This window comes from Phaseolus vulgaris, chromosome 11, assembly GCF_051622355.1.
Source record: "Phaseolus vulgaris cultivar YP4 chromosome 11, ASM5162235v1, whole genome shotgun sequence".
NCBI classification, from domain to species: Eukaryota; Viridiplantae; Streptophyta; class Magnoliopsida; order Fabales; family Fabaceae; genus Phaseolus; species Phaseolus vulgaris.
In genome coordinates this window covers 46,680,458-46,752,546 of record NC_143508.1, presented here as the reverse complement: position 1 = coordinate 46,752,546, position 72,089 = coordinate 46,680,458, and the positions used below count along the sequence as shown (strand labels likewise).

Here is a 72,089-nt window from a genome sequence, read left to right as displayed (position 1 = left end):
TAAATTTTTAATTAATTATAAAAAAAACATTTTTCTGTTTATATTTATATAGATAAATTTATTTATATAATTTATAATTATATAATATATATAAATTTATGTTTTGTGTATTAATTTTAGAGATTATATATATATATTGTATTTGTATGGTATGTTTGTCTTATAGGTAGTTAGTAAAATATTTTAGATTTAAATATTAATATCACTATAACTAAAATAAATAAAAAAAGTTGTAGACATCCTTTTAATCACTTCAATTTATCTTATTTTATTAACATAATTTTGAAATTAATAGTAAGAATTAGAATTAGTTATTAGTATACTAATAAAGAAAAATAAGAAGTGTTAAGTAACATTTTCTTATAATTTATTATTATTATTATTGATAACAATTATTAAAATTAAAAAATCAGGAAATATTTAATATAATAGTTTGGAATTTGTAATGAATTTGAGATCAATATCATTAAAGGTGTGGGTGAATGTTATCAAAATTCTGAAGAAAAATTGTTTTCAGCAAATTTGTTTATATTAATATATAATTATTCTTACAATTTTTTTAAAGAATCCTTCCTATTAGAATATTCTTAAGATATTTATAAGTATAAATGTCTAATGAAAATTTGTGTCTCGAAACCCTAACCCTATTCTTTAGTCGACAGAAACATATGTAGATGTTCTAGATTTGTGAGCTATTATGACACTCTCAAACAGCACAATTTCCAATTAAGTAAAAATTATTAATATGTGTGAAACGTGTTGTAGGAAGAGTTACAAAATGTTTCCAATAATTCATTATTTCGGTTAAAAGTAAAAAAAGAAAATTACTAAAATATGGATCATAAAGTATATGACTCAGTTTATAAATATGATGTTGCATAGCACAATTTGAAAATTATCCATTTTTTAGTTTAGGAAAAAAAAATTATTTTTTTCCAGTTATAATCTTATATAAAATTTTCAACGTATTAAAACTTATTAAGAAAATAACCTTTATTTATTTTAAAATATGTTTCATAAAAGTTAAAAATTTGAGAATATTGCAGTTGTAAGACGAATATATTGAAAGCTAATTAGGTGGGTCCCACGTGATGCAACTTTATTCAATGAGGCCGGTGATAAAGGGGCAAGTAAAGACAATATTTGTAAACCTCAATTATACTTTTAGTTTATTTATTTTCTTACTTTAGTTTACATGTAATATTAATTTTTATTAATTTCATCCACATTTTTTTTTCACTATTTTTTATTATTTATGTTAACACCATTTATTTTAATCAATTACAAATTTAAAAAGTTAGATATTAATAATAAAAATTAAAACACTAGAATCACACATGAATATATAAAACTAACAACATAACCAAATCTATTTAAGAATGCTTTCATGTTTCATAAAGAAAGTTGTGAATCATGCTAGATTTGCATCCAACACTAAAAATACAATTATACCTATTTTAAAAAAAGAATCTTTCATGTCTCATAAAGAAGGGTGTGATTTATGCCACATTTAAATCTAACCCTAAAAACATAGTAAACCTATTTAGAAAAAAAAAAGGGTTCATGTTTGAGAAAGAATGTTGTTTGTGAGTGTCGGAAATCTCACATTTACTAGAGATGAAAATATTTCTATTGTATATAAGTGAGTGCAAACCTCACCCCATAAACCGATTTTATGGGGTTGAGTTAAGTTTAAAGTTCACTTCTTAATATGGTATCATAATTTAAAACTTATCATATCGAGTGTTTGTTGGACCTATCGTGTCACCCGCTATTAGGTCGTTATCGGATCACCCATAATATGTTGTCCAACGTACGAGAGCTGTCACTTTCGATGTGAGATTTATAGAGTTAAGTTAGGTTTAAAGTTTACTTCATAATAGTGAGTGATGAAAGATTTGGATTTGATAATGAAAGTAATGAAGAAGGTTGGTGTGTTGGTGATGTGGTATATGTGGAAATATAGAGTGATATGAGTGGTGTTTTCAAATTGTTTTTAGAAAAAGATGGGATCTTTTTGAGAAAAGTATTGTGGGTCAATTTTAATTTTCGAAATTGATAAGGTTTAGGGCATGTGGGAAAGTTTAGATTGAAGTAATTTAGAGAAGAATATTGAGGGTAGGTGATTTCCTTTAAAAGCAAAGGGTACGAACAAGCAGCATCATTGTGATGCAGTGGGGACTCTGACTAAAGGATTCCATTTTTATTTAGGTGACAGAATTAACACTCAGACAATGAATGTGGGTTCAAGATATAAGACTACATACAGAATATAATGCTCTTTCATTATAATACTAAACATAAATAACATAATTTAATAAATGCTTTAATATTTATTAATTAATTAATATATGATTTTATATCAAAAAGAAATAATTAATTAATATATATAATTATTTTATATTATAAAAAATAGATAATTAAAAATAATAAATTAATTGATCTAAATCTTTTATATTTTTTACAAAATAAATTATTATAACATATTATTATTTTTAAATGTAAACTATTTATTTATTATGATTTGATAAAAAAAAAATTAAAAGTTATTTTAAATATATATAAAATAATAATTATATTACATCACCCACCTTTCATTTTCTTTCTCTCAGTAACTTCATTTTTCACTTTCAAAATGTAAAAAAATGTAAAAAAATAAGTTAATGAATATATGGATTCGCAGGTTATCTTGGTAAGGTAAGTGGAGATATTTGAATTTAGTGAGTAAATCCTTATAAGTGATTTGACAGTACCTACAACTTAATACCTTAAGACAAAATACAATTCATTGAAGAGGCAAGAAGAAAAGAAAATAAAGATGAATTTGATAAAGATGAATTTGTTTGAGCGAAAATATTTTGGTTTAAGCAAGAATTGAATCGAGATGGTTGATTTTTCAATGTTGTTTACCCTTGAGCGAGAACTTCTTCACTTGAACGAAAACAAATTTAAATGTAGGGCTATTTTCGCTCGAGCGAGACTTGACTCGCTTGAGCAAAAATATCATAAAAATCAATTTCAAAACAAGAATCAACTGTATTTTTCAAAGATATTTTCAAAATATTTCAATAATACAACTTCTAAACAAATCAAAATGATCAATCCAAATTCACATATCATCTTTCAATCTTTTCAATCCAATCTAAATCATTCAAACTCATATTCAGCAGACAAAGATCGTAACTCAGTTTAACAAACTTTATACTCCAACATACATAATTCAGTTACTAGATTAACTTCTTAACTAAATTAGAAATAATAAGATTCTATCAAAAACATAAATAACTCTCCTTACAAATAATTTCTTATTCTAAGACAATTTCATTTTAAGTTGGAGAGCCACTCCAAAATCTAGAGACCTAAACCAAGTTATTCAAATATCACCAAACTTATTATGAACTTAATCAAGTTGAGAGAAATACTTTTCTCCACTGATCCATCAATATTAATGACAGAATTATAAAAAAAAACAATAAAGTAAAAGGAATCTTAGAATAAAGAAAATTTTACCCTGTTTAAAAATCTAATCGAGTAGAAATGTAGGGTGTGATCAAGATAATAAGAGTTTAAGTGAGTAAGAGAGAGAAGAAAGTAAAAGACATTTTTTAGTTTTAAATTATTTTCTAACATTTTTTAGTCTTTATTATTAGTTATAGTTACTTTATCCTATAAATAAAAAATATAAATAAGTATAATTAAAGCAACAAATGATATTTTAACTCGAGATAACATTTTTTAATACATAATTAATTAATTAATATATTTATTATTTAATATAAATAGGGAAATATATTATTTAGTCTTTCATTCAATAATTTACTTTTATGTTGTAATTTTATTTGAAATAATGAAAAAAAAATCACTTATGTCATGCACTCCTTGTAGTTTACGATAACACTTACCTTCCTTTAAGTTTTTTTATAAAATAACAATAAAATATCTCTAACTTTTTATTTAGTCAACCATCTCCCTTCTATTTTTTAATAAAGTTTCACTCTCTTTCCTTATTTTATTAAATATATCATATCAACTAGAATTTAATTAATACTTATTAAAATTATAAATACTACTTCATACTCTTTATTTTATTAATAAATAATCATTCACGTTCTTTATTAATTTGTATTAGTATCTTTTTATAACATATTTATACATTTCTTTATGTAAGGACATATAAAATAGTTTTAGGATATAAGTAGTATAACTGAAATGATATCTAATTATTCGTTGGTAATTGAGAGTTAAGCGTAATCCGTTAATAATTCCATCCATAACTGTGTCAAACTTGTTAAAAAAAAGTACATTTTTCTAAAGGATAAAGTTAAATCCAGGTTCACAAAATATTAAAGTTAGTAACCACTGAACCAATGTTATTTACTAATTTTATTATCATTCTTATTATTTTATTATATACACTACAATAAAATCATAAAAATCATGAAATAGAAATTAATTTTTAGAAACCAAAATAATTAGTTGCAATAGTAACTAAATTAAAAACCATTTTAGAAACTAATTAAAAAAAATGGTTTTTATATTAGTTTTTATTATTGTTAAATAGTTTCTAAATTAGTATCTAATTAACAACTAAGGTTTTAACTACCAATTGTTTAATTTTTAAATTTGGTAGCAAAAATTTTGGTTGAAAATTAAATACCAATTTAGAAACTATTTAAAAATAATAGAAACTAATTTAGAAACCAATTTTTTTTTTATTTTCTAAAATAGTCTCTAATTTAGTTACTATTGCAACTAATTATTTTGGTTTTTAAAAATTGGGTTCTATTTCATGATTTTCTTGTAGTGATAGTTAATAATAATATTATTATTATTATTTTTATTATTAATATTATTTTTATTATTAATAATAACAACAATATCAATATTATTATAATTATTATAATTATTGTTAATTTTATTATTAATATAATTATTATTCATATTACTAATATTATATTTTTTATAATTCATATTACTAATATTATAATTATTAATATTCTTATTATTACTAATATTACTATATTATTAATTTTATTAATATTAAAATTATTGTTATTATCTATATTTATTATTATATTAATATTATTATTAATCCTATTAATATTAGAATTAGCATTATTATTATTATTAATTTTATTAATATTAATGTTATAATTATAATTATTACAATTATAATTATTATTAATTTTATTAATATTAACATTATTATTATTATTAGTAATAATAATATTGTTATATTTAATTTCTTTTAATATTGTAATAATAATAAATTTACTAATAAGTATATTCTTGATATATTTTTACTATTGTTTTTCCATCAATAATATGTGTTTATCGATGAATTTTTTTATCTTATCTACAAATTTTGATTGTAAGTAATATGTTTTTTTTAGCGTTAAATACTTTATTATTAAAGTGTGAAAAGTTCAACTAAAAAGAAAAATCAATAACTCATGTTTCATTTTTAATAATCATCATATTTCTATAAAAGCTTATCTTTTCTTATCATCTCTCTCTTGATTTATGACCACATCTTTTATTAGATTGATGATCAAAGATCACCTTTTGATCTTGGCAACTAATAGAGAAAAACATGTGGTGTTTGTGATTTTAGAATTAGTCTTTGTTAGTTCATGGTCCTAGTGATATGTTCATATAATTGATCAGGACTCTATGGTTTAGGTTAAGTTATCCCTGCTTTCTTTAGGAGTTGAAACACTTTGGGAGTACTCATACTTCTAATTAGGTAAGTGAAGCTAGTTTTATCTTTTGATAGAACTCTAGGTTAGAGAATTTGGATGTGAAGGTGACATGGTGACAAATTCCAAATTTTATCTTGCGCAATTTATTTTGTTAGGTGAAATAGATGAAAACAGTTTGTTGAAGCTTAAATAATTTGATAAGTGGTTGACTATTTAGTTTGAGATAGATTTATTTATCAAATTGTGATTTAAATGAGATATACTTCTATATATAAATAGAGACATTATAGATTTAGGCTAACTTTCACCTTTGGGGTACTCTCTGCCTTAATTCCATTCTACGCTAGCTCCCTACGCTAAAAAAAATAAGATGTAGTTTTGGGGTGTTCTTTGCCTCAATTTTGCTCAACGCCAACTCCATGCGCTCAAGCAAAATGAAGTGCATTTTTTGGGTGTTCTCTGCCTCCATTTGGCTCAATATCAGCTCCCTACACTTAAGTGGAATAAGGTGCAATTTTAAGATGCTTTTATCCTCAATTTCGCTCAACACCAACTCCTTGCGCTTAAGCATAATGAGGGAAAATTTTGGGGTGCTCTTTGCCTCATTTCCACTCAGCACCAACTCCCTGCACTTAAGCGGAGTTATCATCTGAACTTGTTTAAGCTTATACTAATTTTTCGTTATGTTTGGATATTTTTCTCTAGATATTTATATTTTGAGTCATTCTCTTTCTTCACTTGAACTTTCTTTAGAATTATAGATAAGAAGAAGCTATTTATGTTTTTTTATAGAACCTTAGGATAGATGATCTGGATGTGAAGGTGACTTGGTCACACTATCTTGATTGATTTTTTTTATGCAGGAATTATGTTTTGTTTGAAAATAATTTGAATGTTTGAAATTAAGTGAAATGTTATTTGAGTTTTCGCTTCATAAAGGATATTTTTATAATGCTTTGAATATGCTATTCTTGTTGAGAAGTTGATATACTAGTTAGATTATGCATGTGTATATAGTTTCTTAAACTGAGTTTTGAGTATAATTTATAGTAAAGTTAGTTTATTAGTTTGATCTAAATGGAAATATATATATATATATATATATATATATACTTACTAAATTTGAATGATCAATATAACACCCTCACAACTATTTACTTTACTATAAACTGAATAGAAGGCATGTACAAAGCATATAGTATTTTAAAATACAACTTAAACATACACAATATATATATATATATAAATATTTATGGAAAAAAAGTCAAAATAAAATCTCTAATCTCTTCCTGATGTTGCTCCTACACTTGTACCTGTATTTGCTTGTGTACATAATAGTCATAACAGATCACTACACAAACACATACCAGGATAAATTATTGAAATAGTTTTTCAACATGAGAAAATGTATATAAAAAGAAACATTTTAATTAGCAATATAAAAACAATTCAAATTTCTATAAAACATAGACATACAAAAACCATAAAGACCACACCATGATATATACATCAAAGGGTATTCAAAAAATGTAATATGAATTCTCACCTTTCGGGTAATGGATCAAGATAAGTTCATTAGAACCCAAGTCGCATATTTCACGTCACGGTGTGCAAGAACCCTCTCCCCCCATAGTTTTTCACCAACTGATATCTTAGTCTATGTGACTTAAACTATTAGTGAAGCAAGGTAATTTCTGTTATAACATAGGTTTCTTTACTTAATACACAAATCAAACAATGGTTCACATATCATCCAAGATTTGTGTCCTCAAATTTATACAATTCTAATAATTTTCAACAACCATCCTCATACAACATAACTAATGACCATATATTTATTCACACTCAATAACTTTAATCATACATTAATGGACTATAATAATAAATAAACTCATTTTTTTTAATTAATATTCACATAATTGAGTTTATTTTGGCCTTAATTATTATTTTTGTTAATTTTGTGTTTTTAGAGTAAATGGTCTGAAGGAAGTGTCTAGTTTTGTGAATGGGCCAAATATGCAAAAAGTCCAAGTTGTTTCTTTGAATCAAAACAAAAAACAAAATATGAGGAGAAGAAGGAGAAAATAAAATTTACAATATCTCAGAAACAGAACTGGAAGCAAATCTTCTACAAAATACAAGAATTCTAAAAAGTTGGAAACTGAGAAACTATTAACAAAATCTAAACCAGAATACTTTCCCAAGATCCTCGGAGCAGAAAAACCTATAAAAAAGACACAAGTTTCAAGGAGAAAGGAGGAAGCTAGGAGAAAGGAGAAAGCTTCATAGGGTTTTCTTAGTTTCTTTTCTTCTTTGTAATTATTTTGTTTTGCTTCCACATGGAAGGCTAAACCTTTTTAGTTAATTTCTTTGTAATTCCCCATTGAGTTGTGAGGTTTTGATGAATAAAAATTTTGTTTTTCAATTCTCTATAGCGGTTGTTATTATCTTATAATCTCCTAGAAAATTGGTTTTTATGAGAGGTTGTACTTGAACATATGATTGATAGTTTTCCTTATCTTAAACTTTGGTTTCTTAGTTAGTTCGCATTGTTCTAATTAATTTCTTGGGCGCATGATTCGAGAGAAAGGAGATAAACATTCCTATGGAGTATACGCATGGAACAAAGTGGGTACTGATTAAACCATTAGACACATGTTTTACTGGTGAGTTTAAAGTTGAATCAAATTGACACATGTTGAATATGGTTTAGCTCTGTTTGAGGATTGAGAAAGGAGTAATCTTTAGAGAACCTATTAGTGGAGGAACTTGAGGATCAATCGCTTTTTATTTGCTATTTTTAATTTCTTTTATATTTTTTGTTAAACAAACTTAACCCCTATTTTCAAAGTTTAGGGTTTTGAGGGTTGTGTGTGTGTGTTTTGTGTGTATGGGTGTGTGTGTGTATTTAATGTGTGTCTGTGTGTGTTTTGTGTGTGTGGGTGTTGTGTGTGTGTCTGAAGTAGATTAGTAAGCTTAACCAAAATTCAGAATAAGCTTAACCAAGTTGATATGATACTTTTCTCAATTAACCCCGTCGAGATTAATGACAAATTCAAAAGAAAGTGAAGGAAATGAAGAATCTTCAAAGTAAATAAGTGTTTACTTTGTTTGATAGGGTGGCAAAATGGGTCAGTTCGACCTATTTTGGCTCGACCCACTACTAACCCGTCAATGTTATACTGACTGAAATTAATAACATGTCCCGTGAAAGGATGGGTTGGTGGGCTAGCAGGTTGACCCAATGTAAAAACTCATTTTAATGTAAAAACTCTATAAGTAGAATTGATTACATAGAGAAAGAAAGAAAAAGTATATTAGAGATAGGGGCTTAGGCACGGAAGTAGGTTAGTTTAGTTTTTTGCTATTCGTTTTCTGTTTTTGACGTTTCAATTTAATAAAAAGTTCTTCATTTTCTTTTATGCTTTTCTCCATCATTTCTTCTTCTTTTTATGTTCAATGTTTTGTAATGGTTATTCGAAGTTGAATTTGGTTTTGAAATGGATAACAATGAAACAAAAATCATGTTAGATGATGTTATCTGTTAGTATTTGTCTTCTTTACAAATCTTTCAGGAACTATATTTTTATTGAAAGTAGTTTTTCTAAGAACATACAAACTGATTGGTTGTGTTTTCTTCCGTAACAAGGATTCCAGATTTAAGTCTCTTGCGAATTGAAGATGAAGATTACTAACCATGGTTTTTGTTCCAATTCTGAATTTTGTTTTTCTTGTTTTTAATTTGTTTTAATTTTTGTCTGCTTACATATCTACACTATATAATTCTTTATAATTCTAGTTTACAAGTTCTTTTCATTTAAATTACATTTTAACTCAATGTCTTTTACATTTTTTGTGATGCCCTATTTTACGTTTCTACAATTTACCTTTTTAGTAATTTACTTCCTTTACACTATAATTTTCTACACTTTATTTTTTTTTCTCCACTTTACATTTCAATCAACTTATATTTCCAACAATTTACCTTTCAAGCAAGTTAAGTTATTATTCATCTTCACTTTCTCATTAGACTTGTTCTTAGATTGTTTCATAGTTAAGTGAATGTCATATTGCATAGGTAATTTTAGATTATCTAATTCACAATTACATGTTAGATTGTTTAGTGTTATTTGTTTACCGTTTTTCTACATAATTCATTATGCATAAACTATATTAGACAATCTACTTTCTCAGTCGCATGTTAAATGGACTATTGTAGTTACATTTAGCATATTTATATTTTTCTGTCTAAACTTCACAGCATAGCATTTTTACATTTATTGTTGCACTTGTTGCTTTATCCTCCAATCTTACTGTTTTCTACAAGAGCTTTCAAACATGTTCATTTCTATTGTTGCAAGCTCTTCATAAGGACGAAATATTCCGGAAACCATGAATTTTCATTAATATAGTAAAATTAATGAAAATGTAATATCAAACTAATCGTGTGATTTCAACTGGTTTATTTAATAACAAACAAAATTCTACTCTATGCAAAATTGAGACATTTTTGGCACCTATTTGGATAACTCTTCCACTAGTTTTTTTCTAGGAAAAAAATAGGATAAAATTTTGAAATTAATTTTTGTGTAAACGAAAATTGACTCATAAGTTAATTTGTAGAAGAGCTCTTATTTAGTTTTTCTAAATTTTTACTTTCAATTTATACATAAATTAATCTTAGTTTATGAAAAAACTAATTTTAATTTTTTTTTCTTTAATTTTTCTCTCCTAAAGGGAATTTAGGAAGAACTTCGCCCAAACATACTATTAATGAATCTATGTTGTTCACATTTTCTTCGTCGAGTTAAGAATTTAGTTCATCGGTACTTCAAAACAATACACCGAATACAGTGCAATATCTGGTGGGCTAATAGTTTTAACTACCGCATATTTTCTTGGCAATTTCTCCCAGCAACATATCATTTTTCAGGTGCATCCAACACAACTTTCTAAACTCAACTTTGTCTTGTCTTCTTCCTTTTGGAAAAAACTCCATAAGAGCTGGTGTTGGTGTAATGGTGGAGAGGAAGTTTCACTCTTAGTTGTTGTGCACATTGTTGAGATAAGAAAGCACATTACATCTTCGTTTTCACCATTTATTAGGTGAGTTGTTCTCGGATGATGATATCCAGAAGCCTAGATATAAGCTTATGGATGCATGAATATGAAAAACAATGTAAATACCTACGGATATAAAAATAAAGGTAATTTGATTTCCAATTTTAAGGTTCTGAATGCACATGTCCAGAAGTGTAATATGAGTTCTAGAGACCTATATCCAGAAATGAGTATTTGGGTTATGGATATAAATATTCGAAATGGTTTTTTTGGTTCCAAATTTCTACATGCAGAAAGTTTTTTTTTAAACTTCAGATATTAATATCGAGAAGGTAAGTGATATTGAGTGTTGGGTGTTGGTTGGGTGATGTTGGTAACCTAGTTTCTACTTCATTAAGGATAGGAAAATGTTTTATTAACTCCCTTTGCACATTACACACTTTTGACGCTGCCCACGTGGTCAGAATTGTCAATGTGGCAAATGACATTATTGTAAATGTTGTACATGGTTTAGGGTTTAGAATGAATCTGCACTCGAAAACGACGATGTTTAGTGTAAACCGATGTAAAGGCTAATTTATGCGAGGGTAGAATGGTGATTACAGAGTTTGAATGTGCACAAGAAAACGATGATTTTTTAGTGAAAACCGATGTAAATGTTAGTTTATGCGAGGGTAGAATGGTGATTTCAGAGTTTGAATATGCACAAGAAAACGTCGATTTTTAGTGATAACCGATGTAAGTGTTAAGTGTTAGTTTAGGCGAGGGTAGAATGGTGATTTCATAGTTTTTCTTTGTTGTGAAAGCGAGAGAATTTGGGGCGAAATCCTCCAAAGAAGGGCATAGTCGTCGGTGGTGAAAGAAGGGTACGTCCGTCGGAGGGAGGGAAGAAATCGTAGAAGGTGTCATCCAATCAAAAACATTGGTGATGTCGTCGTCGACATTGCGGAGGGAGGGAGAACAGTAGAACCTCTAATCGAACGTAAGAGCATACATTTGTTGTCGTATGGCCTTCGACATTGAGGTAAATGCAAACTGAAATCGAACGTTGATGAATTGTTGATTTGTTGTTGTGTGCATTAATGGTTGTTTGTTGATCCATGGTAGAATCGTGGATGGGAGTGAGTTTGGGTTTGTGGCACATGTTCATGCTGGGTAACCACTTTTTTGAACCTAAGTAACCACTTTTCCCGTTCAGTGCATGGCCTTGCCATGGGTAGGGTCGTGGCCCTTTGGTGTGTTGCGGTGTGCCTTGTGTGGTTGTTTGTTGGTGCATGCTACCATGGTGGGTGCGATTGGGTTTAGTTTTGTGTCACATGTTCATCCTGTGAATAGGTAACCAATTTTTTGAACCTGGGTAACCACTTTTCCCGTTCAGTGCATGACCTTGCCATGGATAGGGTCGTGGCCTTTTGATGTCTTGTGGTGTGCCTTGTGTGGTTGTTTGTTGGTGCATGCTACCATGGTGGGTGGAATTGGGTTTGGTTTTGTGACACATGTTCATCATGTGAATAGGTAACCAGTTTTTTGAACCTGGGTAACGACTTTTCCCGTTCAGTGCATGACCTTGCCATGGGTAGGGTCGTGGCCCTTTGGTGTGTTGTGTGGTTGTTTGTTGGTGCATGCTACCATTGTGGGTGGGATTGAGTTTGGTTTTGTGGCACATGTTCATCCTGTGAATAGGTAACCAATCTTTTGAACCTGGGTAACCAGTTTTTTTGAACCTAAGTAACCACTTTTCCCATTCAGTGCATGCCTTGCCATGGGTAACATATATTACCAGATAATCATCGTTATAAACTTCTGCAGTTAGGGTCAGCCTGTAATGAGCAAACTGACCATGGAACAGAGCTTCTGTTGATGCAATGTCACACAAAAAACCGTTCACAACGACTTGCCCAACGTCTGACCTGAAGATGGTGAGTTGGAAACTTGTGGGAGCAACATATCCAAGTAATATGTGGTGGTGACCAAGCAACCTATAGAAGTTCCTTAATTGCATCCACCCGTTAATCAACCTTGGATCTAGTAAGTCTTGATTATAATCAAGATGATGAATGATTCCTGCCACATCCGCTACCACCCAATGTCTTTCGAGGTTGGCGTGATTGTTTATGGCAAACATACGATCTACATGGCCATATTCCTTCAATAATTCACCAGGAAAGTGCATTAGACAACCTTCATAATTATGTTTACATTGGCAATTGGGAATGAATACAACATCAACACTAAATTAACGTACCTCGTCTGGGAAACTCATCGTGGTGAAAACGGCTATGGGGTTTCTGTTCCAAATTAATCGTGACAACCCCGGATTGGCATGCCACATTTTTACAGATAATGGAAAGAGGTATGTTGAACAGAGGGAAATTGAGACTATGAGAGGCAACGTATGTGTGAATTGAGGACGTTGAAGTACCTTTTAAATACATCAAAGGGGTTGGTGTGGGTGTTGGTCTCAGTGAATGAATTGCACGGTCTCCCACACCGTTCAACAGGAAAAATTCTCAAAAGAATCCAAGAGTGTTCACGAAGTGATGCATGCATGGGATTTGTTCAGTTTAGTACGGTTTGGATACGAAAAGCATTTATTAAATCAAACGTGTGAACTGTGCCCCTTTCACTAGTGCTTGGGACTTAATGTCATTGGCGAAATTAACACAGAAGTAGTTGAACACTATGTGAACAGCTAAAACAGAGTGACTTTCGCGCTTCAGTGCTTTAACGAACCGTTTCACTCCTTCAACGGAGTTAATGTCATTGGCGAAAGTATAGTTAAACGATATTGGGTTATTGGGTTATATTATTCATATGTTACCTTCAAATAATTTACATTGGGTAATTGTCGTAACCAATGTGATGTTTGGTTAACAAGCAATACATGACATCGGTTACTAAGAAACAACCGATGTAATGTAATGTTAATACATTACATCGGTTAGTAATAGAAAACCGTTGTAATGTTAATTCATTACATCGATTACTAATAAAAAATCGTTGTAATGTACTATATTAAACCCCACTTAAAACCCCTTTTCGAACTTCTCATGTCATTCGCGCTATTACCTTTTTGTTTCGTCGTTGTCCTACGTTTTGCAGCGGTCGTTGTGGTTAATCTTTTTTGCTATTTCATTCTCCCGCCCTCATTCCGGCACCGTTGGTTCGTCCTAGGTTCTCCTGCACTCCCACGCTGTTGACATTGTCATTCTTGAGCGACCAGAGGTCCACTCTTGACGTGTGAACCGGTGGCATTTTTATTATTACATTTTCGAACTTTCTATTTCAAATATAATGTACTGCAAGAAGGTTTTCATGTTGGGTCGGGGGGTGATCGACATATGCATTTTGTATTTTCTATACAAGAAATGAATCTCACTTCATACTAGTAGACTACTTTTTTTGTATTTTGGTAACTTTTGATATTACATAGTACTACTGAGTTATCGGACTTGAATAGGTGATCGTTGTATGATTAATTTTAAACATGTTTTTCTTCTTTGTAGGTGCATCACATGGCTGATGGTGAGTCAAGCAAGAATAGCAATGGTCCTACAGGATTAGAAGATATTGTGCTTAGGCCTGATGATGATAAGGTTCCAATTGAGATTGACCCAAAAACGGGCAGGGCAAAAGACCCTAATAAGGCTAAATTTGTAACTTTTTTAGGATCCTTAGCTCAAAAGGAGGTCTCCATATTGACCCCCAGGTGGAAGGAGGTATCAAAAGTACAGAGGAATCTGATATGGGAAAAGATCTGTGTAAGTAATTTATTTTAATGTTAGTCAATAACGAGTACTGAATTTCATGTAAATAATGTGGAATCAATTTAATGTGAATGATTTTGTTAACATAATTTGTAGTCAGAATATGCATTTGAAACTTACCCTTACATTAGAAAGAAGATAATGTCTTTAGTCGGTACGAAATGGAGGCAATTTAAAACGTATCTGACATCCCATTACGTCTTTGATCGTTACAAGGAGAGGTCTCCTTGTGTGAGTTATCCAATAGATCAAGAGACCTGGTCTGAATTTGTTAAGACTCGAACTCATCTAGAATGGCAGGTTGGTCAATATTTTATTATATGTGTAATTTGATCTAATGATGGAATTCATCGGTCATATGTGCCTGGTCTTGTTGCAGAAAATCAGGAACAAAGTCAAAATGATTGCAGAGAAAAATGCTACCCCACACTGCCTTTCTCGAGGAGGTTATGACTTGCTTAAGAGAAGAATAATAGAGGAAAAGTTGAAGAGAAGACAGGCTGAATCACCTTCCACTGACCATGTGTCTCCTCCATCCCCTCCTGAACGATGTGACCTATGGGTTTTAGCGAGAACTACACCCAAGCGTAACATAACATCTGAGCGTACATCAGAGGTTTCTGAGCGCATTGTAAGTCCATAATTACATGTAATATTTTCAATCCTTTAAACGATGTGACCTATGGGTTTTAGCGAGAACTACACCCAAGCGTAACATAACATCTGAGCGTACATCAGAGGTTTCTGAGCGCATTGTAAGTCCATAATTACATGTAATATTTTCAATCCTTTAAACTTGTCATTACATAGTATTGAATTAACACATTCCATGAATTTTGACAGGCTGAGCTAAAGCACCAAAGAGACCAGGGAAATTTTAATCCCACAGGTCGAGATGACATTTTGACCTTGGCAAGAGGAATTCTGACAAACCTAACAAAATGTATGTATAACCTACAAAATTCATCAACACTACATTGGTTAGAATCATTGGCACGTTTGACTAGTTCATCGTAGATCATGTCAACACTAACATTTGTACTATGAAATATGGTCCTAGTTTGACAATCAGTATTGTTATTACCCAAATGAATGTTCTCTCCGACAACCCTCAAACCCAAACTTACACACACATCTAACAGTGTAAATGGAACAAATACAGATCATATCCAAAAGCCTCCCCTCCCTCAACGCATATGAAACATAGCTCCCGCAACAAAGTCTTGCTCATTTTCAGTGTCTTTCCCAACGACAACATCCATGGAAATGGAGTTGCTTGAATACAACATTTTTGTTCCTCCGTTATCATGGTATTCATAACCCCTAAATACTTTGTTCTAGAACAGTGTCGCACTGCAACCTAAATACAAATACCAAACCAAAAAGACAATGAAAATAAGTCCATAAAGAAATGCACAGATTAAATTTACATAATTATTCATCAAACCTGATCCTGACATTCCAATTCCAGGGCATCGCATCGCTTGAAGTCCTTCTCATGTCCCACCTGTAACCAAACAACCATTCCATAATCCATACTCTATCCAATTCAATCAGTAAAATTGGTTACCTATTCACAGGACCACACACACAACCACATAAGGCACACCACAACAAACCAAAGGGTCACGGCCCTACCCATGGCAAGGTCATGCGCTGAACAGGAAAAGTGGTTACCTAGGTTCAAAAAACTGGTTACCTATTCACAGGATGAACATGTGCCACAAAACCAAACTCAATCTCACCCACAATGGTAGCATGCACCAAGAAACAACCAAACAAGGCACAACACAACACACCATTGTGCCACAGCCCTACCCATGGCAAGGTCATGCACTGAACGGGAAAAGTGGTTACCCAGGTTCAAAAAACTGGTTACCTATTCACAGAATGAACATGTGCCACAAAATCAAACCCAATCTCACCCACCATGGTAGCATGCACCAACAAACAACCACACAAGGCACACCATAACAGACCAAAGTGATGTGATTCCAATAGCAAAGAAGAGAATGATTCGTGACATTCTTAGGAATCAACTTGAGTTGGACAATTGTTAGGCACTTTTTCTTAGAATTGGATCAATGTTCTAAGTCAAGAACTCACCAAAACTAGCACCAAATCCAAACTCATATGGAAGTTCCTCATATTGTCAAATTGAACCAACAAAAAGAGGTAAAAATCAAAAACACCGAATAGAATTGAATAAGAACCAATATGAACCGAACAAAATGAATTTAAAGGCAAGAGAACTGAAAAGGATTGCTGGAAAATAAGAACAGCCGAACCACAAACTCAAGAACACAAGACAGAATTTCAAGGAAACAAGCTTAAACATGAACAATTAAAAGAGTAGAAAGGAAGGAGAAGAGAAGAGCTTATGGAGATGGAAGAGTAGGTGAGTGATCACGCCACTTGGAGGATGGTTGCTCCAAGATTAGTATGCTGCCGCCACTTGAGGACACCATAGATCCATCAAGATAAGACTAGAGAAGAAGGCTCAAAAGCTCTCCAATGCTCACTCAAAAATTGAGTATAGTTTCTTTAGTCTAAATTCAAATCTGAAATGTACAAGGGAAGCACCTATATTTATAGCCTAGAGGTGCTGAAAATCAAACTAAAAGAATTCAAAATTCCCTCCTAAAGCTCACTAGAACCGACGCCTAAAATCAAGCATGAGTAAGGTGTGACCTCTTCCTTCACTTTAGCACCTCCTTATTTACTCCTACACCTATCTACTAACGCACCCCCCCTTCTAAAGCTCCTAACTAAAGACTAAAAGATGCTATAACAATAGAGGTTTCTAATGTTTCCCTCTAAGCACCTTCAACCAAAGAAATTACAAAAAGAGAAAATAATTGTCCCCTAGCTCCTAAAGCTTTGAACATGCTTCTTGTAAGCCTTTGAGGTGGGCTTTGACCTCCATGGACGTCCTCTATTTGTGCCTCTACCTCTTCTTGATCTTGTTGATTGGCCTTCATGTCCACTTGAGCTTGATCTCCATCACAAAGGGTCATGGCCCTACCCATGGCAAGGTCATGCACTGAACGGGAAAAGTGGTTACCCAGGTTCAAAAAAGTGGTTACCCAGATTCAAAAAACTAGTTACTTATTCACAGCATGAACATGTGCCACAAACCCAAACTCACTCCCAGCCACGATCCTACCATGGACCAACAAACAACCATTAATGCACTAACAATTCATCAACGTTCGATTTCAGTTTGCGTTTACCTCAATGTCGAAGGCCATACGACAACATATGTATGCTCTTACGTTCGATTAGAGGTTCTACCGTTCTCCCTCCCTCCGCAATGTCGACAACGACGGTACCAATGTTTGTTATTTGATTGGATGACACCTTCTACGGTTTCTTCCCTCCCTCTGACAGACGTACTCTTCTTTCACCACCGACGACTATGCCCTTCTTTGGAGGATTTCGCCCCAAATTCTCCCGTTTTCACAACAAAGAAAAACTCTGAAATCACCATTCTACCTTCGCCTAAACTAACACTTAACACTTACATCGATTATCACTAAAAACCGACGTTTTCTTGTGTATATTCAAACTCTGAAATCACCATTCTACCCTCGCATAAACTAACATTTACATCGGTTTTCACTAAAAACCGTCATTTGCTTGTGCACATTCAAACTCTGTAATCACCATTCTACCCTCGCATAAATTAGCCTTTACATCGATTTACACTAAACACTGGCGTTTTTTAGTGCAGGTTCATTCTAACCCTACTCGAGAACCTTTCCGTGCATAAATTCTCAAATATTGTATTTCATTTACAAAATTGACCTTGCCACATCACCATGTACAACATTTACAATAATGCCCTTTGCCACATTGACAATTCTGACCACGTGGGCAACGTCAAAAGTGTGTAATGTGCAGAGGGAGTTAATAAAACATTTTCCTTTCTTTTTCTGCTAGCTCTGCTCCGAGTCGAGAAATTGCAATGAAAAAGCTTCAAATTTCGAAATAAAGATGCATCAAATTCAGCAATGGAGCCTGGTTTTTTTGGCATATAAACTGAAATTCAAGGAATAAAATTGATCAATTCAACTTTTAATGATTATAATAATGTTTTTAACAATTTTTAATTGGAGGGAAACCAAGAGCAAATATGTTCTTTTATTAATTTTCCCCCAAAATTGCCTATGATATAGATAAGATGTCAAAGGGTAAAATGCTTATATAGTGGTGTTGCCAAGTTGAAGCTTGGTAATACCTCTTATAACCCAAGGATTGCATTCACAAGATAAATTAGAGTATGCAAATCCTAGTGTTGTTTTTAAATACTCAATACCAATGTCTTATGAAGAAAATAAAGTTTAGAAATCTTCAAAAGTCATGCTACGAGAGTGATATGAGAGCACGTCAATTGTTGATGACACACGAGATGTCACCAAGTTATGTTGAGGTCTTAAGAATAATGTCACAATGAGATGCATAAAAAATAAAGTGAGACCTTAACTCATAACCCTTCTAATAAAGATGACTATAGTGCATTTTCTAGAAGAGTTTACTATTTCAAATCTAATATAGTAAAAGATCATACTAGTACAAAGTACAAAAAAGAGTATCTTTACCCGTGGGCAAGGGACATGCATGTAGATGATAAAAATAAAGATGTACTCAATCTCACCAACTATGCCAATACTTACACTTTTCAAATAACGATCCAGTTCCCATGTATAAAACATATGTCAGCAATAGCTCATTAATCTCGAGTACTTTTTCTAAGAAACCTTCACAAGTTAGTCATTGAAAAATTTCGCATTCCCCAACCGAAGTCTAGCTATAAAATGGGGGGTCGTGATAAGAAATTGATACTTGATAGCTAACTTAATTCTTGCTCAACATCACAATGGTATGAATCAATCACCAACCAAAATTTCAAGCAGATCATATAATATATATAATTATTTCTTGATCACAATCGGTCATATGCAAATAAATGGCTGCAATTTAAAGAATCTTTGCGCTAAAAAATGCAAATTTTCGGATTAAATACCTGATCAAACAAAGTTACCTAATTCAATTTTGGGATTAAGAATCTTTACAAAGGTATTAATGCGAGTTTGTACCGAAGCAACCGTCTTCCAGGAAACTTAATATGCCAACTGACATATTTGATCGTGAACTTAGAATGATGCCGCTGTGGCACCAAGCCCACAAGAAGACAGTTCTTATCCTAAGCCAGATTTTGACAAGACAGTTCTTTAAAGAATTATCATGTTGAAAATAGAAATCCTTCCTTTGAAGCAGAAGCAAATACACCATCTTCGATTCAATTATGTGTCTAGATAAGATAACCTTACAGATAATCTCATAAATTTTAATTTTTAACTAGTATACTTGAAATTTCTAATATTACAACATATCCATATTTATCACAACAAAAAAGATGCACCAACAAATGACAAGTCAGTAAAAATAGTGAATATCTCTATCACCTCGATCAACAAGATACAATGAAAATAATAAGCCGTTGTTCATTTTCTAAGCAGTTTATCAACATTTTAAGAACAATGCTTATTTGATGTTACAGCGTTCATCAACTTAATTACCCAGCCATGTAGCATATCAGTCACCTCAAATTGAGCTACAGAAATTTCATTAAAATATCAAGAAATAGTAAAATCACTTATTTTTCTTTCTCAGTGGGCTGTTTAGCTTGTTATAATGGAAATGGAAGTACCAAGCGAGCAAGTCCACATATCTGCTTATTGTACAAGTTTTTCCATAAGGATTTCTGAGACAAAAAGAATGAAAAGGAAAAATGAAATAAGTTTTTTCATAAGTTAAAACTAATTGAAACACAAGTTAAACAAAATTAGAGAAACTACAATAGATAGTTTCTACACATTAGCTTGAGCATAAACTAATTTTAAAATTATGGAAGAGTTAATTTCAATTATTCTTCCTAGTTTTCTCTCTTAAAATCCTTATAGAGAAATTCGTCAAAACAAGACCTATGTATCATTACCATATCATCTTAATCACAATTAGATGCATCTCATTCACTTTCTCCTATAGAAATCAAAACGATAGATACTATTGGATTAAAAGTATAATGCAAAAGTCACAATAGTTTGGATTGAAGCTACCTACCTGCTGGTTTGGTGCATCTACAAGCAGTAGAATTGGTGAATTGATGACCCTTTTTTGGAAGGGGGAACTTAGAAGGCCTCAATTAGCATATCTCCTTCAACAAAAGGTGTCCAAAACAATACTCCAAGCCTTTCGAACTTGCTTGCAGTCACTCTTAATGGATATTCATCTTCGCTTTGTGGACTACAGATTCACCTCTCTGGTATATATCGTTGATGAAACGCTTAGTTCAATGCTTGGATGGATTAGGAGAGTCCAGGCCATCCCAGAAAATATGTATGTGGGAACTAACAGAATCTCATGTGCATTCACTGAAACCAAATCTAGAATTCATGCCAACACCAATTCATCAAAAAGCTCAAAAGCTCCCAACAAGTTTTCCGACTTACAAACCAATAAAACCAAAGTTCTCCACACATCCTCACAGCAAAATCCCCCATCTACCAAACAACTCAAAACCTTCCCTAGCAACTCTAAATCCCCTTCCTTGCACAACATACCAACAAACTCATTCAAACTCAAGGAACGTGGAACATAGCCTTCAAAAATCATCTCCTCCAAAACCAACCCAGCTTCCTCAAACTGCATACACCGACAAAGCCCATCAAACAGTGTGCGGTACGTCACAACATCAGGAACACACTGCCGCCTTGGCATGTCCCTAAACAAATCATCAGCCTCCCTCCATTTCCCCTCTTTACACAGCCAACCAATAACCACATTGTAGCCAAAAACATCAGGCTTCACACCCTCCAACCCATCATCCAAAACCCTACAAGCCTCTTCAAAATTCCCCTCCCTACAAAACTCCCCAATCAACACATTACACGTCACAGAATCCGGCTTCACACCACCACTCTTCATCTCCTCCAAAACCCTAAACCCTAGATCCTTCTTCCCCGCTTTTAAAAATTCCGAAACCAAAGTGTTGTACACCACAACATCAAGCTTCAAATTGTTCCTCACCATCTCATCTTTCAACCTAAACGCGGAATCAAAATCACCTACCTCGCAAACAGCTTTAATCAAATTACTGTACACAAAAGCATTAGGCTTAATTTTAAAAACCCGCTCCATCTCTTTCTTCACCTTAAACGCCTGGGGGAGGTGCAATTGAGGGTTTTTGCACAGCACGGTAATCAGAGTTCCGAACGTGATTTGATTCGGACGTACGCCGCGCCTGCGCATTTCGTTAAACAGCTTCCACGCCCGATGGTGGTCGTCGGTCAGCGAACACGCGCGTATGAGGATGTTGTAGGAGCAGGCGTCGGGGCCGCGGAAGCGGGGGAGGTGCGGGAGGAGGCGCGTGAGGGAGGGGAAGTCGCGGCAGACGAGCAGCGCGTGGAGGAGGGAGTTGAAGGAGCGGAGGGAGGGGGAGGGGATGGAGAGGAAGGTGCGGAGGGCGCGCGATGGGAGGCGGGCGCGCGCGTAGGAGGCGATGACGTGGCGGAGGAGGGGCTCGGGGGTAGTGAAGCGCGTTTGGGTGTGGAGTTGGTTGAGGAGTTGTTCCATTTGGGGGAACATTTTTGCTTGGGCAAGTTTGGTGATGATGAGGTTGTAGGAGCGGAGGGAGTGGCGGAAGGGGCGAGGGGAGGGATGGTCAGGGTTTGGGTTGAGGAAGAGTTGGAGGGCGACGGAGGGGTCTTTCTGGGAGCGGAGGAGGGAGGTTAGTCGGAAGGAGGATATGGGTTTCGGAGTGGACATTCTTCTTTGGTTCGTTAACTTCTGTCACTTTCTCTATGTTATCACTGTTATTGAGTGATTATTATTTCAATGGTTTAAGGTGAAATTAAAATTTTGAATGTCAAAAAATATAAATTGTTTGTGTGTTTTATATTTTTGTTTGGATCATAATATGAGTTTATAGAGGAGGGAAAGGATAAATTTTAAAGAAATATAAAAAAGTAAATAAAGTTTATGAAAGTTTATAAGCTCATATTTTATTATATTTAAAAAAATTAATAAAAATGATTTATTATTTTTATATTTAATAAAAATAATTTTTTTATTTTTATAGTTTATCTATTTTATGTTTTAAAATGAAATTATCATATAATTTGGTGTATATCATAAAGAAAATGAGATATTTGAACATATTTTTTATTTATTTATTTATCTTTGTATTTTTATATTTATTAATTTATTTTTAAACTTTATAATCTATAATAAGCTATTCATTATTAAGCATATAAAATAAATTAAGAGTAAATTTATTATATAGTTATAATAATTAATAAAAAGTGCATAATTTTATAATTATTAGTAAATATCGAGTTAAATCTTTTAAGTATTCTTTTCTCAAGTTATTTTTGAATGACATCAATTATTTCTTGTTCTAACCACCTGCCTAACCTGGATTATTCTTTACATTTGTCAGTGTCTAATCAAGTATTTTTTAAATCATAGTCATACTTATTTGACACAGTCAAGGAGTATTATTTACTCAAGTCACTCTTGGCTAAATTGAGTATTATTTGTCTAATAGTCACTTCTGGCTATGATTTGAAGGTTTGATATTTCAATGAACTACTAATCATTGAGCCTGATGACTAGAGAGGATTGTGTTTAACGACAAATATTTAAGTTTTCTCTCCTAATTCATATCATATTTTTAGAGAAGGTAGCGTCTTTACGACATATATAAAGGTTGAGCTCACTCTTCTAGGTAGTTGGATAAGCACTCTAAGTGTTTTCCATAAGGTTCCTTCGGATCCTAGTACTTTAATATTTTCTAAGCTTGAGGATTCTTCTATGAGGCGAGCTCTATCATCTTATCAACATTTTTGGTATGGTGGAGCACCTCTACTTTATTGTTTTTTAGGAGTGCTTTTTGTTTGAGCAATCTTTGGGCATCACATATCTTATCCTCTATATATTCTTCTTCTAAATGAAATCCTTTTTATACATTCTTGAAAAAAATCGTTTATAGACATTAAGCATATTTAGCTTTTAAGCATGTTTATTCTACTTTTGACAAGCTTTAACATGATTGTTGCATTTATTGCAACCTCAATCTTTACTATTTTTCTTCAAAACATCCTTGATAACTGACAACCATTATCTCCCTAGGTAGTATAGTCTTTTGCATAAATTTGTGATTGACATGTATTTCGTACAAGTATATAGTTGGGTCATAGTTGAAAATTTCTTTATTTTAGGAGGTTGATGAAGGAAACAACTTTAGCTCGCATCTCGAGAAATCTTTGATATTTGATTTTGAACATATCTCTTTAGTAGACAATCATTCCCTGCAAACATAGAGTAAGCACATGGATATTTATTTTAGCTACGAGGTTTGCTTAGTCTATGTGTAATGTTTGATGTTGTGTCTATTTCATTTGTTCTTATGTGTGCCTCATCAAACTTTGAGAAAAGACTACATAGTGTTGTATCATTTGTCGAATGAAACACTTGTGTCTTACATTATCTGTTGTTTTATAGCACTATCTTCTTACAAATGAAGTGCAATCATGTTTTATACTTAGTTGTTTTTAAGCAGTAATCAAAATCTTGGAATGTTGAACTTTTGCCTTAATATTATTAATCTACAGTTAATCTAAGGAGTGTTTGTGAAAACATGCTTTGAAAAGCTCTTTTGTCAATGCATCTGCCACCTTGAAGTTGCCTATGAAAAGTCTTCATCAGACACAATTAGTAAGAAAACTTGTTTGAGATTGTGTTTATCAAGTATAAACTTTGCTTATTCATGTATGTTAGATGAAGCCTTGTCAAAATTTTCAAAAATCTTAAATACAAAATTCAACTCTCCTTTCTTGTATCTTTGATTAGTTTTCCATGGAAAGATATACTCAAATCGAAATATAGGACACAAAGGAGCTTAAACACTAGGAGTGATGCAAGGTATGACTCATGGTGGTGGATGAATATGAGAAAGTCAAGTGGGGATGAAGAATGGGATAACTAGTTTTATGACAATATATATTAAAAAATAGAAATTAGTAATAAGATTATATGGAATGATAGGTGGTTTGGAGATATGTCTCTTATAGATATATTCTCAAGAATTTACACTAATTCAAAATTTAACGCGTAACAATAATATTTTTCATTTTTATTAGAGTACAGACATAAGGTTGATATATCTCAAGTGAGTCACACAGATAAACATAATATGAGAATTATGGGAAACATACATGCAATGATAGAAAAAATAATAAAATTATTTATATGAAATTATTGTATGGTCCTGATTAACACATTCTCGTAGTTTCTATCATTCTTCATTGTACAATACAACACATTCTTGTTTGGAAAATTTGATTATGTATAGTCTAATAGTTAGTTAGATTCTCACTATATGAATATGATTGTAGAACATAAAAATAACTTTTTTTTAGGTGATTTAAGGGAAGATTCAAAGTGCAAGAAACATTTGACTTTCAAATGGATGCATACAATAATATAATGAAAACTAATATGATACTACAATTAACATTGAATTACCATAAAATATTTTTATCAATAATGTCAATGCCACAAGTTTATAAATTCCTAAGAATGACATTTTTGAGTTTGAAAGTCATGTAAGTTTTTTCCTAAATGATTTCAGACAAATTCTTTGTGTTCTTCAAAGTGGTTATAGATGTCTCATATATTTCTAGCATTGTTAGAAGAATTATTTTCATTTATTCTTGAATAAAAAAGTTAATTCCAACTAATATTACCTTGTTAACAATGTTGAACAATTTATTTGAGTACTTTTTTCATTCTTTGAGCTCAATTTTTTTCATTAAGTTTAGTACTTGTACACCTGAGGTCCTTTCATCTCCTACGTCATTTTCCTTTAGAAAACCCCAAATTCCTTTAGATGATCCTAGTGAAGATGGTTGTTGAAACATCAACTAAAAAAGACATGATTTTTCCTTTGCTTTGTGGATTATTTTGCATTGATTTTTTTGAAGATTCTCTACCACCCTATGTTCTTGTAAATTTGGCGAATTTAATCCACTTACGGGTAGCTTTGGAATTTATGGTTATACCCTCAATATTATTAACAAAATCTTAAAACATGTTTTTAGGAACTTATCTTCTAGTGTTTTAATTATAAATATACTTATTGGCATTATGTAGTTGATACCCTACCTCTATGTTTTCACTTCCTTCCCATGAGCTAGTCATTTATCTCATCTTTATAACAATATGGGAATGACATATATTACAAAATATTTATAATAGTAACATTTTTATAATATAGTTTTTATTAAAAATTGTTCTTACAAGGACGCATCCTATGAAGTAACTTATTCTGTCTAAGTCTTCAGTCTTCTCGCTGGTCTTTCACTCGCTTGTTCTCCAAGTCGAATGTGAAGGGTACCTGCGAAGGCACTCCGATGATCAAGTCAGTCTGAGTACTATATGCAGGTGAGTAGGGAGTGAAAAATTACCTTTAGTGTTGGGGTTCCCTCCTTTATTTATACTTTTTGGATGAGGCTCAATTGTTATGGGCTTGCATGTGGGTCCAAATGGGACCCAACTATCCTTTAATCATGGTTTATCATTTAAACGTGGTTTATTTAAAGTTAATTATACGCTTATGGATTGTGTTCGAGTCAGTATAGTTTATTCGATCTTCTCGGCTATTCAGCCATATCAGACCTCTCAACCATCCGGTAGTACATTTGCCCCTAAGCTCGAATAAAGCGATTTGAGTGTTAACGTATAGTCTCTAAAAGAAAAGAAAAATGTCTTATCTTTAACCTAGATATTGATCCCGAATCACAGGTAAAAAATAATTAAAAACTTTAGTAATAATTTTAAAATATTATTTCTTTATTCAGAAAAGTTTAATAACATTTTATAGTATTACTTTTTTTATTACACAAATTAAAAATATTTAATAATATTTTGAAATATTATATTTCTTTTGAATAAATGTCAGTAAAAATATTTAGTAATCTTTTTATAAATGATTTTATTGATATGTGAAAATGTTGGAGAATCTCTTCTACCTTATGTTATTGTATATATTTAGTAATATTTTTATAAATGATTTTATTAATGGTCATATATATCTAATAGTGTTGATGATATATATTGAAAGAAGAAACGTATCTTATCCTTAAAAAATTAGATATTATCTATGTAAATATAAATGAAAAAAAGTTTGGCTTGCATTATTTTATGGGTGATGTAAGCTATATATAACTTACCAAGTTACACAAACAAATTCATGACAATTTGTGGGATTTATATGAATTGAGAGAAATAGCTTACACATCAATATTGCATTATGAAACAAAGTTGTGGGATACAAGATTTGTGGTAACATGGCAAAGAACTTGCAAGCACTTTTATATATGTATAATATCTCACTTTTTATGGGTTTCTTTAGGTTATGATTCCACTTGACGACACATAGTTGGCACAGCAGTACCCACATGCACAATGAAAGGAACATATATAAATATTCTGAGACAAACCCACGACTTTATCCCAAAAGAGCTTATGGTTGGCAAATGAACTTTATGCACTGCCAAGATCAACTTAAGAGCACAAAAAGGCCTGAAAACAAAAGTCAGAAGCATGTGTCAAGGTTATTCCTCTCTCAACTTAAAACTGTATAAACCATTTAAGCATAAATAGGAATGTTATCTGGTTTACTGAAGTAAAACTGAATCTTTTCTTTTAAGTAGGATTGAAACATATTTTACAGAGAATTTACAACACTTTATGAGTAGATCCTTCATAGTAAAAATTAACTTAAATGTTACTTATATGAAAGTATAGAAGAGACCTAAGTCAACAAATCTATTTCATTATGAAACTTGACATCAATAGGGAGTTTCCAAACTTCAATAACGATGTATTATGACATGAAAACATGAAACATACATCTGAGTAAGATTAAAATTTCAGACTTCAAGGGTAAAGTTAGACTAGAGAAATACCAAAACATAAAACTAACAAAAGGAACAAGAAATGAAGTGCATACGTTGAAGAAGCAAAACATGGGTGTCTTGGAAGTCTTCTTTGCCTTCTTGAGCTTCCTCAGCATTTCATCTTGAGAGCATATGTTACCTGCAGGTGAGGCCAAGAACACAGTTCTTGTTATTGGGGGAGACCACAGGCCACTTTGCTCATACACAAAATCAAACTGAGTGGCATCAAAGAATTTCCCCATAAGCCTTTCAGAGAAGGCCTTTGAGACAATTTGGATGGTTGGACTGGATGTGGAGGAGGAGGGAGATTCATGAGAAGAGGCTAATTCAGACTCAGACATAGCAACACACATGGGGTATTGCACACACACAAACACTGGTTATTGTTGATGGTTCTATCTATATTCATTCATAAAGAGGATCAAGGGAATATAGCAAATCATGGTGGGGTTGGGGGGGTCAAGAGTGGGTACCATCATTGGATTTTCCTATTTGGTTTCTGGTTCTTATGGCCATTGGCAAGGGGGACCCCAAGGAGAAAAAGTTATATATGCTTGAAAAATCAAGGGAAAGGAATAGAAGTGACACTTTCCATGGAAAGTTATGACATCTTTATTCTACATCACATTAAGTATATACTAGGTATTTGATGTTTCATGCCAATTTAGATCGGTTTTAGCTTTTGTCGGCTTTCAAAAACTAATTTGAATTGATGTGGTGGAAATGTACGGCTGGGTTGTGGAGGGCAAAAGGCCAAATTAGAGTTCTTGGTAATCACATGTAGAGATGGTAATTGGTGATTTAATCTAATTAATTAAGGTAAAGGAGGTACATTATCATTGGAAATATCCAATGTTTTATAAGTTATATCATTTTAAAATTGTAGCAATATATTGTTAATTACTTAAACTTATTTATAAAATACAAAAATACAAAAATAGATGTTATGAGACAGCTTTTTTGAAACAACTTTCATACCACAATATTTTTTGGTGAAATAGCTAAATGAAACAAAAGCTCTACGTTCCTAATCGAGTGCTAACTCAAAATAATAAATCGATGTCTATGTTAACATTTAGTCTTCCATATATTTTATTTTATTTTATAATTTTTCTTCTTCTCGAATATATAATGATTAATGAATTTGTGAACTATTCATCTTGGTATATTTGTTTCTTAATTTAGTATGTAATTTTTAAAAAAAACAACTTTATGAATTGAGTTATTTTTTTTATCATTTGTTGTCCAACGTCTTATGGAATATATGACTGAAATTATTTAGAACTCTATCGAATACATATCAGGAAACTGAGAAACATCTTATCAAGGCGTATCATTAGCGTAATTAAAGTGTACAAAGTAGCGTAATTAACCATGATGTCAAACTAAAACATCAATCTGGATGTTCTCGGCATCAACTTAGATGTTCTTGGCATCAAACTAGATGTTCTCGGCATGAACCAGTATGCACTAGACTTTTAATCGACCACGATGTCAAAACAAAACAAAACATCAACCTATATGTTCTCGATACCAAACTCTATGTTCTCGACATGAACCAATATGCACTCAACTTTACATCAACCATGATGTCAAAGTAAAACATCACTCTAGATGTTCTCAACATAATCGAATACGAATTTTTTTTTATCATCCATAACGTTAAAACCAAGTAATCGTCCGTAAGATGCATAAACTTAATCGATATGCAAATGACTCTATGGCCAACAAAAACTAAGAACATACAAGTAGAAACGTCGCACCCTTTCCCAACCATTAGATCAATCCCCATCCAACGACTATGATGACCCTGTAATGAATCCCAAAAACATAAACCCTGCCAAAACATATAAGCTTCTAGACTTTTAGGACCTTTGCCAAATCGAGCTTGGGGGTCAGTGTACAAATATATAATATAGTAAATCTTGACACCAACCGGACCACCCAAACAAGATAAAAATTCTTACAAATCATTAATTGACAACCTGACTCTAAAATAACAAAAATATTTCTGAGTCTTGGGGGCTAGTGTACCATCCATGGTCGAATGCCTTACAAAATATGTGATCGAAATCATTTAGGAAGTCTAGTCGACTACACATTAAGAAATCGAGAAATGCCTTTTCAAGGTATTAGTGTAATCAAAGTGTATGGAATGACTGCCTAATACTAGGATTAATTTGGTAATTCACGCTAAATCAGATCCTCTACAAGAGAGCTGACTTGAACATTGGATGACCTTTTGCAAGTACCCATCCCGTTTGAACCAAAATATGACGATCGAGTACGGTACGAAACCAACACCCAGAAAATTGAAGGACAAACGCAACAATGAAGACAAAATCTTCCCAACTCTTACAGAACATTTTTAGATTGAAAGATTAAAAATAATATTTCAATTTAAGGGGACCAAATTACCACTTTTAAATTTGGACGAATAATATATATATATATATATATATTTTAATTTTGGGGACTTACAAAATTATTTTTAAATTTAAGAACTAAAATAAAATTTAATCTAAATTTAAGAAATGAAAAAAAGTAAAAACAAAGATCATAATCGCTATTTTAGTTACATGTATTATTATTAATTTAGATATCATTAGTTATGGCAAAAATAAGTGTAACACTTTTAGTATTGAGGAAAAAAATATTTTTAAAAATAAAAAAAGAAAAATAATTTGAGTTTGGGAAATAAAAAGAAAAAGTATTCCAAATTTAAAAAAAAATATTTTTTTAATAAAAAAGGAATAATTTTGACATAAAGAAAGCAAATAAAAAAAATGTAAAGAAAGTATCCATTGATTAAAAAAGAAGAAAATTCAGACGTTGAATTTTCCCCCACTGAGGAAGACTAAATATCATAAGTTAGCTATCTTCTAAAACCACGTCTGTAAAAAAAAAAATAATTTTTGATGATTTAAAGAGAAAATTTAAAGAAAGTTATAATGTTTGGATTAAGTAATAGAGGAAAAAATTTGAAAAAGTTTACAAAAGACAGTGAGTGATGTAATAAGTGTCATTGAAATTATATTTTTTTAATTGATAAAAATGTAAGTTTATAAATTTATCTTTATATTTAAAAATTGTTAAAAAATTAATTTAATTGATTTATTTATAAATTATAATTATTTTTAAATAATTAAAAGTTAAAAATATTTTGAAATATTTACTTTAGATCCCGTTTTTTTCTCACAAAAGAAAAAGCAAATACATACTCTGTACCAAGAATATATATATTTAATTAATTAATTAATTAATTTTAATTTACTTTTTTATTTTTTTATTTTTTTAAATTCAAATTATTATTATTTTTATTTAAAATAAAATTACAATTAAATATAAAAAATATAATCAAAATTATAAAGAATTAATTATTATAAAATAACATAATTAATCATATTATATATATAATAAATTATAAATATAAATAATAATAAAGAAATAAATTTATATAATAATTACAAAAGAATAAATAAAAAAATAATAATGTTATTTAATATAAAAATATATGTTTGTCCATTTTATTTTTCTTAAGAGAGAATCCTTTAGGCTAAATAACCAATTAGTAATAATGTTAATTTAATAATAATAATAATATTTGATTAAAATTACTATAAAAATAATAATAAACATTAAAATCGATTAAAACTGATTTTTTTTCTTAAATTGAATGGTTTGGTAATCGAATTAAACAATAAAACAGATTATTATCTTTAAACATAACCAGTGAAAACAGTGACACTGTTTACCTTTGTATGTCTATTTTTTTTCTTTTAGTACTTTATTTCAATAAGTTAAAATTAAAATTTAATATTTATATAAATAAAAATGTATGCATATGATTATTTTATAATTTGATTGTATTTTTTTCTACTAAAGAAATATAAAAAAAGGTAAACATTTTCCGTTGCCGGGACTTAAACCCGGGTCTTTCGGGTGAGAGCCGAATATCCTGACCAACTAGACTACAACGAATTCTTGTAAATTCATTCAACAAGATACTATTAAAACTATTTTATTAGTTTGAATAGCAAATTAAAAATTGATCCAAAAGCTTTCTTCCCTCCTTTATTTCAATTTGGCCTCTGAACCACGAAGCCAGGACCAAGCAGACGAAGAAGAACAGAAACCCTAGCAGTGACTGAAAGAGTAAAGTGAGTGCGAAGATGAGGGAGGAAGAAATCGAGAAGCTCCGAGGTGTGGTGCGCGACTGCGTGAGCAAACACCTCTATTCCTCCGCCATCTTCTTCGCCGATAAAGTTGCCGCCTTCACCGCCGACCCCGCCGACATCTACATGCAGGCGCAGGCGCTCTTCCTTGGCCGCCACTACCGCCGTGCCTTCCACCTCCTCAATGCTTCCAAAATCGTTCTCAGCGACCTCCGATTCCGCTACCTCGCCGCCAAGTGCCTTGTATTGCCCCCAATCTTTCTTCCATTTCGTTTTTTTTCTTCTTTTATTGAATATATAAATAAGTTTATTAAGAATAAACTGTCAATTTAGTCCTTTAAGTATAAGTCACTGTCCAATGTAATAGTGAAGTAATAAGATAGTATAAATAATCTCAATTAAATACCTATCATTTTAGTCTCTAAGTTCTTGTATGGTATTTGCAATAAAGTCTAATTTGATGGATTTTTCTATACTTATTAAAGTACTTAATGTGTTTTAATATTTGGGTATTTCTTGTATAATTTTCATACTTTAGGGGCACTTTAGGAGATGGTATAATACTTTAGGGATGAAGTTGAAGGTTTTATAATTTTTGTTAATTAATTTTTATTGGTGTTTGTAAATGACTGCGTGGTGGAACTGAAGGAGGAATTGAAGGAGTGGGATCAGTGCCTGTCGATGCTGGGTGAGGCTAAAGTGGATGACGAAGGAAATGTTTATGATACGAAGGACTCGAATGTCATGTACTTGGATAAAGATTGTGAAGATCGTGAAATTAATGTGAGTTCCATTTTTTTACTTGTAACTTTTCTATTTTTCTACAGAATTATTTTTCTTACAGAAAATAGTATATGTAAGGTTTTTATATTATTAATCAGTCATAGATCGTAGGATTTTTTTTAAAAAAATGTCTACTTCTTAAATCACACCTAGTTTACCAAACGTCTAATTCTGGATTTAAATTTTGGAATTACTTGGGTGCTTTGATATGGTGTACTAGAATAGTAATATAGAGGTGAAGTTCTTGGAATGTGATACATTTTTGGAAGATCTTGTTAGAAATGGGAAGTCTGCCGTTGTTTATTTTCTTTTTCTGGTTATCTGAATACATTTTATTATGCTATTACAGATATCTTCTGCAATATGCTTCTTAAGAGGAAAAGCATACGAGGCTCTAGAAAACCGTGCCCAGGCTAGACTATGGTGAGTATGTTTGGGGCATTTTGATTGTTACTCTCTAACTTCTAGATAAGTAGAAAAGAGATGGATTTAGGGTCAGTCTGGATAAACTCCTCAATATATTCATATGGAAGAGGAAAATTAGAGGTAAAATGAACAAAATATCTTCCACAAGTTAAAATCATATGTACAACAGCTATTGGAGTAGTGATTTTTAGAAAAGTTTAAATGCACAAGTTGAATTTAACTTCTGAGAGAAGTTTGATTCATTTTATCTTTTTATTTTATTCTCTTATAAATACTTATTAATAACTTTATCCACACAGGTCCTTTTTCTTCATTTATTATATGGAAGTATAATTGCGTGACATTTGATAATAAAAACTCATTTGTTCTGCTGTGTTTGTTTTTGTTAAAGGTATAAAGCTGCTATAAAAGCGGATCCTTTATGTTATGAGGTATGGATTGATATTCTACTTACTGTCTTTGTTAAGTTCATTACTAGTGTCTTGTAATGCCAGGACTGGCCTTGTGAGCTGTGCTCACTTGGTTGGGACAATTGCTTATGAATTACTGATGGGGGGTTCAGCACCATCTGATAGAACACCCCCATTCCTTGGGACAGTTAGGTGCCATTCTAGAGCTGAAAAAAATACTCGTATACCTTAGACTTCTATAACAGCTTTTACTAAAGAAACTGTTTATTTTTCTTATGATAGTTTCTCTAGAGTAGAATTGAAAATGTTGATTGTAGCCAGTAGTCCTCAGGCATTATAATGCTCTAATTTATTATTTTCATTTTTGGGAAGTTGTCATTTGTAGAATACGTACTTGGATATTTTTTCTAGCACACTAGTTAACAGTTATCTATTTTTTCCTTGCTGTTTGGCAATAATTATGTCAGGCTTTGGAATGTCTTATTGAGAATCACATGCTTACTTGCCAGGAAGGTAGAGGTTTTCATTGATCCCTTGTAGATTTTAAACTTGATTTTAATATCATACATGTCATTCCTTTCTGTATGGAAAATTTCAGAAGCAAATTTGATATCGTCATTGCAATTTGGTAGTGAGGATGGATGGCTTTCTTCATTTTATTCTTGTTTGATAAAGAAGGTAATGGCAGGTGACAGGTACAATTTGCTTCTATCTAAATGTTTTGTGCTGCTGAAAGATAATCCCTTATTTGTCATGCAGTATGACAAAGAAAACGTTGTAGAAGCCAAGTTCCGAGAACTTGAGAATGAAAGCTGTAAAAGTGACCAATCTGATACTTCTTTCTTGCGCTCACTGAAATCCAATACCGATCTATTGGCCTGCAAAGCTGAATACTACCATCAGTGTGGTGAATATCAGAAATGTTTTGACTTAACATATGTGTAAGTGGGGGATATTCACTGTCCCAATCATTCTTCTGTTTCTCTTCCTGACTTATTCTGTTACAGTTTGCTTGAGAAGGATCTTTTCCATCTGAAGTGTACGTTAGTACACCTGGCAGCTGCTGTTGAACTTGGGCATTCAAATGAACTCTATTTGATGGCGTGCAATTTGGTGAAGGATTATCCTCAGATGTAAACACTTCTTCCATGATGCTGATAGTCTTATAATGATTTGCTACATATAAGAGTCATTCTTTATTTAGTCTTTTCCTTGATATATATATGTAGTTGCCTCTGTAAAACAATTAAATCTCATTAATGTTGGCTTAGGGCTTTATCATGGTTTGCTGTTGGTTGCTACTACTACTGTATCAAGAAGTATGATCAATCCCGTCGTTATTTTAGGTAAGAATATCTTACTTTGATAGTTAGATATGATTAATTTTGAAACATTTAATGGTAATGTTATTAATTTATCATCATAGGAACATGGTTCTTTGTTTTTTGTCTAGTTGATTATGTTTGAATCTTATTTACTTGAGAAATTATTCTAAAAACGACTGTTATACTTCCTTATATTTCATAGGATAAGGTAATTTGTTATATTTGACATTTGATGCAGTTGTCTATTTGTTTCATTACCAAGGAATATTATGCCTTAGTAAGTAGTGGAGGATATGTTATGTTTAATGTCATGTTATCAACTCAGCTTTACAGAAATGCATATATGATTGGTCTTGGGCTGGATTGATTGAGTTGTTTTTGGTGGCTTGTTAAGTTTGAGTTTATGTATCTTTGTCCTGAATTAGATTGCTTGACAATTTCTCTGTAATCTAATTAAAGATTGCTTTTCTAATCTGAATTGTCTGCAAGAGTTCCTATTATCAAGTGTTCATTACTCTTGCTGCCGATTGTTTCTGAACATCATTATAAAAACTTATTAGTTTCATCGTGTTCCTTACAGCAAGGCAACTAGTCTAGATGGAACATTTCCCCCTGCATGGATAGGCTATGGGAATGCTTATGCTGCTCAAGAAGAGGGTGATCAGGCTATGTCAGCTTACCGCACTGCAGCTAGATTGTTTCCTGGGTAAGATATTGATTTTTCCTGTTAATGATTCCTGCTACTTCCCTGAATGAGTAATTTTCTTTTGTTAATTTCTTGAATAAAAATGTCAAATAAGAATAACTGTGGCTGGGAAATCTGGTACATGGTTATAAGATCTGATTTGGGTTCTTGCAAAAGGAATCGTAAGAGAGAAATTGAAAAAAAGAATAATCCCGTGTTTTATTATTATGTTTCTGTTGAATAATGATTCTTTTTTGTTGTGTAGCTTTCATAAAGCTGTTTTTTTATACATAGTATGTAATAGGCAATAGCCCATATTATGATTTCTGAGAGCTGTATTGTTAATTACTCAAATTTATATATTTGTAAATACACATTAGTTGGGTGTAGAAAAACTATTTTTCAATCTAAAACCTTCAACTTGGTATTAGAGTGGGTACAATCGTGCACAACTGTCCTACCTTCAGTCACTGTGCCAACCCCGTCAGAAACTGCTGTCAATAAGGAAAAATTAGAAGAGAGTTTAGTATGCATGTGATACATTCCATCCAAGCAACAGGTGGTTGATTTGCTGACAAAAAGACTTAATATCTCAAACTTAAATAATCTCATAACCAAGCTGAGAATGAAGGACATTTATTTCTTATCTTGAGAGGGGTGTTGAAATATGGTGTTATTATTGCACATTTACTCTACAATAAATGTAGGCTGATTGGATAACAAATATAGATTTGTTTGTAAGAAATCCCTAAAATTAAGGGATTGAGATTAGGAGTTTATTTGGTAGATTTGCTCCAGATATTAGAGTCTTCATGTCTGGAGATTTATTTCCTTTTTTAGGATTTCGTTTTTCCTTTAAATACCAATATGTTGTTTTTTTTAGATCAAGAAAATTAATTCCATAATTATTGCTTACTGCCTATTCTTTTTTTTAACAGTAAAGATATGCACTTTCTATAAAAACTCTTTCCAGTTACGGCATTATGAATAGTCTTTCTAAACGTTTGTGTTTTTTACTTTGATTACACGTTTTGATTCTAAACACATGAATATATGTATGTATGCATGTATGACCATTGTTATTAGATGTTATGAACTTTGTTTGAGGTGTCTCATCTGATGACCATATGAAGGGCAAATGAACTGCGTGGTTAGACTAACTGATGCACTTTGTCAGATAAACTTGGAGGACTAAGTCTGAAGAACCAAGGCTTGCATAAAACACACATTAGAAGGTTCATGTGAGTATAACATGTATAAGACTAGGTTAGAGCGCTTAGGGTCTCAACAGGTATCAGAAAAAAAAAATCATATATTATGCACAGTTTTGGACATGGACGAATGCTCATTCTAATATTCTGTTTTGTGTGAAAGTGTTAACAAGTAATCACAACTATGAACTCAAATTAAGCAGAAAAAGAAATGTGTGTTGTTTAACAAGTCCCCCCTCCCCCCCTTCTTTTTTTGACATAATAAAAAAAGTTATGACCATTGTATTAGATGTTATGAACTTTGTTTGAGGTGTCTCATCTGATGACCATATGAAGGGCAAATGAACTGCGTGGTTAGACTAACTGATGCACTTTGTCAGATAAACTTGGAGGACTAAGTCTGAAGAACCAAGGCTTGCATAAAACACACATTAGAAGGTTCATGTGAGTATAACATGTATAAGACTAGGTTAGAGCGCTTAGGGTCTCAACAGGTATCAGAAAAAAAAAAATCATATATTATGCACAGTTTTGGACATGGACGAATGCTCATTCTAATATTCTGTTTTGTGTGAAAGTGTTAACAAGTAATCACAACTATGAACTCAAATTAAGCAGAAAAAGAAATGTGTGTTGTTTAACAAGTCCCCCCTCCCCCCCTTCTTTTTTTGACATAATAAAAAAAGTTATGACCATTGTATTAGATGTTATGAACTTTGTTTGAGGTGTCTCATCTGATGACCATATGAAGGGCAAATGAACTGCGTGGTTAGACTAACTGATGCACTTTGTCAGATAAACTTGGAGGACTAAATCTGAAGAACCAAGGCTTGCATAAAACACACATTAGAAGGTTCATGTGAGTATAACATGTATAAGACTAGGTTAGAGCGCTTAGGGTCTCAACAGGTATCAGAAAAAAAAAATCATATATTATGCACAGTTTTGGACATGGACGAATGCTCATTCTAATATTCTGTTTTGTGTGAAAGTGTTAACAAGTAATCACAACTATGAACTCAAATTAAGCAGAAAAAGAAATGTGTGTTGTTTAACAAGTCCCCCCTCCCCCCCTTCTTTTTTTGACATAATAAAAAAAGTTCCTAGAAGAAAACATCATTGCTGCTAGTGAGGCTGCTGTGGTGGCTGTTGGCTTGTATCAGGTTAGGTGGCAGGTTGAGAAACTTTGAGCTGATGTAAACGCTAAATGAAAGAGCTTTGAATCTGAGGGGCAAAGGTGGAAGCTAACTGTTCTGTCCTCTGCATCCATGATAGTTTGTCTCATGCTGAGGGGTATAGCTGGTATAGGTTAAGCTTTGGGGGCTGGAAGATGGAGCATCTCGTATACTTGCCAGACAGTTGTCGTACACTTCAGCTTCTGTATGTTGCTGGACAAGAGCTTCAACAGAAGCTCTTGCTTCTTCGTCTTCTTTGACTCGTGCTTGTTCTTAACTCGTTACACACCTTGGCCTTTAGATGGCACTGTTCAATGGCGTCTTGTATCTTTTGTTCAAGGTCATGCCGGATATTGTCTTTTGGATAAGCATCTTGTAGAAGGAAAACCTGGTTCTTGAAGGAAGAAGGTGGTGACATCATTGGGCGGATACTGTTGTGTAAGGTGTAAGAAGGTCAAATTGTTTGTACTGTAGTAGCAGCTCCCTCTGTTGGATGACTGAGAGGTTGAGGCTGTTTCTGAGTCTTTAAACAACTCTTTACTCCAAGCTTGGAAAGCTTCACCTATAGAGAGTCCTCTGAAAGCCTTCTACACTGTAGACATAGCTAGTCTTGCGGTCTGGGCGTGGGGTCAGCCTTAGATAGTTTGATCTGTGCAGGTGTTTTTTAATTGCCTTTAGCTTCTTCTAGTTCAAAGCTAGTAGTCACTTGGACATACTCGATCCAGAAAAACTTTGAACACTGCCGGAGGGATGATCCTCACGGAGAAAGGAGCTGCTATAGTCTGGTCTTTAGTGAACTGCTGCACAAAGATGTTGCCAATTCCTTCTTGTATGTCCTTCCAAGGAACACAGAAGCGAGGGGTAAGGTGGCGAGGCTTGGAACTTCTGCATGGTAGATCATATCTGCACAGTCTGTAAAATGCAAATCTGCACATAAATATATTAAGAAATTTGGAAAACTAAACTATGTTTCAATGATTACAATCTAACAAAAATGATGCATTTTTTTTTTTTTGCTTTGGGAGTTTGAGCTTTTTGTTGCAGCAAAGGGAGTGCTAAAGGAAGCTTAATTTTACCTTTGCGAGATTGCAACATTTTTACTTTTAGTGGCTCATAATCTTCTATGAATCAGGATATAATTCCAACCAATTTCCTTAACACAAATGCTCACTCACCAAATCACAAGGCAATTGACAATTTCAAATATCAAAGTTATGAATCTTACAATAGGTGATAACATGCCAGCATATGGGTCTCTTTTGTTTGTTTAAAAACTTCTGCATGAAATCCTCTTATTTCTCTCTCTCTCTCTCTCTCTCTCTATAAATTGTTCTTTTACAGGTTAAATCTTGATGTTGTCTTATTCCAGGTGCCACTTACCAACTCTTTACATTGGAATGGAATGCATGCGTACCCACAGCTACAAGCTTGCTGAGCAGGTATATTTTATAAAGTTGGATGTATTAAAGGAAGGGAAGCCTCTATTTTTTTTTTGTGGGGAAGGGTGGGGGGTTGCCAGGCTAGGATTTAATGCCTTCCTATATCCTTGCAAATTCTATAAAATGAACAAGGTCTACTTTCTATCACTGACTACCAGTAAAACAATTAACGTTCCTCTGTTTTTTCAGTTTTTTATACAGGCCAAGTCAACTTGCCCCTCAGATCCACTTGTGTATAATGAACTTGGAGTTGTTGCCTATCATATGAAAGAGTAAAGATACCTATATGCTTATAATTATTTTAGTTACTAAATCTGATGTTCACGTTAACTTGTACAGACTTCCCTTCCCTTGATTGCTATTCAAATGGTCCTATATGAAAGAGAAAGCCTGCATGTGGAGAATCTGACCACGATGCAGTTTAATTCAAAATCTTTATTAGTTTTCACGTGATTGAACGTGCAGCGAATACAGATTGATATGACATTGTGAACGTGTATGCTGAGTTATCTTTCACTTTTAGAGTTGAGTCTGCAATTGTAAACTTTAAAATTGGACCACTGCCTATGTGCCTGGTTAAATCTGCAAAGCTTGGTGTCTGAGAACTGCATTTAAGTTTCTGTTGGAATTAGAGCTAGTGTTGTTATTTAAATGTTAGTTTTCATAATTATCTCATACTGAGTATTTTAATTCATATATCTTTCCCAAATATGATTGCTCTCAGTTCTGTAATATAGATAGATTGAACTTGCCAACTTGACTGACATAATATATTATAAGTCTCATGAAGGTTCATAAAATACTATAAACATATATTTGTTGGAATTGGAGCTTTTTCACATTTTTTACGAGTACATGCAGTTTTGCACTTGATGATATTTATTTACTTTTAATCCAAGTTATGATGTAAATATTTATTCTGTAATCATGAATGTAGATGCTAAGATACATACAGTGAATATCTCTTATAGGGATATTCACATGATCTGATACATGTAAAATTCCATTTGGGATGTTTGATACACTTAATCTCCAGACCGTGATTGTTAAAGATATCATTAGTTGATCCATTGAGTTACTTTTTGGTCAACACCATCTTTTGAGATTATGGATTAAAAAATGTTGACAGATTTCTTACCATTTTGCAAAAGAGGAAGAAAATTGAGGTCTTAAAAGCCCTTAGTAGAGGATTAAGTCTGAGAGTAACAATGTATTGTTAGTTTTTAACCATGGACGGTGGTTATTTTATTATACAAAATCGCTGACTTTCAGATTTTATCTTGTAATAGTCTACTCTCTTTATTTCCAAATTTCTGTACAGTTAAAAAACATTCTTTTAATCAAAATGGAAAAATTAAGAGACATTTACCTGATTGACCGTGGCTTCTGATTCAGGTATAAGAAAGCTGTCTGGTGGTTTGAGAAAACATTAGCATTGATACCAACTGCTTTATCTGAAATGTGGGAATCGACTGTAGTCAATCTTGCCCATGCATACAGAAAACTGAAGTAAGTTGACAAATATCTCAGTGGTCTTCTGACTTAATTTTCTTGTCCGCAGCTTTAGAATATTTAGCTGCTGAGAATTTCTATTGTAGAGTTGAAGCATCATTTGCTTGAGTATTTGTTTTAAAACCTGTGAATTTTTTGTTATTTTTACGGCTACTTTATGTTTATTTTTCTTGTCCTAAATTTTGATTTTTCCAAATTTCCTAATCAATTAATTTTTGACTGAAAGAAAGTTGAAATATCAATTTCTTGGATTGATAAAAAGGTTTGATTTAAATAGTGGCAGTGCTAATCTGTTAATCATGACTGGTGTAGGACAGGATAGCTGATTCTGACTGTCTAAATACTGTTTCAGGATGTACGGAGAAGCAATTTCGTATTATGAGAAGGCACTTGCATTATCAACGAGAAGTGTGAGCACTTATGCTGGTCTTGCATATACTTATCACTTACAGGTATATAAACTGTTATTTTTTTCCTATTATGTGTTTTCCGGTATAACATGGTGTATTGTGGTGTTTTCTGAAAAGCAAATGTAGCCTTTTATGTATGAGTTGGCTTGGAAATTTTGATTTGTGGTTTCATCAGGTAAATAGTTTATGTTGACTTTTATCTAAAAATAATCTGTGCTGGTCGCAGGGGAACGATTACTCTGTCAGCTTTTGTAATTTTTGAGAGGAATAGTAGTTTGGTTCCATTATCCATATTTGAGTGGAAAATGTGATGGTTCCACGATATCCTAGTTCTTGGTCTGATCTGCCAAAATCATGACATTGCTTTTGTTGGCATAATTGATGGATTTTTCAACTATACCTGCAAAAGCAGATTTCAACACATTCATTCATTAATGGATATATTTATTGAAAGAAGTTGAGGCTGGTTAAAAGTAGTGTACGTGTGAAAAAGAAATAAGTTCTGCATGTACTACCTGGACATGGCACTGTGTCTGTGAATGGCTCATACGTTCCAAATTTCTATTATTTCTTTTAAACTTTTTGTATATCTTTATATTTTTTTTATCTGATCAAATTGATTAACTTCCTTCTTTTACTGTTGAATGTAATTTATGCAGGATGATTTCACTACAGCAATAACATATTATCACAAAGTGAGTAACTCTGTTTCAATATTGCTTTGTATTCATGATAATTAACCTATGTTGCACGATTGGTTTTATTTAGCATAGAGCTCTTATAGCCATCTTGCGTGTAACATATTTTCACCGTTTCTTTAATAACCTCTAGAGAACAAGAAACAGTGAAAAGAAAATAACGGCTCATAATGAATAGTCATTAGTGAAAAGTAACATTTTTTTCAAACCAAATATGTTCTTAGGAGGCGCTACTTATCATAGGCACGGTATTTTACATGTGTAATAAATGTAAGGTTGAATGGACATTTCTGAACGCACTTGTTTCTGAGAGTGTCCATCATTTGTTTGATATGAACTCTGAAAATTATGAGGTGTCTACTTTGTTATTTCCTCCTTTATTTCTAAGTGTCGACTTTTTGAGAATTCTTATTCCTATTTATTTGTCTTTTGCAAAATTCAAGATCACATTATTTATTCTTTTTATCAATTATATCCTTATGTGTTTTTTTAATCTTTGAATAATTTACACATGAATTTATTGTGAGGAGAGAAAGGGTAAAATAGCAAATTTACAACTAGTTTTATTAGAATGAGGAAAATTTATTATATATGTTTTAACCTTCAAAACTAAACTAGGTGCACACATTAATAAGTGCAAAAAATATTAACGTGCCTAGGCCAAACCCCCTTTTCAACATAAAATGTGTTTCTTTTTTGTCGATGTTCTTTGTAAAATAGGCTGCAGGTGTAGTTTTTCTAGTAAAAGATCAAATGTAGTTATTTTACACGGTTTACGAGAGTCAAATAATTAATGAGGCTTGAAATGGTAAAACATCAGTAGCTTTGGAATAAAAAAGTTAGTCCAAAACATCAATAATTTTGGAAAAGGAGGTAACTCTTAAAAATGGCTGATTATGGTAAAAGTGAACTATCTCTGAGAAAGTTCATTGGATTTCAGTTGTTGAATGGAGTGCCCAAATTTGATAATGCTTACTTAGCAATTTATCTTCAACTAGTTATTGTATGAATCTTACCTTTGTGATTCTGTCATGTTTATCTGTGTTTGAATATTGTTCTTATAACTATACTGTTTACATCCTATGAAGAGAATCTCCATGGGATTATTGGAAGTTTATTTATGATTTTTTATTCCTTGAATGTTAGGCCTTGTGGCTGAAACCAGATGATCAGTTCTGCACTGAGATGTTAAGTTGGGCTCTAATAGATGAAAAGTCAAATGGGCTTTGACCAAGTCTTGAATTCCGGTGAAGTCTATTTTGATTGTTACTCTCCTTGTGTATCTATGTAAACAATACATTAGCACCAAGCTAATGCATTGCCAATGTGTAATTATTGTTGTTATTATTATTATTATTATTATTTTACCTTCTCATTCTTCTTCTTATTAGTAGTATAAATAAAATATAAAGAGGTTTAACTTTTAAGACTGACGATAAGATGTTAAAATATTCTGCTTTGCAGTAATGTTAATATTTCTCCCACTGAGTTTATTAATAAGATCTAATGAATTAAGAGGCGCAGTTAGCTAATTTATCATAATTTTATTAAAATTTAATTAGGTTAATTTATTAAATTGACATGTTTAAGATAACGAACACATGAACAAACATGTATATTAACCCAAAAAATATTTAAATAAATTCATTAACATATTACAGTTTTTAGGATAAATAGTTAGTTTAGTACAAGTATTAACATATTTTACTACAATAAGAAAAAATAATTATAATTAGACAAATCATATTAGAACAATTAAGTCATATCATCAATTTATTCTCTCAAATTTCTTCTCCAAGTTATTCCTTTCTCTTTCTCCCCAGGTTATTCCTTTCTTTACCATTTCTCCCTCTTTTTGGCTTCAGTTCATAGAAGAAATCATTACTGTTGCGGGTCTTGAGTGATTGGTTTGGATTTAAGGGGCTAGATTGATCCCCTTTGGAGTTTTCTCTAGCACTTAAAAAAACTTGTTTCATGTAGATGAAGATGTATTATGTTCTGGAGCATTGTTTCTGCGATTAAGGTTCTTTTTGCTTCTTCTAAGCTAATTTTCTTCCCTCTCAGATAAGAAATAATTTCATTTTGGCAACGAAGGGGATCCATTAATCATAGGATTTTTTTCCTCCTTCTTGGTCGGGTAGAAAGTCTTGTAAAAAATGTATAAAACTAGAATTAGGCATATTTTTTCCTTGTAATTTTACTGCAAAAAATGGTGTATAATGTGACGGTTATTTTCGTATAAATTGGCGTTTATAACCACCACAATATACGTGTGTGGCGGTTTCCCAAACCATCATAGAACTAACCGTCACAAAGTTTAATGTGATGGTTTTACACTATCCATCGCAACTCCCGTCACTTTAAACATAGTTAAAGTGACGATTTTTATATGTAAGTAGTGTCAGTTATAACTGTTATATTTTAATTCATTGAAAAATATTTCAAAGCTATTTTATAGGGTATAATGTTGTGTTTTTAACCTTCAATATTATAATAAAATTGTAAAAATAATACGTCGGTTTCAATTAACGTAATTTTAATTATAAATAAACGAAATTTAACCACCACTTTTTTATAATCTGGTTTGCACAATTAAACTAAACATAATATATTTTTATAATAAAAAAAAAAATATACTAATAAAATGAAATAATGTATAAAGTTATAAGCATCCATTCATTTCATGAAAAAATAGAGCATATATAATATTGTTCAAAAGTTGATACGAAATTGAAAATTAAAACACATAATTGTTCAAAAGTTCATAGATAATTTAAAATTAAAACACATAATTGAATCCCTAATCAGTTTTACTTCCAGCACTTAATCCTATTATTTGATTAGGTGATGAAGCACCACTTCCAATATCTGATGTCTAGTATATGATATCTAAAATAAATAATTTTAAGTTAATAAATTTAAATATAACAATAATAAATATATGTAAAACTAACATTAAAAGTCCATTAAACAAGATATAAGAGGGAAACTCACCAATGGACTAACAAAACAAAAACATCAAATTCAGTATCCTGTCTAAAAATTGGAGCATGGAAATTGAAAAGCAACGCAAATGAACTTATGTGTAGCAAAGTTTGTTAGTATGAGTTTGTAAAATTGTTTTCATCCCGCAACACGTGATAGTGAGCAGGACGACTTGTACCTGTGTAACACATGATTTACATCAATGAGGATGTAATTTAACATAAAATTACATGTTATGATAAAAAAGAGTAAAATATCTCACCTGTATTTCAGCATGACTACAAAGATAAAAATCAAACTCTGTTGGATGGCAGATTTAGAATCAAACAACTGTGCCTGCAATATTTTATAAGTAGAATTATTTAGCACCATAGTGCATTTATAAACTAACAAAAAAGCTCCCAATTTGCATTAGTCAGCTCACATATGAGGGAAGGGAAGGAGAGTACTTGTTTATTCCACCAGTCACTGTTCCTCTGACTGGATCTTGCCATTGCTTGAAAAGATCTTTAATTAGCTCCTTTTAAACACATGCTTAGTCAAACTAGTCCAAGATCTATCTCACATATACGTTTGAGGTCACCTACAAAAAAACCCTCACGCCGAGACTGCCAACTCGTGCGTGAGACTATATATTATGGGTGGTCCAATAGCGGCCCGATAACAGGTGACACAATAGACCCAACACAAACACTCACTAGGATATGCTCGAAATGGCTATGATTCCATATTACAAAGTGGACTTTAAGCCTAACTCAACCCCCATAAAATCGGCTCATGGAGTGAGATTTGCACCCACTTATATACAATGAAATGTCCTAATCTCTAGTCGATATGGAATTTCCAACATCCCTTTCTCAAAGGAATATAAGGGAATAATTTACTCTTAACTAAAACTATATTAAAATTGAAGTTGCTTCTAGATATTGTTGATGAAGAAGAACTAACCAGTTTCCAACTACAATGCTCTCTACAGACTTACAAAGAAAGATGGATAATGAACAAATATAGCAGTCTTCATTCGGAGACACTAAAGATATTATTTTGGTGAACTGACAATTAATAGATGTTGTTCGTGTTGATTTTGGCTTAATCCCAAGTCCCACATCGGTGGGTTCATTGTTTGGGAAGGAGGTTTGATGGTTATAAATTAAACTCTCCTCCTTTACTGTTATATATCCCAATTTGTAATATCTTCTCCCATAATAATAAAAGCAGGCTATTTCAGCTGTGCTCGGAGATTAGGCTAAACAGGCCGAACTCCGTTAACAATTTTTGGGTGTGTTTTTTTCCTCTTTATCTCTTTTATTATTCCGCTTTTATTTATTCAATATTATTTGTCGGGTAGCTCTGTTAAGGTTTTGATTTAGTGGGAAAATTACCCGTTTTTCCCAACAAGTGGTATCAAGAGCCGAAGGTTCGCCTTGGGTTGTTTGAAATTATTTGTAATATTGAATACTATATTTTGAGTTTGTAATGGCAAATCAAGAAGAAGAAGCATTGGTGGCAAGAGGTCGTCAACAAAGCCATACAAAGGGGAGAAGAGGGAGGTCTAAGTCTAAAGGTCGAGCCGTTGCCAAAGATGAGTGTGCTTTCTGTCATGAGAAAGGACACGGGAAGAAAGACTGCCCAAAACTGCAGAAGAAAGGGAAGGCTCCACAAGATGCAAATGTTGCAGAATGCAAAAGTGATGTGGAATCAGATATCTCTTTAATTGTCTCGCTTTCAGCATCATCGTATCCAGATGAGTGGATATTGGATTCAGGTTGTACCTATCATATGTGTCCCATTCGGGAATGGTTCTTTGAATTTCAAGAACTCGATGGCGGGGTTGTTTACATGGGTAATGATAATCCATGTAAGACAGCTGGGATAGGTTCAATCAAGTTGCGGAATCATGATGGATCCACCAGAATTTTGCAGGATGTACGGTACGTGCCAAAGTTGAAGAAGAATCTCATCTCATTGGGGGCTTTAGAATCTAAAGGCCTAGTTGTGACGATGCGAGATGGAATTCTTAAAGCAACTTTAGGAGCACTGGTGATGTTGAAAGGCGTGAGGAAGAACAATTTGTATTACTACCAAGGTAGTACAGTGGTGGGGACAGTAGTGACAACAACTTCTAGCTCTAAGAAGGATGCTGAGGCAACGAAGTTGTGGCATATGAGGTTGGGACATGCTGGAGAGAAATCCTTGCAAATTCTTACCAAGCAGGGATTGTTGAAAGGTACGAAGGCTTGCAAACTTGAATTTTGTGAGCATTGTGTTCTGGGAAAACAACGAAGAGTGAAGTTTGGCACTGCAATTCACAATACCAAGGGTATTCTGGATTATGTACATTCAGATGTGTGGGGACCTGCCAAGACTCCGTCAATCAGAGGTAGGCATTATTTTGTCACTTTTGTGGATGATTTTTCCAGGAGAGTTTGGGTGTTTACTCTGAAGAACAAAAATGATGTGCTTGAAATTTTCCTTACGTGGAAAGCTCAAGTTGAAAACCAGACAAGAAGGAAGATTAAGGTTCTCTGAACAGACAATGGAGGAGAATACAAGAGTGATCCGTTCCTGAAGGTATGCCAAGATTGTGGCATAGTTCGGCACTTCACTGTTAGAAAAACACCACAGCAGAATGGGGTGTCAGAGCGTATGAACAAGACATTTGTGGAGAAAGTTCGTTGTATGTTGTCTAATGCTGAGTTAGGCAGAGAGTTTTAGGCTGAGGCTGTGACATACGCTCAACATCTCGTCAATCGTTTGCCATCATCTGCTATAGATGGCAAAACCCTGTTAGAGGTATGGTTTGGAAAACCTGCAACTGATTATGATTCTTTGCATGTTTTTGGTTCTATTGCATATTATCATGTGATTGAATCAAAGTTGGATCCACGTGCAAAGAAGGCTCTTTTCATGGGCTTTAGTCCTGGAGTGAAGGGATACCGTTTATGGTTTCTAGAGGCAAAGAAGACGATTATCAGCAGGGATGTTACCTTTGATGAATCTGCCATGTTAAAGAAGGTAAATCCAGGAGGAGCTGATAGTACTCCACAACAGGTGGAGTGTGCCCGGAAGCAGGTGGAGTTTGAGCCGACAATGGTGATCCCAACATGAAATACCACAAGTGACTCTCCTATGGCAGAAGAAGAGTCAGATGAGGAAAAGGTTCCTACCCAAGAATCTCAACAGCAATCAGCGCCAATTGCAGTTAGAAGACAAAGACGAGATATTCAGAAGCCTGCTCGTTTCATGGATATGGTTGCCTATGCACTTCCAGTTGTTGATGACATTCCATCCACTTACCCAGAAGCCATTCTGAGTTCAGAGAGTGGTAATTGGGCAGGTGCGATGGAAGAGGAGATGCAGTCTTTGAAGAAGAACAAGACATGGAAGCTGACACAATTACCAAAAGGTAAGAAGGCAATTGGGTGCAAATGGGTATTTGCAAAGAAAGAAGGATTTCCTAATAAAGAAGATGTTCGCTACAAGACAAGGTTGGTTGCTAAAGGCTTTGCTCAGAGGGAGGGAATTGATTATAATGAGGTATTTTCTCCAGTTGTTAAACATTCCTCCATTCGAATTTTGTTGGCCTTGGTAGCACATTTGAATTTGGAGCTTGCTCAACTTGATGTAAAGACCGCGTTCCTATACGGTGATTTGAAGGAAGAAATCTATATGACTCAACCAGAAGGATACAAGGTTGATGGTAAAGAAGATTGGGTTTGTAAACTTAGAAAATCGTTGTACGGATTGAAACAATCTCCGAGACAGTGGTACAAACGATTTGATAAGTTCATGAAGGATCAGAAGTACAAGAGAAGCAAATATGATCACTGTGTGTATTTGCGCAGACTTGAAGATGGTTCCTACATTTACTTACTCTTATATGTTGATGATATGCTGATTGCAGCAAAAAGCCAAGTTGAGATTGACAGGTTAAAGACTCAGTTGAGTAGAGAGTTCGAGATGAAGGATTTGGGGGAAGCCAAGAAGATTCTCGGCATGGAGATAAATAGGGAGAGGGGAAAACTTTGGCTGTCACAGAAGCAGTATTTGCAGAAGGTACTACAACGTTTTGGTATACACGAAGATACAAAACCTGTAAGTACCCCACTTGCTCGTCGTTTGAAATTGAGTAGCTGTTTATCTCCGACGACTGATGAAGAACGAGAATACATGGCGAAAGTCCCATATGCAAATGCAGTTGGAAGCTTGATGTATGCAATGGTGTGTACAAGACTAGATATTTCACAGGCTGTGAGTGTTGTTAGCAGGTACATGCATAATCCAGGCAAGGGTCATTGGCAAGCTGTGAGATGGATTCTACGGTACCTCCAAAATACCTTAGATGTTGGATTGACATTTGAGCAAGATGAATCACTTGGTCAATGCATAGTTGGATATTGTGATTCTGATTATGCAGGTGATTTGGATAAGCGACGGTCTACAACTGGCTATTTGTTCACTTTAGCAAAAGCGCCAGTTAGTTGGAAGTCTACCTTGCAGTCTACGGTGGCTTTGTCTACGATAGAGGCAGAGTATATGACGATTACAGAGGCTGTGAAGGAAGGAATTTGGCTTCATGGGTTGCTTAAAGACTTAGGAGTTGGTCAGAAACAACTTGAGTTATATTCTGATAGTCAGAGTGCTATTCATTTAGCAAAGAATCAAGTCTTTCATGCACGGACGAAGCACATTGATGTTTGCTATCTCTTTATGCGTGAGATTCTCGAAGAAGAGGAGATTGTTCTCCAGAAGATTCACACTACGGAGAATCCTGCAGATATACTCACCAAGGTGGTTACAAGGGCCAAGTTTGAACATTGTTTAGACTTGGTTGATATCTTGCACATTTGAAGTTGGCGCCCGGAGGCGCAAATTTGAAGCACTGCAAAGTTTGTTTTTGTTACGTTTTGAGAAGATTTGTTTTAGGTGGGACTTGAAATTAAGCCAAGGTGGAGATTTGTTGATTTTGGCTTAATCCCAAGTCCCACATCGGTGGGTTCATTGTTTGGGAAGGAGGTTTGAGGGTTATAAATTAAACTCTCCTCCTTCACTGTTATATATCCCAATTTGTAATATCTTCTTCCATAATAATAAAAGTGGGCTATTTCAGCTGTGCTCGGAGATTAGGCTAAACAGGCCGAACTCCGTTAACAATTTTCGGGTGTGTTTTTTTCCTCTTTATCTCTTTTATTATTCCGCTTTATTTATTCAATATTATTTATCGGATAGCTCTATTAGAGTTTTGATTTTGTGGAAAAATTGTTTTTCCCAAAAAGTTCGACTGCAATCAGTGCACAAAGGAATTATGCATTCAAAAACTGAAATTCCTTGCACTGAGCTCCCCTAAGAACTTGATCAAATCAAAGCTGCTATTGTAAAATTCATTTCATAGTAAAGTCCCACTAAAATCACAATGATTTATTTTCTTGGAGAATCACAATACCCATGTATTACAGGGAAGCAAAAAATCTATAGCTTCAACCTTAACAACATTTTTCGTAAATATTTACATTCATTATCTATTTTAAGAGCGCGAGAAAAAACTTTAATTTAAGAGAAAGATTGACCAAAATTTCCATTGTAAAATATTATCTTTATTGATTGAGATAAAACACTATATCAGAGAAAAAAAAATTAAACATAATACCCCACACAGTCCCAAAACCAAAACATCAATTACTTTTTGCATCATTAAATTTAGAAAAAATAAACAATATAATCCCAAAACATCAACTACCTGCATGATATCACGCTCCCTCTCAACAGGACGCTGGCATGTAACTTTCAGAAGAGCAGTGATCTGCCTCTCATTCAACCTCTTTGAATATCTTTGACCTTCCACAATCTTGCATACCTGCAATTCCAGACAAGCTATTAGCTAATGTAGGCTAGACCACCAAAAATAGTTAAAAACAGACAACATGAATGAGTTACCTCCATTGGCAAATAGTTTGGCCTCTGTCACTGGTGCACAAATATTAAGGCTCTGTTTGCTTTAATAGATGTACTGTTCACAAGAAAAGAAGTGAGAGGATATCACTTGTTTGGATCTAAAGTTTTGCAGGGAAGAGGAGAAGAGGATATATCTGTGAACAGTAAATATCCTCTCCCCTCAAAATGAACAGATGTAGAGGAAAAACTACATCAGCATTTGCTATTTACGTATTTACCCTCATTCATCTACAAGAGTTTTTAATATTAAAAAAACAGTATTTTATTTATTTATACAAGATGTGATTTTTTTTTAATTTTATAGTATATATTTAATATTTAAAAAAATTATTTAAAGTTCTTTTTTTATTTTTTATTTAATTTTTTGTTGCGTTTATATTAATATATTTTTTATAATTATTATATTTATGAGTTTGTAATTTATTTGATAATAGTTTTTTATGAAATTATTTTTCATTGTTAATTACGTTATATTTTTTTAGTATTTTTTTTATTTTTTATTATTATATGGTTTTTAATAATAAAAAATATTATCTTTATTTATATAAGATCTATTTTTTTTTATTTTCTAATTTTATAATACATGTTTAATATTTTAAGAAATTATTTGAAGTTTTATTTTTATTTAATTTTTTGAATAATTTTTTTCTAATTATAATTTTTAAATTATATATATATATATATATATATATTTATATGTAGTATATATTTATTTTTTAATTTTAATTTTAAATTTAGGAAATATGTGAAAGTTGTTTATTTCTAAAAAAAATTAACTCATTTCATTATTAAAAAAAATTTAATAGGCATGGATAAATTTGTAAAGTAACATTTAACAATTTAAAAAAAAAATAAAACTCCCTCACAACCATCATATCACTCACAAACTTCCATAAACTTTCCTCACACATCCACTCTAACATACCCCAATCTAAACAACCTCACTTTCTTCACACTTTCTTCTCACATCCTCACATATCCACTCCCTCAAATCCTCACACATCTACTCCCAAAAGACGACGGCTATTTGTGATTTAAAACGGCAGCTTTATGTACACGTAGTCGTAAATACAAGAGATAAGAAGGCAGCTATTTAGCCACATTATTAAATGCCATTTATAAATGCGGCTATGGTAAATAGCCGCTTGTTATTTAATTAAAAAAACTCTAAACCTTAAGGTAGCAACTATGGATGCATCAGCGATGGAGCAGTGGTGACCTTCGCCAATACAAGAAAACAAACAAATAAGAGAAACGAAACGAATATATAAATACGAAGAAGACAATTAAGGGTCGCAGAAGACGAGAGGAAACATGAGAGCAAAAACATAAGAGAAATGAAGCGTCAGAGAACCCTTCGCCAATGCAAGAAAACAAACAAATAAATGAATCTCTAGTGCCTAACATGTAATGCATCAATAAATCGTCTGATAAAATCTTTTATTTTGACCATGTGTCATTGAATCATCTAAACTTACACTCTAACATCTACACATAAGTGAGTTTCGTTATAAACCATAACACAAATTTTAACCATTAAACGATTTTTCCTTAGAAAGGAAACTTGTGCTTCCAGCTTTGTGCGGATCTTATATTTCCTTTAATAGTTTATGGGAACAAAATACAAATTAGGAAATAATTTAATTTACAATATAATTCGTGAGAATCACCAAAACAAAATTTTTGAATTTCTTCTCATTACATAAACTTTTTATATTCAATTATTCCACAATTAATTTTGTATTAAAAAAACTTTCCAAGTTAACATTGATCAAAACGTTGAAGCGTAATTAGTTTAGTTTTAACCTAGATGTAATCTCATTAATTATATTTCAAAAAATATTTGATATAGAAACAATTCAAACTCTAGTTTTTGAAAGCTTTTACACTTATATGCTATTTACTCAAGTCCATTAATCTTATTGGAAAATAATATTTTCTATAATTTAGAAATGCCAAATAAGAGAAAAACATAAAATTTAAAAATAAGGAAAAAAAATAACTAATTTTTAAAAATAATTAATTTTTAAAAATAAAAGAAAAACAAAAAATATTTTAAACAAAGAAAAAATAAATATCTTTAAAAATAAAATAAAAACAAAAATAAAGAAAAAAAATAACTAATAAAAGAAACTTAGGGTTTGAATGGATTCCATGATTCACAAGCCTATGTATCTTTCATCCTCACTAGGGTTAACTTCGAGGACACAAAATGATCATGGTATTACTAGACAAAGTATTCCATTCGTTGCAGAATCTTTTACAAATGTTGATACCAAATCAAATCTGACTCCATTGAATATAAAAGATAATGATAATTCCAAGAAAGAAGAATTCTCATACCCTACTTCTTCTAATGAGTTTTATTTATCACTTAAACTTTAGTTTTGATTTTATTTTAATATGAGTAATTATCAAAGTTGTTTGTTTGATGGGTGATTACTCTCTTATTTTAATTATCCCAATAGTGTGATATTTTAATGTCAAATTAAAAGAGTCAAAAATCCCCAATACTTGGTGAGATAAACTTTAAATATTGGACGATGTGCAAAAGTTTAATTGAGAAGATATTGGCATTGTAAAAATAATTTTGCATGAGAATTAAAGGAAAATAAAGTAAATTATTAAAAAAATTCAATTGATAAAATTGGGATTAAGCAACCCGACAAGTGAGAAACATGGATATGGTATTTGTAAAATATATAAAATCATAATATTATTAAATAAAATAACATACAATATTTTAAATTAATTGATATTTATGCAACATATAAGAGTAATTCATATTGATGACTAAATTATGAAATTATTAAGAATATCTCCTAAACATTAATGTCTCAAATATTTAGAAAACATTTTTATCATTAAGAAAAGATGTTATATAACAATTGATATATTCTAATTTATGTCTAGTATCAAAACATATCGAGTATTCTCATATATGTCAAATTCTTATAAGTATTTTTTAGTTAAATCCAAGAACCAAGTTCATGAATAAAAATTCAAGCTTTAAACACAAGATCCAAGAATCAAGTTCATGAATAAAACTTCATGATTTAAGCATAAAATACAAGAATCAAGTTCATGAATAAAAATTCAAGGTTTAAGCACAATCCAAGAATCAAGTTCATGAATAAAATGACAATACCAATATCAAGGAAGAACAAAATATCATATGTCAATATTACCAAGATTCATCATAGTTTGAAAAGATTACATTCAATCCCAAAATAAATGAGTTATCCACTCATGGTGACTATTACATGCACCAAAGCAAAAGAAAGAGATCTAGAATGTTTCTCCTTGACAATTGCTTCCTAGGGTTTTCTCCCTCCTCTTTCTTTCTACCTTACGCCCTTATTTAACCTATTTGGACTTGACCTAAGTGACATCTTTATTCATAATATATATATATATATATATATTTCTTCATCTCTCCTTAAATTACTAAAAATAACACAAAATTGAGAATAAACAATTCTATTAATCTCGTAACACCAAAATATATTACTAAATTCTAATTTTTCAAATTAGGATTGAGTCATAGCTTAATAAACAATTAAAATCAATAAATGTATAAGTTTTTGCATAAAATTTCACTAAACAATGACACTTATTATAAATGCATTATCTAGTGATTTTGATAGGATTCTCTAGGCAGCTTGATGGTGCAACTTTGAAGCTGCTTCAACAAATTGGCTAAGGAATTGCATAGGAAAACTCATATCCGGTCTAGTGTTGACTAAATATAACAGTCTTCCAATGATTCTTCGGTATGCAGTATTATCATGCACTAGTGTGTTTTGATAAAATAATCTCTCATTTTTTCTTGACCATAGGTGTGCTAGCTAGTTTGGCACTTAACATACATGCATCAGAAAAAAAATTTAATAGCGTAAAGGGATTGAGTAAGCAAAGAAAACAGAGGCCCAAAAAGGGAGAGAACATTAAAAAGCTTCATCGTCTGATCTTTGTTTGACGCATTCTCTTTACGAACTTCGTTTGATATATATCTTTGTTTGACGAGTTCTTCATCTTATGTGATGTTATTTCATCTTATGGTCTTTTATGCACAACGGTTCTTCCTACTTTGACTATATTCATTTCAAGAGTGAACATGAAGACTAGATCGTCTACACAACATTTACACAGTTTCGTCTAACAACCTTTTCTCTTGTTGTATCGTCTAGTGAGTCTTGCTCACATTCTCTTTTATTCTTGCTAATCTTGTGATACACATGAAAAAGCTTTCTCATATCATAATACACCTTGTAGTGTTTGTTATCATAAAAACATGTAGGCACTTAATCATGAGATTATCTAGTGAGTATTGTTTCGTCTACTGACTCAACACCAACTAATTCCTAAACTTGAATAAACCCAATTATCTACAATTTAATTGAAATTAAAGATGGACTACTCTATTACATGGAGTCTTTACTCCTATACCATGACAATATTTAAAAAGTTTATTGTGAAAATAGAAATTTTGTTTAAAGTAATTCTTATTCCTTTTAAGTATAATCATTAACTATAACAACTCATTCAACCATACAAATAAAAAAAATTATTAATTAACTCAATTTATATTTTGTGTATTTAAAAAGTATGAATTAATTAAATATTTTTAAAATTACTCAAATTATATATATATATATATATATATATATATATATTCATGATTCACATTATATCGTCTTAATACTTTGACTCACAATTTACGTATCACTTCCTTTTGAGAACATGTTCTAATTATTTTTCTTAATAGAATTTGATGATAACGTTTAAAAAATAAATAATTAAATGAAGATCTAAAATTTTTTCTTGATAATAGTTAACAAATAATATTTATTGATCAAGATTTATTTCTCAAAATTGTGTAGAAATATAATTTCTTCTAACAATTTCTCACTCATGTTACAAATTATAACTTTTTTCCACATTCTTGCATGCAAGTATTCATCACGTTCTTCACAAGATCATGAGAACCTGAAAAGCAAGTAAAGTCAATTATAAAAATCATGAAAAGAATAATTAGTGAAATCAAATATAGAGAAAAATTATAAAACCCTGAAAATAAGTAGATATTTTGGGAATGTACATACCGATGTTGATGGCAATGGACTTCATTAAGCGACAACTAGTAATACAATTAGAAATAGGATCAGAGGATAATTGACTGCAATGTGATTGACAATCTTCCATACATTTTGAATATAATTTAGGAAATGGTTGTTGAGGTTCACATTTGAATGCACATTTGACTTTGCATAAAACTCCATCAATTTTGCTATCTAATTCAGCTTGTGTAAAACTTAATAGAAACATGACCATGATTATAACTCCAAGAATTTTTATTTCAAATTTCCCCATCACTCTTCTCTAAATTTTTTCTAATGATCTAAAATTTGTATAAAATGTCAGATCTCTCGGTGGTAATTCAAGAAAGCTAAACATAAATTTATAGAGAAAATAATGTAATATTTTCTTACTCTTTGAAAATATTCAATTAGTCAAATATACTTTACTAAGAAAAAATATTAATATAATGTACATATTAATAATTTATTTACTATTTTCTTCTATAATTAATATTAATATATGTAACGAATGTAACATTTTGAGTAAATAGTTTGTAAATATTAAAGCTGATTTAATGATATATACATAATTTATCTCTATTTATCTGGATGTATACTATATTTGGTAAATGTAATGCTTAATAGTTTTCAACCATCAAATTTACCATAATATACATTAATTTTGTATTTTCAAAACATAATACATTTATTAATTTCAATAAAATGTAACTATTATACAGTAAAAGCTTCATATTGTATATATAATAATATAATAAAAATATTTATTTGAAATAACTTCTTTATTATTTTAAATATAAATAACGGGTTATTAGAACATATTCGAAGCCTATACTTTAAATATGTAGTGATAATATTTATTAAGGATGATAAATTGATAATAATATATAATAATTTATGGTTTAATATTTATATTCAGTGATTTGACTATACGGTATATTTATTTTTTATGTATAATTTTTTTGTTATAATACTATATTTTAAATTATATCAGGTTTAGCATACTTGTTTATCCTTTATAATATTAAAATAAAACAGTTTAATAATTATTGATTTTAAAATGAAAATTTGTATTTAAAAAATATTGAATTTGAAAACAGATAAAGAATCCAAATTCTTACAATTTTACCCTTTATGTTATAACAAACCATAATAACACATAATTTATACTCTCACCCCAAACTTAATTATCTCTATTTCTTTTCTATAAATTCTAAAGAGTTTCATTATTCAAAATCAATTATTATAAATGCTAAAGGGTTTTATTAATCAAAATCAATTATAAGATTCACATTAATATGGAATTTCTCAAGAGAAACCACTTCATAACATTGAAAAATATACAAAAATGTGACGTTTCACTCTCTCAAGTTATCTACAAAACAAATTATAACTAAAACACTTGAAGATTTTTTAAACTATTTTCATGCAGGTAATTGTTCAATCAATTAATTAATTATTTGTTAGGAATTTAGTGAGCAGATGTAAAATAAGTACAATTGTTACTAATTATTAAAATAATTTAATCCACTTTTTCCTTTATTTTGTACATATTTTGTATTAGTTTATTTTATTTATATAAGTATCAATTTTATATGAAAAGTTTTTAGTAAATTTCTACAATAATATCTAGTAGCATATTTTTATTATTAGCAACCTTTTTATATATTTTAGATAGTTATGTATATAATCGAAAACAAAAAGCCGTTATTCTCTTTTAATGAAAACAAATATAACTAATGACACGCGAATATTCTTCTTTATTTATTGTGATATGTTACTATGTTGTCAAAATACATTTATTATTACAAAATAACTTTCTCATTTATCATTTCTTAATTATTAATTTAGCATATTCTTATATTATCATTAAATATCTTAAATTTAATTTGTTTTTTTATAAAATATAGTCATTGAAAAGAATAGGTTGTCACATGTTATGTTTATTTATTTATTTTATTTGAAAAGAATAAATTAATTAATTATTTTTTATAGTTATTCTAATTTTATACATTCAAATATATTCATATTCATATTATACCGTCTTAATCCCAAACTCACATAATATTTATATATGACTTTCTTTTAAGAATATTTATAATTTTCTTTCTTAATAGAATTTTAACAATAGAAAGGAAGATAAGAAAAAAAAAACAACGAAGGGACATATAGTTGGTATTTTTTTTTAAATAGATAACAAATACTCTTTATTGGTCAAGATTATTTCTCATAATTGTGTAAGAATATTACTTCCTTTAACAATTTTCACTCAAAAATTCGTATAAATTATAACTTCTTTACACACTCTTGCATGCAATTATTATTCACGTTTTGCACAAGCTCATAAGCACCTGAAAAGTAGGTAAAGTAAATGGTCAAAATCTTATACACAAGTCACGTTAATTATAAAAAAATCATGAAAAAAGAATTAATGAAATCAAATATAGAAAAATTATAAAACAATAGTACGTACCGATATTGTTGGCAATGAACTTTATTAATTGACAATTACCAGCACAATTATAAATAGGATCAGAGTTTAATTTACTACAATGTGATCGACAATCTTCAACGCATTTTGAATATAATCCAGGAAATGCTAATTGAGGTTCACATTTGAATGCACACTTCACTTTGCATAAAAGTCCATCCGTTTTACCATATAATTCAGCTTGTGTAAAACTCAATAGACTCATGACCATGATTATAACTCCAATAACTTTTATCTCAATTTTTTCCATCACTCTTCTTTAAATTTTTTCTAAGGATATAAAATTTGTAAAAGAAATGTTAAATCTCTTTTGTGGTATTTCAAGAAAGCTATACATGAATTTATAGAAAAAATTTTGTAATATTTTCTTACTCTTTAAAAATATTTAGTTAATAAATATATTTTAATAAGAAATATACTAATACTAATTATTAATATTGTACATACCCCTAATTATGACCGGGTACATTCAGATCAATAACCGCTTATTTAATATAATATTTAAGGCACATAAATTAACTGTCCATTTAATATTATATTTAAAACACATAAATTAGACCATAAATCGATTATAAGTTACTAACGATTATAGGTTACTTAATAAATGCTATTTATATTTCATGATAACGCTTTTCTTAATGGTCTAGGTCCAACAAGACCTACAATAAATGTAATATTTTGACTATGTATCATTTTTAAAAATAGTATTAAAATATTTTGTAAATATTAAATGTCATTTAATTTATAAAATACTAGTAGAAAAACATGTCTTATCGTGACTGTGTTGGCAATTTTTTAAATATTTTTATAAATTTGTTGTGTTTTCTTTATTATAGATATATTATTATTATAAGTTTATAATAATTGTAATTTTATTGAATTAATATGCAATGTAAATTGTAACCCTCGTAAATAAAAACCAACAGCCCCTGTCCCATCATTTTCCTCTTTACCTTTTTTTCATTCTAAAAGTTGTTTGGAAAGCAAGCCCTTAAGGTAAGGGAAACTAACTTTAACTCTCAATAATACCCTAGGCTAGGAGATCTGAATATTGAGGGGACATGATCCCAGTATTCAATTTCTCTTCCATGGATGTTGTTTGTTTATATATTGTGTGTTTGTTTATATATTGTTTGTTTGTTTAGATATTATTTAAAATTTATAAATATTATATTCTGATAGTTTGAGAGTTAAATATTGTTTTTGATATTGGAAACGTTCTTGAATTATACTTTAAATGTTATGTGATTGAATGATATGTTTTATATATGAATGATGTGAATGGTATGAAATTGATGTCATACGTTTGAGATAATGTATGAGTTGTTGTTTGATGGTACATTAAGTATGAAAAGTCTATGTTTAACAGAGATCCTCTGGCTTCACTGATGATGTAAGTCATATAGACTAAGATATCAGGTGGTGGTGAGAACCTAAGAGGGAGTTCATACACACCGGCCGGGTCCTGCTGTTGACACTCGGTATTGGATGTTTGAACTTACCCTGATCCTTTCTATTGGATGCGTTGGTAATCTTTGGATCAGGTGTTAGGGGCATACTTAATGAGTCTTCCGGAAGATGAAGTGGGATTGAAATGAAATCCAATGATTGTGATTGAAAATAGATCCATGTGTGGTCTATATAAATGATGAAATTGATATTGAAATTTTATATGACAACATTTAAAGAAATGTTTATAAATGATTCGTTTGATTGATTCTTTTTACAAAAAAAAAAATAGATAAGATATGAAATTTCTTTTCACTAGCTTACCCTTACTGTGTTTGAACTGCGATGACTGTACTACGTACATGAGCAGATGATATTACAGGGTGTAGGAAGCTCTTAAGAGCTTTAGGGTGTTGATTTGAAACTTATATGGTAAATATTTATATTTCTATATGTCATAATCATGTATTAGGAATGTTTTGAAAAACTCTAATTTTGTAAGGATAACGTTTTAAATAGTTAGATGTATTTTCGGGGTGTTACATAAATTTTCAAATGCCATTACAAATTTTGATATATATAAACTGCTAATTTAAAGTTTGAAAATCTTATAATATTGTAATAATAAATTATTTAGTGTTCATGGATTTATTTAAGCTTATCTACAATTTATACTTAAAAATAAATTTTGTGATAATGAATTTATTTATTAAATTATAACATGTTTTTTGTTTAAAGAATGAATTATAGATATTAAAAGGTAAAAATTTCTATTATATATATATATAACCGTTATTTCTAATAGATTAAATACTTAATAGTTTTGAAATAAAAGTAAATTATAAAAATATATTTTTTAAATTAATTAATTAATTATTTTTTATTAAAACATGAATAATCTTAAATACATGTTGTTATAATCACTATTGAAATCAAAATATATTATTAAATTATAAAAAATATTTTTACTAAAAGTAATTATAATAATAAATAATGTGTTTTTAATTTTGTTGTCTCTGTAATGTTTTTATTGTGTAGGTAGTTGTTTTTATTAAAAATAATATTTGAATTTGAGAAAAAGTAGTTACGTAAAAGGTAAAATTGTAAGAATTTGGATTCTTTATTTGTTTTCAAATTCAATACTTTTTAAATCCAAATTTTCTTTCTAAAATCAATACTTATTAATCTATTTTTTTTATTATTGTAAAGGGTAAAACCAGATATACAAGACGAGATAGTATAATCTTTAAATATAGAAAATAACATAAATTTATATATTATATAATTATGAATTATATATATAAAAATGTTTCAGTTTTGTTTTTGAAATATAAAGATATTTTTCATAACTTGTTTAAAATGATTATTTTTTATTTTTATAATTATATTATATAAAGGTATTTTTCATAACTTGTTTAAGTAAAATAATAAATTTAATATATGAGAGCTTGTTTAAAGGAAGAAGTGATTATATATACTTCACATATTCAATACTCAACTTTACCAATTTTCACTTAAATTATTATCAGTATGTTATAAGGAGGATCTAGCTCAATTCAATATACCCCTCACTCAGATGTTCAATTTTATGGATAAAAAATATTATCTCTAATTATTTGGATGCATTCTATATTTGGTAAATGTAATTTGTAATAATTTTCAAACGTCAATTTTATAATAATATACAATAATTATGATAAAAAAATATATATAATAAATTTGAATAAAATGTAATTGTTTTTAAAAAAAATAAAATCTATTCGGGTAACAAAAATATTTAAATTTAAAAATAACTGCTTTAATTCGTTTAGAATATAAATAACTTGTTTATAGAACATATTCAAAGCACATATACCTTAAACATATACTGATAATATTTATTAATGATGATTAATTGATAATAATATATAATAATTTATGTTTTAATATTTATATTTAATGATTTGACTATACTGTATATTCAATTAATATTATATTTATTGTTATTATATTAGAACGTTTTAGGATTTTAAATGACGTTAATAATATTTGAAGACAAAGGTGATTAAGGACGTGTGATTTTAGTAAAATAATTTCGAGTTTTAATATTCAACGTACTATATAAATTGTATAAAAAATAGTATACTTGGATGAACAATGTCCAAAAAATAATCAATTGTAACTCAAAAATTATAAAATATATTATTTTCTGTATTTTTTACTCTAGAGATAAATGTATAATTAGATAAATGTTTTTAGACTAATTTATTATTTTTATAAAATATATTTTTTATAATTAGATAAATGTATAATTAGATAAATGTTTTTAATAACTATGAGACCAACTGATGTTCCTGGAGAGCAGGTAAAAATGTAAGTGTTTCCATTCTAAGTAAGTGACACATTAAAAGACTAAATCTATCTACAATCAACCTTAAAAAGTATTTATGTACACTTTGTATTGTTTTTGTTGTGTTCTTCATCTTCAAGGTTTTATATATATATAGTCTTCTGAAATGTGATCGTTGAAGCTTTGTAATGTCCATTCTTCACATAGTTAAAATAGAAGCTGTTGCTCTGATTGATTCTTCCGCACCTTGAACGTGTGAGTATTTCAAAATCTTATTTTATATTCTTTAAATGTGAACGTTTTAGTTTTAATCTTCTTAACTTGATCAACTGTAGAAATATGCCATATTGTTCTTCTTCAAAAACATTACCTTTGTTGTAATTTGGCGTCTTTAACATATACTTGTCCTTTCAAATTATTTCTTTATCTTTATCTGTATAAACTTGAACTTTAAGGCTTTTGCAATTTTGGACATGAATATTTCTCTTTTCAGCATTGTTCATTGTCTTCTTTGTATTAGACACTCAAATAGGAAAGTTTATATATGAGTCTTTTAATGTGTTGTATCACTTGTTTGTAAACGTCTTTCTCTTTGAAATCTTAGTTATTAGCATCTTGAAATGGCTTCAATATTCATCAATGCAAGTATCTCTTTTCAACTTCATCTCTTTCCTGTTAGATGGCCAATAAGGAAACTTCATATGTCAACTTCATACACATTGCTCCTTGCTTGTTAGACATTGTTCCTTTAACCATTTCTAGAAACATTATAATTATCAATGGACATAATAATCATCATAATAAAACATGGGTATCACTGAATAATACTTTTAATATCTTCGAATTATGGAGACCTTATATTCTCAAAATACTAATCTGTCACGTGCAAGCTCCAGTGGTTGTCTAAGTGAGCTTCGATATAAACCATAACATAAATTTTAACCATTAAACGATTCTTCCTTAGAAAGAAAACTTGTGTTTCCAGCTTTGTGCGGGTTTTATATTTCCTTTAATAGCTTATCAGAACAAAATACAAATCAGATAATAATTTAATTTACAATATAATTTGTGGGAATCACCAAAACAATATTTTTGAATTTCTTCTCATTATATAAACTTTTTATATTCAATTATTCCAGAATTAATTCTGTATTAAAAAAACTTTCCAAGTTAACATTGATCCAAATCATTGAAGTGTAATTAATATCTCATTAATTATATTTCAAAAAATATTTGATATAGAAACAATTTAAAATCTGATTCAAGTACATTAATCTTATTCGTTTCTATAATTTAGAAATGCCAAATAAGAGAAAAACATAAAATTTAAAAATAAGGAAAAAAAACTAATTTTTAAAAATAAAAGAAAAACAAAAAATTTAAAATAAAGAAAAAATATTTAATTTTTAGAAATAAAAGAAAAACAATAAATATTTTAAACAAAGAAAAAATAAATATCTTTAAAAATAAAAGAAAAAAAAAGTAAAGAAAAAAAAAACTAATAAAAGAAACTTAGGGTTTGAATGGATTCCATGATTCACAAGCCTATATATCCTTCATCCTCACTATAAACAACCGGTTTAAACGAGATTTCAATCGATAGTTTTTCTGCAAGTTGTAATTGCTTTGATTGTTTGGCTTCCCTAATTGCTCCTTCTGTGATTGTAGATAAAACTTCATTCTTAGCCAATCTTTGCGAAAATCTTTTGTCAAACAATTCACCTCCCCTCTTGTTCAGACCATTCATTCTAACACTTTATTCATAATATATCTCTTTCTTCATCTCTCCTTAAATTCCTAAAAATAACCCAAAATTGAGAATAAATAATTCTATTAATCTCGTCACACCAAAATATATTATTAAATTCTAATTTTTCAAATTAGGCTTGGGTCATAGCTTATAAAAAATTAAAATCAATAAATGTCTAAGTTTTTGCATTAAATCAATAAATGCATTATGCAATGATTTTGATAGGATTCTCTAGGCAACTTGATGGTGCAACTCTGAAGTTGCTTCAACAAATTGGCTAAGGAATTGCATAGGAAAACTTATATCCGGTCTAGTATTGACCAAATACAACAGTCTTCCAATGACTCTTCGGTATGCAGTATTATCATGCACTAGAGTGTTTTGATAAAATAATCTCTCATTTTTTCTTGACCATGGATGTTCTAGCTGGTTTGGTACTCAACATACCTGCATCAGACAAAAATTTAATAGCCTAAAGGGCTTGAGTAAGCAAAGAAAATAGAGGCCCAAAAAGGGAGAGAACGTTAAAAAGCTTCATCGTCTAATCTTCGCCTAACACATTCTCTCAACGAACTTCGTTTGATATATATCTTTGTTTGACGAGTTCTTCGTCTTATGTGATGTTATTTCATCTTATGGTCTTTTATCCTTTTTATTATTCACTTTGACTATATTCATTTTAAGAGTGAACATGAAGACTAGATCGTCTACACAACATTTACACAGTTTTGTCTAACAACCTTTTCTCATATTGTATCGTCTAGTGAGTCTCGCTCACTTTCTCTTTTATTTTTGTCTAATCTTGTGATACACATGAATAAGCTTTTCATATCATAATACACCTTATGGTGATTGTTATCATCAAAACATGTAGGCACGTAATCATGAGATTATCTAATGAGTATTGTTTCGTCTACTAACTCAATACCAACTAATTTCTAAACTTGAATAAACCGAATCATCTACAATTTAATTGAAATTAAAATGGACTACTCTATTACATGGATTCTTTACTCCTATACCATGACAATATTTAAAAAGTTTATTGTGAAAATAGAAACCATGTTTAAAGTAATTTTTATTCCTTTAAGTATAATCATTAACTATGACAACTCATTCAACCATACAAATAAAACAAAATTCATTAATTCAATTTATATTTTGTGTATTTAAAAAGTATAAATTAATTTTATATTTTTAAAATTACTCAAATTATATATATATATATATATATATTTATATTCATGATTCACATTATATCATCTTAATACTTCGACTCACAATTTACATATCACTTTCTTTCTTTGGAGAACATGTTCTAATTGTTTTTCTTAATAGAATTTGATGATAACGTTTTAAAATAAAAATTAAATGAAGATCAAAGAATTTTTCTTGATAATAGTGAACAAATAATATTTATTGATCAAGATTTATTTCTCGCAATTGTGTAGAAATATCATTTCTTCTAACAATTTCTCACTCATGTTACAAATTATAACTTTGTTTTGCACTCTTGCATGCAAGTATTCATCACGTTCTTCACAAGATCATGAGAACCTGAGAAGCAAGTAAAGTCAATGGTCAAAATCATAACCAAGTAAAGTCAATTATAAAAATCATAAAAAGAATAATTAATGAAATCAAATATAGAGAAAAAATATAAAACCCTGAAAATAAGTAGATATTTTAAGAATGTACATACCGATGTTGATGACAATGGACTTCATTAAGTTACAACTAGTAATACAATTAGAAATAGGATCAGAGGATAGTTGACTGCAATGTGATTGACAATCTTCCATACATTTTGAATATAATTTAGGAAATGGTTGTTGAGGTTCACATTTGAATGCACACTTGACTTTGCATAAAACTCCATCAATTTTGCTATCTAATTCGGCTTGTGTAAAACTTAATAGAAACATGACCATGATTATAATTCCAAGAATTTTCATTTCAAATTTTCCCATCACTCTTTTCTAAATTCTTTCTAATGATCTAAAATTTGTATAAAATGTTAGATCTCTTGTGTAATTCAAGAAAGCGAATTTATAGAGAAAACATTATCTTACTCTTTGAAAATATTTAATTAGTCAAGTATACATTACTAAAAAAAATATTAATATAATGTACATATTAATAATTTATTTACTATTTTCTTCTATAATTAATATTAATATATGTAACGAATGTAACATTTGGACTAAATAGTTTGTAAATATCAAAGCCGATTTAATGATATATATATATATAATATTATATGCATTATATATATAATATTATATGTATTATATATATATAATATTATATGTATTATATATATATAATATTATATGTATTATATATATAATATTATATATATTATATATATTATATTTATATATATTTACTTGTATTTAACAAAAAAATTCATAAGTGCATTATTAAAAAAATGTAACCAGTTTAAATGTGTCTTTTTATTATAAATTTATAAAATAAGAAAAAAATATGGAAATACATAATTTGTCTCTAATTATCTGGATGTATACTATATTTGGTAAATGTAATGCTTAATAGTTTTCAACCGTCAAATTTATCATAATATACATTAATTTTGTATTTTCTAAACATAATACATTTATTAATTTCAATCAAATGTAACTATTATACAATAAAAGCTTCATATTGTATATATAATAATATAATAAAAAATTCATTTGAAGTAACTTCTTTATTCTTTTAAATATAAATAACGGGTTATTAGAACATATTCGAAGCCTATACTTTAAATATGTACTGATAATATTTATTAAGGATGATAAAATGATTATAATATATAATAATTTATGGTTTAATATTTATATTCATTGATTTGACTATACGGTATATTTATTTTTATGCATAAATTTTTTGTTATAATACTATATTTTAAATTATACGAGGTTTAGCATACTTGCTTATCCTTTATATTATTAAAATAAAACAGATTTAATAATTATTGATTTTAAAATGAAAATTTGGATTTATAAAATATTGAATTTGAAAACAGATAAAGAATCCAAATTCTTACAATTTTACCCTTTACGTAACTACGTTTTCTCAAATTCAAATAATTATTTTTAATAAAAAAGTTACCCATACAATAAAAAAATTACAGACAACAAAATTAAAAGAAAGATATTTATTTTTGTAATTACTTTTAGTAAAAATATTTTTTTATAATTTAATAATATATTTTTATTTCAATAGTGATTATAACAACATGTATTTAGATTATTCATATTTTAATAAAAAAATAAAAAAATAATTAATTTAATAAAATAAATATTTGTATAATTTACTTTTATTTCAAAAATATTAAATATTTAATATTTTAGAAATAACTGTTATATATATATAATAGTAATTTTTACCTTTTAATATGTATAATTTATTCTTTAAACAAAAAACATATTGTTATAATTTAATAAATAAATTCATTATCAAAAAATTTACTTAGTATAAATTGTAGACAAGCATAAATAGATCTATTTTTGCTGGTTGACTTGCTCGCATGTTGACTCTAGTGACAAGCACTAGCCCCTGTTTTTCTTTTGAGAATCTGTTCTACCTCTTGTTGCTCTGGAACGCGGCTCCGTTGAAATAGAGGGGGTCCTACTTATTCATTGCACTCTGACGATCAAGTCAGTAAAGAGCTTACTAGAATTTAAGAAGTATTTAATTTCAGTCTTAGAAACAACGTACCTTAACTTGCGGTCTCAAACCCCTTTTATAGCTTACCTCTTGTAACAACTTTCTATCACGAGAATTTAATCTCAACTGAAAGCATACACAATAAGAGAAACACATTATGTTCAGGGGCGCCTTCTCTCAAGGTGTTACAATAGAAAAAAATCTTATCTCCAAGGGTTTACTTCCAAACGGGACCCAATCACATGGCCCTACAACCGAGTTGACCTGCATGTCCCATGCACCGAGATCTGACCACCGAGTGCTCTGGTCCAGTACACAAGCCCCCCAGGCTCGAGCTGATCTTGCTTCAGCGAAGAGACTATTCGCGTGCTCTAATGGCTTACTTGTCATTCTCACAATGGGCAAACGTGACACAACGCACGAAGCGTTTATGATGTGACATCTCACCATACTTAATCGTAGACGCACACGTGGCATTTTCATCTACGGTGGAAAGGCGTTGCTGCTTGTCATTCCTACATTTGTTTAAGTTAACGTTTGAAAGCCTTCTCCACTAACTGTTTCATTTCTCCTATACGCAAACCCTTCGCGCCTCTCTTAGACTCACTACGCCTCCTTCGTGAACCTGGGAAAACTCCTCTTCCTCAATCGCTCCTTGAAATAAGGTACTTCCTTTTGTTCAACCCATTACTCTACTCCTGTATTTGCATGATGCCTGTTTGGAATATTTTTTGCGATCACACTACCTGAGCTAGGTTTGTTTTGGATTTATTCTTTTCTGCTTATGCTCGTCGTTATTTTTGTTGGTTATATGTTTCCTTGCATGTGGTTTTCTTTGCCTGAATGTGTGTCTGCATTTGCTTGTGTTTGTATTTCTAGATACTCTTCTGCATCTTGAACGTGTGAGTATTTCAAATTCTTACTTTATATTCTTCAAATATGAACGTTTTAGCTTTAATTTTCTTAACTTGATCAATTGGAAAAATATGCCACATTGTTCTTCTTCAAAAACATTATCTTTGTTGTATTTTGCACATCTTCGTATACTTGTCCTTTCAAATTATTTCTTTATCGATATAAACATGAAGTCATGGCTTTCACAATTCAAGTTATTTAATGTGTCTTTTTATTATAAATTTAATAAAATAAGAAAAAAATACGGAAATACATAATTTATCTCTAATTATCTCTGGATGTATACTATATTTGGTAAATGTAATTCTTAATAGTTTTCAACCATCAAATTTATCATAATATACATTAATTTTTAATTTTCAAAACATAATAAATTTATTAATTTCAATAAAATGTAACTATTATAAAAAAAAAGCTTCTATTTGTATAATAAAAATATTTATTTGAAATAACTTCTTTATTATTTTATAATATAAATAACTGGTTATTAGAATATATTCGAAGCCTATACTTCAAATATGTACTGATAATATTTATTAAGTATGATAAATTGATAATAATATATAATAATTTATGGTTTAATATTTATACTCAGTGATTTGACTATACTGTATATTTAATTTATGTAGAATTTGTTGTTATAATACTATATTTTAAATTATATGAGGTTTAGGATACTTGTTTACGTGATTAAGAATGTGTGTTTAATAAAACGATTTAGAGTTCTACCATTCTAAGATATCATATAAATTAATTATATGGAAAATAATATGCCTGGTCATAATGTCTAAAAAACATCTGAATATATACTTCAAAAATTGTGATAAAATGTTTTATTTTCTATATTTTTACTGTAAAGATGAAATGACCTACACGACACTTCCTTAAGCCATTAACTACCTTCTTAAACGATTAACCTTGAGTAAGTTTGCTTAACTAGAGTTCTGGTAGCTTAAGGAGCAAGCTACCTCCATCCTCTTCATCTATAAATAGCTCAAATGAACCTCATGTATTCAGATTTTCATTAATTGAATGAAGTATTCTCTCACAAATCTTCTTTTGCTAATAGAGAGCCTTCTAGACCTAATGAAAACCCTAAAAAGTTGGTCTCACCTTTTTCTTCTTCCTAGCACCTAAATCAATGTCAAACCTCACTAATTGCCTCTCTTAGTGCAAACCTTCAACCATCCATCTGCCACTCCATGAATTCACCAATCCACCTCCTTGAATTGCATCACAAGTTGTTTTATAAACCCTCTTTTATGAAAACTATTATATTGGATGAATCATACTACTTATTTATCAAAATTCATCCAATTTAATTTGATGCATTTCATAAATGTGATAAAAATATAAATGTCTCTTTCAAAAAGAAAAAAACTATTATTCTCTTCTAAAAAAATAAGTCAAATATAAGAAAAAGGTTGAATTTTGTTTTCAGACTTTATAAATTTTTCGCAATGTATTCTCTGATAATTCGAAGCTAAATGATAATTTTGGTTTGATAGACGATCTTAAAAAAAATCATTTCTAAGGTTTGCTTCACAAATATCTCCTTTCATTAATGTAGTATGACTGTAACACCCCATAATTTACATATAACTATTACAATACCGGTTCTACATATTTCTATACAAGCTTACAGTTTTTCAAAATATTCCTAGTACGTGATTATGACATATAGAAATACAAATATTTACAATATAAGTTTCAAAATCAACGCCTTAAAACTCTTCTGATCCTCAGACACCTGTAAGATCATCTGCTCGTGTACATAGTACAGTCATCGCAGTTCAAACACAACACAAAAAGCAAGGGTAAGCTAGTGAAAATAAAATTTTATAATATACGCAATTAAATCAAAAGAGAAAACCAAGTTACATGATCAATTTCTCAAATTATACAATCTTCTTCAAATCCCATCATTTAAAACAATCACATAGATCTCACATGGATCTACACATCCAAGATATTCAACAAACAACATCTTCCGGAAGACCCGTATTAAGTAAGTCTACCAGAGACGAACACCTGATCCAAAGATTACCAGCGAATCCAACAGAAAGGATCAGGGTAAGTTCAATACAACCCAAGCCGTGCATCTCATATGTCACGGTGTGCATGAACTCCCCCATCAGCTTCTCACCACCTGATATCTTAGTCTATGTGACTTAGATCATCAGTGAAGCTCGAAGATCTTTATTACCACATAGGCATCAATACTTAATACACAGTAAACATCAGTCCATACATTATCCCAAATGTATGAATTCAATTCCATACCATCCCGTCATACAATATCATTCCAAACACGATCCACAACATTCAAAAACGTAATTAAAATAAAAAAACAACACTTAAATATTAAACCATCAAAATATAATATTTTTACAAATTTAAATAATATATAAACAAACAACCCAATATATATAACACACAACATCCCTGCAAGAAAAATTGAATATTGGGACCACGTCCCTTCCGCATTCAGATCTTCTATCCTAGGGTGCTATAAAAAATTAAATTTAGCTTCCCTTACCTCAATTGCTTGCTTTCCAAGCAACTTTTAGAATTTTATTCCCCACCGTTTGGATAAGCTTCAAGATTTACGGGCCTAATGCAAGTTATCCAAACAGAACAAAAATTCAGTATATAATAGAATAAGTTGAGAGGATTAAACTTCTCAACTGACCCCACAAAGATTGATGACTAAATCCTAAGGAAAAACAGAGGACAAAAGATATTTAGAGTAAAAATGAACTTACTCTGTTTGAAAATCTGATCGGGTAGAAATGTTCCTTAACTCCTCTGCTACAGCGTGGTATGATCAGATTCTAAAACAGATGAGGTATGAAGTGAGAAATTAAGAGAGAAAATAGAAGGGAGAGGTGGAGAGAGAAAGAAATGGAAGTTTTGTGCGTGAGAGGGGAGGGTTCTGTTTCTGGTTTTTAAAAAGAAAAGGTGCTGTTACAATGACAATATACAATGAACAAATATATGATATAAACAAGTGTGCTCGTCTCTTGTAATTTTCAGCTTTAAATTAGTATTGTTATGCTGTCCAATTTTAGCATACTACTTATTCTTGAGCTCTCTCTAAGCTAACCCTATACTCTTTCCTAGTGAGTTGACCTCACCTCTCACTTTGTTTCTTTATCAAGTTTGAACTTCACATTGATCTTGTCTTCTTTCCGCACCATCACATCTCTATCTCCAACAAAAAGTTAAATCATAATCAATGCAAAAAATGAGGTTATCAGCCTGAGTTCCGAATGATACTCAGTCTTAGCTAGATGTGATTATGGCATAAATAATTCTCTTGTTTAGCTAGAAATGCCTAGGAACTAAAGAATACTCGTAATGTACTTTGTTATGATAATTTACTAGTGGAACTTGATGACATTGATAATAAAGTGGACGTAATTTAGGTTTATACATAAACTAATAAGAAAAATATTACGTAAATCTTTCTCTATTCTAATATCTTTAAATTACTTATTATTATATGACTTTTAACCAAAGACTTTCTAAATGAAATTTTCAAAAATACTTGTGAAAAATTATTAAAAGTTTTAAATAAACAATTCCACTCTCCACTTAGGTATTTTCTTGCTTTCACAACTTTAGATAAAATCAAGTAAAA

The 72,089-nt window shown here is 30.7% G+C and overlaps 3 protein-coding genes, 1 long non-coding RNA gene and 1 other non-coding gene across 14 annotated transcripts; 1 reads left to right on the top strand and 4 right to left on the bottom strand.

Moving 5' to 3' along the window:
• Positions 1–15,455: 15,455 nt before the first annotated feature.
• Positions 15,456–22,399, bottom strand: LOC137822759 (putative pentatricopeptide repeat-containing protein At1g53330). 5 transcript variants are annotated; one of them, XM_090297126.1, is made up of 4 exons: positions 21,746–22,383; positions 20,657–21,660; positions 15,978–16,037; positions 15,508–15,890 (listed from the first exon to the last, which is right to left on the bottom strand). In XM_090297126.1, the coding sequence occupies exon 2, from the start codon at positions 21,623–21,625 to the stop codon at positions 20,987–20,989; it is 639 nt and encodes a 212-aa protein (XP_090153252.1). In that variant the 5' UTR covers positions 21,626–21,660; positions 21,746–22,383; the 3' UTR covers positions 15,508–15,890; positions 15,978–16,037; positions 20,657–20,986. The 5 variants fall into 5 exon arrangements, with proteins under 5 accessions (XP_068483853.2, XP_090153252.1, XP_068483870.2 ...); XM_068627752.2 differs by having other exon boundaries at positions 15,456–15,890; positions 20,657–22,399; XM_090297127.1 differs by lacking the exons at positions 15,508–15,890; positions 15,978–16,037 and adding an exon at positions 19,870–20,297 and having other exon boundaries at positions 21,746–22,368.
• A 4,455-nt stretch (positions 22,400–26,854) lies between these two features.
• Positions 26,855–28,059, bottom strand: LOC137825997 (uncharacterized). Its single transcript, XM_068631835.2, has 2 exons — positions 27,609–28,059; positions 26,855–27,178 (listed from the first exon to the last, which is right to left on the bottom strand). Exons 1-2 carry the CDS (start codon positions 27,906–27,908, stop codon positions 27,161–27,163), a joined length of 318 nt encoding a protein of 105 aa, XP_068487936.1. The 5' UTR covers positions 27,909–28,059; the 3' UTR covers positions 26,855–27,160.
• Positions 28,060–31,463: 3,404 nt separating this feature from the next.
• On the bottom strand, positions 31,464–31,536 carry TRNAE-CUC (transfer RNA glutamic acid (anticodon CUC)). Its single transcript has one exon. It is a non-coding gene; the product is annotated as a tRNA-Glu (tRNA).
• APC6 (anaphase promoting complex 6) lies at positions 31,474–43,179 on the top strand. 6 transcript variants are annotated; one of them, XR_016517259.1, is made up of 17 exons: positions 31,474–31,973; positions 32,379–32,513; positions 32,863–32,936; positions 33,331–33,370; positions 33,817–33,862; positions 33,948–34,027; positions 34,109–34,290; positions 34,357–34,482; positions 34,621–34,695; positions 35,255–35,380; positions 37,734–38,606; positions 39,115–39,184; positions 39,374–39,456; positions 40,580–40,693; positions 41,049–41,148; positions 41,766–41,801; positions 42,951–43,179. XR_016517259.1 is itself a non-coding variant. In XM_068630553.2 (16 exons), the coding sequence occupies exons 1-16, from the start codon at positions 31,728–31,730 to the stop codon at positions 43,032–43,034; spliced, it is 1,617 nt and encodes a 538-aa protein (XP_068486654.1). In that variant the 5' UTR covers positions 31,474–31,727; the 3' UTR covers positions 43,035–43,179. The 6 variants fall into 6 exon arrangements, 3 of the variants coding, with proteins under 3 accessions (XP_068486654.1, XP_090153250.1, XP_090153251.1); XR_016517257.1 differs by lacking the exon at positions 37,734–38,606 and having other exon boundaries at positions 39,374–39,680; XR_016517258.1 differs by lacking the exon at positions 37,734–38,606 and having other exon boundaries at positions 39,374–39,708.
• Positions 43,180–70,050: 26,871 nt separating this feature from the next.
• LOC137830487 (uncharacterized) lies at positions 70,051–71,322 on the bottom strand. Its single transcript, XR_011084238.2, has 3 exons — positions 71,212–71,322; positions 70,986–71,060; positions 70,051–70,208 (listed from the first exon to the last, which is right to left on the bottom strand). It is a non-coding gene; the product is annotated as an uncharacterized LOC137830487 (long non-coding RNA).
• Between the last annotated feature and the right edge of the window lie 767 nt (positions 71,323–72,089).

Excerpts from the sequence above, each read along its gene's own strand:
- LOC137822759 (XM_068627752.2), bottom strand. The coding sequence starts at position 22,360 with ATGTCCACTCCGAAACCCATATCCTCCTTCCGACTAACCTCCCTCCTC.
- APC6 (XM_068630553.2), top strand. The coding sequence starts at position 31,728 with ATGAGGGAGGAAGAAATCGAGAAGCTCCGAGGTGTGGTGCGCGACTGC. Across the intron at positions 33,371-33,816 it reads CGGATCCTTTATGTTATGAG|GCTTTGGAATGTCTTATTGA; the intron begins GTATGGATTGAT and ends TAATTATGTCAG. Across the intron at positions 40,694-41,048 it reads CATGCATACAGAAAACTGAA|GATGTACGGAGAAGCAATTT; the intron begins GTAAGTTGACAA and ends ATACTGTTTCAG.
- LOC137825997 (XM_068631835.2), bottom strand. The coding sequence starts at position 27,908 with ATGTGTGTTGCTATGTCTGAGTCTGAATTAGCCTCTTCTCATGAATCT.